General features: G+C 44.3%; 2 protein-coding genes and 1 non-coding gene across 3 annotated transcripts; 2 read left to right on the forward strand and 1 right to left on the reverse strand.

Annotated features, from left to right (window-relative positions):
• The first annotated feature begins 20,408 nt into the window (after positions 1–20,408).
• On the forward strand, positions 20,409–43,112 carry LOC114701348 (glutamate--cysteine ligase regulatory subunit-like). The gene is made up of 7 exons (XM_037201960.1): positions 20,409–20,568; positions 29,943–30,008; positions 33,571–33,655; positions 38,638–38,734; positions 39,267–39,468; positions 41,375–41,489; positions 42,916–43,112. The coding sequence occupies exons 1-7, from the start codon at positions 20,443–20,445 to the stop codon at positions 43,110–43,112; spliced, it is 888 nt and encodes a 295-aa protein (XP_037057855.1). The 5' UTR covers positions 20,409–20,442.
• Positions 43,113–50,889: 7,777 nt separating this feature from the next.
• On the forward strand, positions 50,890–54,037 carry LOC114701370 (deoxynucleotidyltransferase terminal-interacting protein 2-like). Its single transcript, XM_028881448.2, is given in 6 exon segments — positions 50,890–51,033; positions 51,785–52,955; positions 52,958–53,246; positions 53,248–53,285; positions 53,288–53,384; positions 53,786–54,037. Coding segments are annotated over 6 exon segments (1,692 nt in total). The 5' UTR covers positions 50,890–50,964; the 3' UTR covers positions 53,814–54,037.
• Positions 54,038–69,014: 14,977 nt separating this feature from the next.
• Positions 69,015–69,098, reverse strand: Trnar-ucu. The gene is given in 2 exon segments: positions 69,015–69,050; positions 69,063–69,098. It is a non-coding gene; the product is annotated as a tRNA-Arg (tRNA).
• Between the last annotated feature and the right edge of the window lie 2,581 nt (positions 69,099–71,679).

The following is a 71,679-nucleotide window of genomic DNA, read 5'->3' on the forward strand; positions in this document are numbered from 1 at the left end:
GCTACTGATAGTGAAAGCTTTGGATGGAATTCTTGGAAGGGATTTTGGATCCTGGGGATGGGCTGTACTGTAGCACAGAGCCTGGGGTAGATGGATCCCTGTTTGGTCTAGTCTGGGCTGTAGGAACTCCTGGCAAGACAGAACCTGTGCTTGTTAACACAGGTCCAGGGCAATTTGGGTACAGGCCATGGAGTTACTACCCTGAAATACCAATTATATCATGTTAGAGAGCCAAACCCACTTGGGTTAACACAGTCTATTTTCTTGCAGCCCTATAATGACTGAATACTCTGATAAATATTTTCGCATTGGCTACAACAATGGTTTTCCAACCAAAAGCCCGTACATCTACTTCTTGAAACTGCATACCAGGAGTTTTTGATCTTTTGCCACATGACTTACCTTCAAATTTTACACTAGAGCCATGTGATCAAGTTATAGCCATCTTACTAGATCTTCCAACTCCATTCACCTCAAGTTCCAGGTCTTATGGTGCTCAGCCGGCTTCATGTGACTCCTCCGAAGCTGGACACTTCTGAAAGTTACATTCTACAATCTCAAAGGGCAAGAGTCACATCGTGAGATCCTTTGTTTCTGGCTCCCTGTGTTAGATTTCTAGACAGTGTAAAGAGACAGAAGGTGAAAGAGTCAGGGCTCTGACCTTCAACAGACGGGACTGTGCTTCCTAGTACCCACCACGAGGGCCAGTCACTCTCCTTCAGAAACTGAGAGATCTGTCAATGGAAAAAGACGGTTGTGTCTCTATAGGGGTGGGGTGAGGGGGTTAGGAATGCAATTGTTGTGACACATTTCTCTTCTGAAGTCTCTAACCCACATTTCTCTCCTTCCAAAAGTTGTTTGCTGAAAGCGAGACACGCTGTCTCAACAGACAGTCCTTCCTAGGAACACAGAGCGAGGTCATCTATGATCATGTAGGAATCCTGTCTTACGATGATGAACCACTCTATCATCTTGTACTCAGGCGAGTCGGGCTGAAATAAGCAAGAGGATGTGCTGAGATCCTTTGTTTTCTAAATCTTCTTGATTTAGGATTTATTTATTCAAGCCTGGCTAGGTGACCTACGACTTTGACACCAGGACTCAGGAGGTAGAGGCAGGAGGATCTCTGTGAGTTTAAGGCCAACCTGGTCTCCATAGTGAGTTCCAGAACAGCCAGGGCTACACAGAGAGTGAGACCTTGTCTCAAAAAAATTTTTATTTATTTCTATGTGCAAGTGCAAAATGCCCAAGTACATGCCTCTATACCACTTGTATACAAAGTGTACGAAGGCATGAAAAGGACATTGGGTCTCCAGGGATTGGAGTTGCAGGCAGTGTGAGCTGCTTGATATGGGTGCTGGGAACCAAACCCAGGTCCTCTAAGAAAAGTGGCAAATGCTTTCATCCATGGAGCCATCTCCCCAGACTTACCCATTTGCTTTCTAAACACTTCTCAGAATTCTTTTTTATACTTATACTTAAAAGGATTACCTTCATCAGCTTGATCCTTATTGGTTGGAATGCCGTGATATTGTGTGGAGGTGGTAGTGTGGTGTATGCATGTATGTGCGCGTGTATTGTATGTTCAGGCTCATGCACTCATATACGCATGGAATTAAGGAGCTGAAGGAATAGAATGAAAAAGTAATCATATTCAGGTGATTTACATAGGGCCCTAATAAAATGGCCTCCCTCCTTTCCCTTCTGAGATATGTAGCCCTGACTGGCCTGGAACTCACAATCCCCTGCCTGACCTCCTGAATTCTGAGACTTAACCCCCAGACTAAATTGTGAGGTCACCAACATGGAGCATGGGGAAAAGAATGAGGTTGTTTAAGAGATGTCCTGAGACTCAGCATCAAAGTAGGGGACCCAGGGGGACCCAGATGACAAAATACTGATATACAATGAGCAAACAGCCCTCTGCCTACTAAAGACTGAGGAAGAAAGGGTAGGAGAGACACTTCCTACAGCATGGACACTTGAACTTTCCCAAGCCTCAGACACAAGAGTAGGATCAAACACAGGAGAAGAACAGAGAAGTTGCCATGCAGAGTTACAAGCAAGGAGTGGACACGTGGATACATGTAAGCCCTGTCTTAGTAAAGATAGCGGAATTTTCCCATGGCCAGCCCTGAGAAAATTCCTCCAGAGTCCTGGGCAAGACATTACATCCAGCATGGGGTATCTGAGGGAAAGGAAATCTACATATACCATGCTTCTTTGTCCATTTACTTTATTCCTTTATGACAAAATTCTATCTGTACAGCGTCAGCTCCATCCTCACATTCAGCTCCTGTACCCACTTTTCCTGGCCTCATAGTTTTAGTAAGCTCCTATGGCTTTGACCTCATCTTCGTCCTCTGTCCTCCATCTTGCCTTCCTGGCTCTCAGAAAACTCTACAAGAGACCTGCTTTTACCCTCTACAGAATCTCTGTCCTCCTCTCTTCTCTCTCTGGCTTGAGGTTCTGTGTCTGCCTCTGAATTCCACTCCAGTCCTTCTGCACCTCCTGGTTATGCAAAAAGCCTATTGTCCTCAGTCAGTCTTCTCTGCCATGCCCTAGGCCTGAAGGAAGGGGATGTCTGAGCTTCATTTGCATAAGAAACAAAGCTATGCATCTGCAGCCTGCTTGTCTCCTAGGCTCAGCGGGGAGTCAGTTACCTAGAGGTTCAGCAGGTCTGAGAAGCTGAACTGTTTGCCAAATGGTCTATAGTTATGGGCTCACAAGAAATTCATAGCAAGGTGCAGCTGCATATTAAGGCTGTATAACACCAAATATTCTGTGATAAATGGCTTCCCATTTACAGGACCCTTGGTGGGTCAAAGTATAGCTTTATACACAGCTGAATTTCTATAATATATTCTTGCGGCCACAAGAAGTTAGGGTTTCTATTGCTGTGAAGAGACACCATGACCATGGCAACTTTTATAAAGGAAAAACATTCAATTGGGGTGGTTTACATTTAGTTTAGTCCATTATCACCATGGTGCAACATGGTGGCATGCAGGCAGACATGGTGCTGGAGGAGTAGCTGAGAGTCTTTACAACTTGATTCATAGTCAACAGGAAGTGGTCTGAGACACTGGGGTGTGGCTTGAGCATACATGAGACCTCAAAGCCACCTCCACAGCGACACACTTCCTCCAACAAGACCACACCTACTCCAACAAGGTCATGCTCTCCTAACTGTGCCACTCTCTTTGGGGGCCATTTTCTTTCAAACCTCCACAGCCCCTCTTTGGGGGTTCTAGAAACAACTGGAGGACATTTTGAGGCCTGGGGGTCTGGTTTTACCTTGCCAGAGGGCAAGAATAATGCTAGAGGAAATGACTGGACATGCAATACAAGCACTTCTTTGAAGTCCTTTGAGTAATGTTTGGGGGAGGGAGGGGAAGAGGAAGTAGGGAGTTCTCCTTTCTGTTGTATACACTTCCGGGATGCTTAAGTTTTCATAAAGAATTTGTGTTATTTTCATATAACCGTAAGAAGGTAGTCTGCTTTAGAAAACCAAAGCTACGCAGGCTGCAGCTTCTGCTTCCAGGGTCTGAGTCTTTCTCTGCAGCAAGACTGGGGCAGGAGCCCACACCCGTGTCGTGTAGTGCATGGCGGAGCCCTGCAGAGGAGTGAGGCACAAAGGCGGCAGCAGGCCCACAAACTCCGGCTCCAGTGTCAGAGACATAATCACGCCTAAGGGCAAAAGCTGGTTTGGTGACCCTTGTGAGGTGCCACAGTGAGCTAGTCTCTAGGATGGACATCCTGCTCCGGAGCTCTGAGCGCACACCTTCACACAGAAGTCCCGGTGTGATTAGTTTCGCTCACATGTGCTCAGGTTACAAGAGATGGAAAGAAGCCTTCCACCCTGCTGCTGTGGTGAAGGCAGCCATTCCTGGCCAAGGTTCACGTGGTCTGCTCCCCTTTCCTCCCTGCACCCCTGTGCTCCTTTCCAGCTCTCGGGCCAACCACCAAACTAGGCGGAATCATTTTGCAATCTGGAGTTCCTTGATCCACACGGATCCTGCGACTCACTCTCTATCCACCTCTGTGTCATTGCCCTTTGCAGAGTCCGTCCATCCTCCCCACCCCACCCCCGCTCCCCGGGGCGCCCTCTGAGTTCAACACCCTCAGCGCTGCTCCCAGACACACTGGGGTCATCCTGGCTTGCTGTCGACAAGGGCTGTAGGGTTTACCACCGTTGCCTCTGGCGCTGGGCAAAAGGCTCAGAAAACACGTGCTGAGGAGTTCCGCGCTGGCTTGGCATCCTTGTCAAGTGCAGAGCAGCCATGGCTATGGTCCCCTCCTCCCCGCCTCTTTACCCTCCAAGCGCACACTTACTCAAATGTCTCTTCCTGAAAACATGCACATGGAGAGAATAGCATGCTGGAGACTGGAGTCGCCCCCAGCCCCCAGCACAGAGTTCTCAGAGTCAGTCTACCGGAGCTGAATAAGGGTTGCGAGTCCCAGCTAAATGGGTTCGAGGACCGAGGGTTCTGTCTGTGACTGCTAAAGGTCCTGATGCCGTGCAAGGCTGAATGTTCCAGAGTAAGACACAGGGTTGGGTTACTCGTTGGCTAAGACTCTGGAAGACGGCAGGTGGAAAAAACTGATTAATCTGAAGAGTCCACGGGGGCTTGCAGTGAACCCTCAGCTCGGTCCTGGATACAGCCTCATCCAAGCTCTCCTGCCTGAAACAAGCTCTCTGTGCATCCTACAGTCACATTCTGGGTGTTTAGGAGTCCGGTGGAAGATCCACTCAACTCCTCTCCCCATCTCTTTCCCTAAACCCACGCCTTCAAAGCCTGCCAAACACAGCTCCTCCCCAGAGAGGCTCAAGACCACGCCCACAGGGTATATAAACTGCATCCCGGAAGACAGACACATGGTTCTTCCGGTCTCACTTCCCGTCTTCTCTCCGCGGGCTGGGGAATCGCCGGGGAGCGCTTTATCCATTAAACCTGGGCTTTTCCTGATTCGGTCTGATTCGGTTTGTTGCGATGGCGGAGAGGCCCTCGGGAGGCCTAAAACTTACCACCGGGTTTCAGGGCAAAAATCTCACAAAGGTCCTTGCCGTTGGTGCTTTTTATAAACAAGCAATTCTAGACTGGGTAGGAACCACTCCTCTAACATGAAGGAACCATGCTGACCCCAATGGCCAAAGTTTAGACCTTACTTGGGCCTTGTTTCTTCCAAGACAAACAATAGCCGGCACCACAGCACTGGGCTGGAGGTGGATTTCTACTGTCCCTGAATTTCTACTCTGGAGGAAACCACACTCCGCCGCAAAGACACTAGAGTTAGGAGGCTTTTGACTGTGGTAAGGGGAAGCAAACACGTTAGCTCTGACTTCTCTCAGCAAGGGAAGGAGAAGATGTGCACTGGTGTTTTCTTTTCTGTATGTATTTTACCTTTCCTGCTCATTTTCTTTACTGAATACTATGCCGCCCCATTCTGCCTGAGAATACTAGAATATTTATTCCTCTTTTTCTTTCTTTCTTTCTTTCTTTCTTTCTTTCTTTCTTCTTTCTTCCTCCTTCCTTCCTTCTTCCTTCCTTCCTTTCTTTCCTTCTTCCTTCCTTCTTTCTTTCTTTCTTTCTCTCTGTCTCTCTCTCTTTCTTTTTTGCCTTTTAATGAGTTGGTTTAATAAATTCAAAGTGATACAGAATTCAGAGTACAACAGAGATGAAACAGCTCTGGTAGGATTTCAGTCTGGGTTTACTCTAAATTCACAGCTGAGGTAGGAATTGCTGAACACTAGAGACAATGAGCCATTGTATTATTTATTTTATTTACTTTACAAAAGTTTACTACATGTACAACAGGCTCCAGGGCAACACTTGATTCTGACTGTAGGTGGCAAAGGTGTTATGGCAGGGAATCCAGATGTTGAAATAGGAATTGGAAAAGGGTCACCATCATCTCAGATATGAAGAACAGCTTACTTTGTGCCAGATTTCTTAATTCCACCTGTGGCCAGGGGTCCCTTGCCCGCGGCCTTGGTTTCAGCTCCCGAGTTCCTTCTGCTCCTCTTTCCGTTTCTGCTTGAAAGCCTCGTCTCCCTTCTCGGCCTGACATGGGGCCTGCGGACAGCCCCTCACCCGAGCATCTCTTTTCAAAAGACTTTCCTCGTGTGCCTTTGTCCTCAGTTTTTGATGGAGACCAGATCCTGGTCACACAGTGCAGGATTCGGGTCTTTTCATGTCATCTACCACCTCACAGTTCTAGCTGTCATTCGCTAACAAAAACTCGGTTATAAAAAGGTGATACAGAGCCCTCTGCAAAGACTGGCCAGTCCCTGACCCAGTGGCAGACACAAAGTCAGGATCCCGACAGCCCCGCTGTCTCTTTCCACCCTAGGAGCACAAGCTTAACCATCAGGCAGCCCCGCTGAAGGCCCTGGCTTTAAGTCTGCAGGAACTCTCTGCCTTGGCAAGCTTTTGCTTACTCATAGCAGAACCTTCGCAATCGTTACATTTTAATCTCATTAAGAAAAAAAAAAAATCCCTGTAGCCTGGGGGTTGAGGCATGAATATCAGGAAGCTGGGAGCAGCATCAGGGCATGTGACAATGGGTGGCATCTGGAATGAAGAGGCGAGTCCTCAGTTGTCCATGCCAGCTCTGGGGCCAATCATATTGTTTTGTTTGGATTGGCTTCGTCTTTTGGCATTTAGAAAAAGCTAAAGGATCCACACCGAGCTGGCAAAGGGCAAGAGAAGATTAATGTCCCAAACGTTAAGTTAGGGTCCTCAGCTAACGTTCCCTGACTTGGTTAATACATAAGCCAGTGATTAAGCTGCTCTGGCACATTCTGTCCTGTAGCCCAGAAAGAATCTTCCTTATTGCCAGCAGACACAAAGACTAGATTAGTAACTCCAGGCTCTGTCCAAACTCGCTGTGGCTGTGGCTCTTGTGTCGGGTGGGCGGCAAGGCCACTCTAAACTCCATCCAGTGTCACCATGGGAATTCCATGGGGGCTCAGAGGCAAAGGCAGGCAGGTTCCTGGAGGCCTGCTGTGTGCAGCCGGCTCAGGAGGCTTGGCGTGTGTCTGCCACTGCTCTGTCATGGTGCCCACCACCGTGACACACATCTCTTTAGTTACCCTCGTGACAAACAAAACCCCATGCCACAGAATTGCTGGTTGTGATCTCTGTAACGTACAGGGAACTTACGGCTCAGGAAGGTTAGTTAATAAAAGCCAATTTGCAGAAGCAGAGGCCCCAAGTCCATGACCTATGTCAGAGCATGTTGTATAATACTACCTTGATGGAGCTGGTACAGACCATAGGGGCTATGGCAGTTTCCCCAAATGGGGAGATTAGTGAGGGGTGGAGTTTTTGTGAAGTGCAGTAAGTCAAGGAGAAGGATGTGGAGGGGCCACAGGAGGGGAAGAAGGCAGGAACCTATGGGCAGGAAAGGAGACTGCAAAGTTTCTCTGACATCTCAGCTGGGAGGCGTCTAATCTGTAAATTAAGACCTATCGGAGCGTGTGTGAATGCACGCTGTCAACTGCAGGCTGGCCCGGTGCTCAGGGAGAGAGCTGAGAGCAGGCTCGTGGTCTCCACACACAGGGCTTGGCCAACCTCTAGACATTCTTTCTGTTATCTGGGGCATAGAAAACTGGGCCAGTTCATACTTCCTCTATAAAAGTTCTTTAGACTCAAAATCCTTTCAAAAAGATATTGATCTTTTCTTACACTCTGAACATTTTGTTGGGATAATGCTGCAAGTTTCATTTTGTCACTCGTGAAGAGAAACTGTTTTGGATTTTTGAAACATGGTTTCTTTGTGTATTCCTGGCCGTCATGGAACTTGCTTGGTAGACCAGGCTGGTCTTAAACTCAGAGCTCCTCCTGCCTCTGCCTCCAGGGTCCTGGGATTAAAGGCATGTAACCCACCACCTGGCAAATTTTTTGTTTTTAAATAAACTTCTACAAATCAAGTATGCATTCTCTTAAAAGTACAGTCTTTTGAGTGACTTGTCCCCTAAAATCTCTGCCTGATTTCATATCTTGGGTCTCTGTGACAGGGCCGTGATGCTGAAGTCTCCTGAGGTGCCCTGGGCGCCCTCCACTCTTCTAGTGAACATGCATTAATGTCTGTTAAGTGCCAAGCAAATCACCCCACTGGGATTGTAAGCTCTAGGAAAGCTCTTTGCATTGGAAAGGCATCTGGTTTGTCACTGCAGACTCTGGGTAGGCCACCTGGATCAGAGTCCCAGCTTGCTAGATGTACAGCCCAAGGCATAGCACTCTGTATCTCAGCATAGAGGTGACGGCAGTCCCTTTCTCACAGTGATGAGAACCACGTAAGTTTACACATGCAAAGTACATCAGTGGTTATGGTCAGCGCCAAGTAAGTTACTTGTAGGGTCACCACAACACAGCACAAGTTAACAGTAGTGAGCAGAATAACACAATAAGGAATACACGCTTTGGGCAAAGTAAATATAAGATGTTTTAGGAAAACACAAAGAGCCTGTGTAACCTAGACTTACGAAGGTTTAAGAAAGAGCCACATCCTAAACAAGGTTTTTAAAAATCAGCTAATAACAGGAAGGGACTGTGATGACAGGGAGGAGAATGTTTGCAAGATTGCTTGCAAAGACAGGGAAGAAAGAATGCTAGCTTTCTATGGTGTGTCTACACAAACCGCAAAACACCAGAACCATGACTACAAAATCTGTAATGTGCCTTCTGTTTTTGTTTGTCAATGTGACCAAAAACACCTTGGAAAACAACTGAAAAGAAGGAAAGACTTCCTTTATGTTATGATTTCTGAAGGTTCAGTCCAAGGGGAAAAGATGCCCATGAAGCCCTGCCCTTGATGACCTACTTCCTCCAGCTAGGCCTCAGCTCTGCAAATGACCACAACCTTCTAAAAACAGCACCCAGACAGCACCCCCAACTGGGGACCAAGCATTCCGAACATGAGCCAGTGGAACACACTTCATATTCAAATCGTGACACTATATTCACTGAACCATTAATGTATAACCCAGAGAATTCAGATTAACGGGTCAAAGAACAAGTCTAAACTACATTCATCTCCAGCCAGGTCAAAATGGCTCACATTCTCTTTGTCTTCAGTGGCATGCAAGCACATATGCTTCTCCAAATAGCAGGTTAATTTACCAATTCCTTGGAAGAGTTTCTACTCCAGGCTTCCTGAGGCACAGTATGATGGATGCTTTTCACCCACTACACTGCATTGCACACAAAAAACCTGCCCAGTAGTTTTTCCCCATTTATACCTAAATGTACTAAGTTTTAGTTTGCATCCCAGTTTTTTAAAGAACAACTGCTTTGATGGCAAATGTTCGGATGGGTCCTGCCAACACTCCCTTGCTTCTCTCACTCCACTGAACTCACAAAAGGCAAGTTTGGGCCTGGCTCCAGCCTGCAACAGTCTGCTGATCTTCAAGATGAAATCACCACAGAGCTGGATGGTAGGATCAGTCAGTGATCTCAGCATGAAAAGAGCAAACGTTAGGAGGACAAGAAGCAAAGTGGACTGGGAGCATCAAGAGCCCATGTCAAGAGACCTCAGGGGACCAGCTGGACCTATGATTAAATGTCAATTTCGAAAGACACTAAAGGGGAAGACAATTTCCCAGCACGGAATAATTCTTCTTAGAAGGCCAATAAAACTACTTCCTTAATAATAATAATAGTAATAGTAATAGTAATAATAAACCCAAGGAGATTATTACCCTGGGGTAATAGGAGGAGAGGGATTTTGTAATTCATGTGAGTCAATGATTTTCAAATAAGTTTTGGCTGAGGAACATTTGTTTAAATCATTACCAAGATGTATAAACAAGCAAAAATAGCAAGTGCTCTGGTTGAAAGCAGGGTCAGGGTTGCCCCTCCACCCCCTAAGTACATCTCCACTTGATCCTAGCCACATGGCCGAGAAGCGACTCCCCTAAGTACATCCAAACCCCTCATTTTCATCTACTAAGAATTCAAGGAGGGGCAAGGGAGAGTTTTGGCTCAGCAGAGGGCTTGTGGCCCTAGTGAGAAGTGAGTTCGATCCTGGACAGCATGTAAAAAGCCAGGTATGGTGGCATGCCCCTGTCATCTCAGTGCAGGGGAGGCAGGGACAGGAGGCTCTTTGGGGCCACTGGCCAATCAGCAAGCCCCAGGTCCCAGTGAGAGGCCTTCGCGGATGGTAGAATTTGGCTCTGCTTTCTTTTTCTTGCCTGCATTTCCATGTTTCCTACAGAGAATAGGCATTAATTTTATCATAAGTAAAGTGGATCCTTAAGAAATATCAGCAGGCCGGGCGGTGGTGGCTCACGCCTTTAACCCCAGCACTTGAGAGGCAGAGGCAGGCGGATCTCTGTGAGTTCGAGGCCAGCATGGTCTACAGAGCGAGATCCAGGAAAGGTGCAAAGCTACACAGAGAAACCCTGTCTCGAACCCCCCCCCAAAAAAAAAAAAAGAAAAGAAAGAGAGAGAGAGAGAGAAAGAAAGAAAAGGAAGGAAGGAAGGAAGGAAGGAAGGAAGGAAGGAAGGAAGGAAGGAAGGAAGGGAGAAGAAAAGAGTCAGCAAATAGTAGTCAAGGGATTACCCAGCCAACATCTCTTTGCAGTATACCCCAGAAACTATTCTTTAAAAGTTATTATTGCAAAGCCAGATGCTGCTCATCCCAGCTACTCTGTTCTTTTAAAACTGTCTTTCTTTGGCAGTTCCAGGAATCAAGCCGGGGCCTGAAGTATAGTAGGCAAACACATTACCATGAGGCATACCTTCAACACAGTCCCTCATGCTAGGGAAGCCAGGACAGGAGAATTGTGAGTTCAAAGTCAGCCTGGGTAACATGCACAGCAGAGTAAGACCTTGTCTCAAAGAAAAATGTTACTGAAGAATAATTTTAATAGTATGAGGAAGTATTTGTTAAGATGTTAAACTTAAAAAAGAAGAAACATAGTTGTTGAGACTATGAATAGTTGTCATAAAAATATGTGTTTTTTAAAATGTAGTCTGAATGGTTTGTCTTCTATTTTTCTGCACATTCCAGATATGTTACAATAACATTATATTATTTGTATAATGGAAATATGGGGCAGGCCAGACAGTTCAGGAAGTAAAGTGTTTACCACATAAGCCTGATGGCATGAGTTTGATTCCCAGAACCCACACGAAATGTGGAGAGAACTGGTTCATGAAAGCTGCCCGCTGACCTCCACATATGCACTGTCTGTGAATTCATGTCACACACACGCACGCACGCACGCACGCACGCACTCACTCACTCACTTACTCACTAAATTTTAAAAAGCTAAATTTTTTCAGTTAGTCATGTTGCCTAAGCTTGTCTGTAATTCAAGTGATCCTCTTGCCTCGGCTTTCTCAAATAGCTAGGATTATAGGGGTGTACCACCACACCTGACTCAGAAGATAGACATGTTTGTATTACGGAGAAATGCTGGGCAAGACAATTAGACTCCTTAACAAATCTGTGATCAGGTGTCAAAGAAAAATACATATGCAAGATCAATAGTTCTCAAATTACAGAGATTATAAGAGACACCTGTTGACTTGTTTTAAAAGTAGATTTCCAATCTCTGTTTCCCAAAAGCCAAGACAATCTACCTGGACATACAGCTGCCAATCTCTGGTTCTTAGTATTCAAATTATACTTGATAATCCACATCAGGACTAGTTCAATGTGCGAATATTAATATCTCAACTCAATACCTTCTAAGGGGAGCAATTTCCCATTGTACCTCTGAATATTAGGGTAGAGCTTATATCTTTTAATCCTCTTATGAAAATAGCCCCTTTATAACCCTTGATTTCTCAGTTGCCAGTTATTGAGAAGTCTTTGGGGAGAGTGAGCTAGCCATAGGAAACTATATCCAACTCCTTCGCTTCACAAAGGAGATTCTGGACATTCCTGGCCTGCCTGAGGTTCCTCTGCTATTTACCGTCTCTGCTTGCTAGGAGTCTGGATTCTGGTCCCTGCAACCTGGGGTTCTCTCTAATGAACGATGATGAGTCTTCATTTAATGGCAAATATATTTTTGGACTTTATGTTCATCTCGAGGTGAAGCACTATTTGGGGACAGTCAATACAGAATCCAGGTTTCCATATTCCTTGACCAATTTTGAACGATCAATGATAATAATCTCTCCCTCCCTCCTTCTGTCTCCCCACAACCCCTCACCCCTACTGAGTAGCTCTGGCTGGCCTAGAACTCACCATGTAGACCAGCATGGCCTTGAACTCACAGAGATCTGATTGCCTCTGTCTCCCTAGCGCTGGATTAAAGGGATACACTACCACAACCAAAAATCTTCCTCTTCTTTATCTTAGGTATTTTTTTTGGTATTTTGTTATAGCAATGAAAGACAAAAATATTCAATATTTGGTTATTAATCAATATTAATTATTCTGCATATATCTTTGCTTTAAGGGGTATTGCTTGTTTGTTCGTTGTTTGAGATAAGGTTTCTCTGTATAGCCCTTGCTGTCCTGGAACTCAATTTGTAGACCAGGCTAGTCTCAAATTCAGCCTCCTGGGTTCTGGGATTAAAGGCATGGGGCACCATGCCTGGGTTGTTTGTTTTGTAAGTGAATATCATTTATCGCAGGGTGGCTTCAAACTATCTGCAGAGCCAAAGATGGCCTTGAACTCTTCATCTTCCAGCCTCTATCTTCTAAATGCTAGAATTACAGGTATGTGCCACCACATCCAACCTCTACAAATATTTTTACAACGTATTTTTGATTGTTTGAGAATTTCACATAACGCACCCCAACACCCTCACTCCCCAGTCCTTCCATATCCACTCTTGCGATTTCCCCAAAAAAGAAGAAGAGGAAAAATATACCAAGTCCAATTTGTGTTTCCCATGTAGTTACTCACTGGCGTATGGTCAAACTCCCAGTGGCCAGCCTCTTAAAAAAAACGGAGTCCTTCCCGACCCCTGCCAGAAGCCATCAACTGTACAGAGCATCCCTATCACAAGTTTTAAGAGTTCTCTACTAATCTTTGTTTGCTTTTTTTGAGACAGGGTTTCTCTGTGTAACCACTCTGACTGTCCTGGAACTCCTTTTGTAGACCAGGCTGGCCTTGAACTCACAGAGTTCACCTGCCTCTGCCTCCCACCTGATGGGACTAAAGGTGTGTGACACCACTGCCCAGCAAGAGTTCTCTACAAATATTTTTAATCATGGCATTTATTGTCAAAAGACCTAATCCTATTCTATATTCTCTTTGAGGCAACACTAACTCCAATTTAATTATTATCGTCCACTGAGGAAGCCAAACTGAATGATTAAACAGAGCATTTTCATTTCCTGTTTGGTACCCTGATTGACTACTCATAGCTTTAATCTATACGGAGCACTCTTTAAATTGTTTGATAAGCTACTCCTGAGTTACCAAGCTCCTCATCTAATAGTCTCCTATGATCAGCAAGTACAATAGCAGTCACAGTTAAGAATACCCCGTATGGCCTCTGCCTACAGAAAGCACCAGACAAGCCCCAGGTTCTAGCTCTTCGGTCCTTTCAGCGGCATCGTTGATAAAACAGGCGGCTAGAGAATAATAAACATGACTCTAATTCCAAACACCAACAGAACATACAGCCTATTCGTTTCTTATATTATCCCAATGAAGGGTCATCAGGCTCTACAAATCAAGCTGTACTTGTTTATACCAAACAGACTTAAAAATCACGTCATGAGTCTGTCAAGTCATATAGAGGTAATTGCAGTCATTCCTAGCCAAACATTATGAAGTTTTTATGGCGCCTTAGTCCTGATTGCCCACAGTCACAAGCTCTCATTGCTTTGTCTCATAAACTCAGACTATGAACAAATCTGTAGTCAAACTATACTACCTTTGTCTATTACAGATTACATCCTTTAATAGCAATGTGATGATCTAGCTTCACTATTATCCTAGTAGAACTTAATATACTAGTAATAACCCTGTATTCCCACTATGTGTTAGTCACACCATAGAGAATAGTCACATACTACCTTATAACATCGAGGCATCCTTCACACTAGAAAATACTTTGATTGTTATGCATCTACTTCCTATCACTTGATGCCAAAATTACTTGAAGATTTATGTGCTCTAAATATAACAAACTATGCATTACGAGTCCAAAAATAGAAGCTTAAAATTCCTAATTAACCGGCTAAGAAAGTATATAAGGACTACTAAGACCATGCCTCCATTTATAACAACACGACCATCCAACTTTAAGAGGAAGTGTTGATCTTGGAGCCAAAATATCAGTGCAGCTCCAAACAAAAGTAATAAATTTAAATTTATTCTCTTCTTCTATCACCTACCATCTTATACTGGCAAATTTTACAACATAGCAGCTCTCTAGTCAATCCTACAATGACCATACTGGACAATGGATTCATTTATTAATGGTATGACTTTTATTACATGCAAACATATGGGATTATGAACAAAATTTCCTCTTCAATCCTGACCCTCACATTGTCCTGTTGGACCATTCTCCCTTTGAACCCCTGATCCCTGGAATAAATAGACCATCTTCTGTCTTGCTTGGTCTAAGTCATAGTCCTTTTTAGCACCATCACGGCAGTGTTATTTCCTCCTTTCTAATTAGGGCAAAATGAAGGCACACACACTGTTTTGGTGACTCCTCTTTAGCCTTTGTTCACCATGGTTCTTGTTAAGCCATGTTAGACAATGGCCAAAGTCTTCTTACAGGGCTCCAGATCGGCATTCCCTACTGTAATTTTACAAGCTACTGTGGGTTTAGTGTATTTGTACCTTTTCCTTTCACAACCACCACAGTGTAATTTGGCTTTGCCTCTGTTCTACGACTAGCATCAGCCTCCTCCACTGGATTGCAAGTCACCAAAGAATAGGGACCAGTGCACGCTCACGGGACTTTGCCTACTTAGCCTCATACGGACAAACCCTGGGTGCTTGAGACACAGCTACTGAGCAGTGTTTTTAAATAGAGATGCTTTGCCTGTTTATTGACTTCTGTCAACTCTGCCTCACTCAAGCGTGAGAGGCTCCTCAGGGCTTCAGACGCCAACCAAAGCCTCCTCTTGGTAAGCTCCTCTGTTAGACACACTCTAGTCACACTGATGAAGGGTACCCGGCCGCTGCCACCGTCCATCCAAACGACTCCTTGGCACTGGCCCAGCTCTGTCACAGGGCCACATCCTTAAGATGGTGTCACTGAGTGACTCCTGAGCACGGAAACAAAAACACGGTAACTGAGGGAGTTTAAAATAAAAATTGAGAATTTAAAATCTACTTTAGAAGAATAGATTCATCAGGTAGCCTTCTAATACTAAAAGTATGTTTGGAGTAAGAGAGAGAGAGAATGAGAGAGAGAGAGAAGAGAGAGAGGAGAAGAGAGAGAAGAGAACTACGTTTCAACTGAAGTGTCTGCGACAAACGTTACTCTTGATCAAGAGGGTGTGCTCGGGAGCGGGAACATACCTGGACAGGAAGTGCACCTGTTTTTTCTGTTCTTCCTCTAAGGAAGCTGTGCCTGTGTGTTTTCCCCACTGGCTGGGGCAGACCTCCCAATCTTACTTAATGGGCTAGCTTGAAAAGAACTGGCACACAGGAAATGGAGAAAGCCAAAGGTGTCCTGCTCCAAACAGAAAAGGACATCCAATTCCTAGACTGGAGCAGCGGGTCTCTGAGTTAACAAGGGTTTTAGTGACTAAGGATTAAAACGTTTGCAAGTGAGAAAAGACTCTTATTTGATACTTCTTACACCAATTCGACAAAAGGAATTTAATTCTTACATGTTGTTTAGTCTCATATATAGCAAAAAAACAACCAACCAACCAACCAAACAAACAAACAAAAACCCCACAGAAACAAACAAAAAGCTGGAGATGAAATGGTATCTCTTTCTACAGCAACGAATTCACCATGAACTTTTTTTTCCTTGTCTGCTTTGATCTAAATACTTGTTGGGCTTCCCAAAGAGTTCCGGTAGTTACACGCTCTGGGATGTGGTATTGACTGTTTACAGGCCAAGCAAAAGGAACGGGTTTGAAAAGGCAAGCAGCAAAGCTATCAGATCCTACCAACACCAGGAAATGAAAAGCACGAGCTGCAAAGCACTGGGTGTTCGTGACTTCTCGTGTGCGCGCGGCTCTTGCAGGGGAGTGTTCACACTCCTGGAAACAAAGCTTGCGGTGTACTGTACCTACAGAAGAAGTATGCAAGCGTGCCTCCTGGAGACAAAGACTCACAAGTCCTTCTGCTTTGTACTCCTCCCTTTTGCACCCTGAATACATTTAAAAGATTACATTTCTCTTCCCCCACCCCACCCCAAACTGTGGTGTTACAGCAACAGTATCATTAAGTAAAATATGTAAGGCACGAGAAGCATATAATCATGCACAGACACATTGAAGAATTTAAATTACCTTTACTATGATGGGAGAGTAAAGAGTTTAGATGACAGCATCTAGGTTCTCCCCACAACCCTGTTGTTTGTTTTGAAATAGGTATCTCATTAAGTAGCTCAGACTACCACTGGATTCCTGATCCTCCTTGCTTCATTCAGCCTGCAGAGTGTGGGACTGTAGGTCTGTGCTACCACATCTGGTCGAGGGGTCTAGGTTGGATCAGGGCTCACTGGGATCTTCAACAAGTCACTCAACTGAGTGCCAAGAGCATATGAGTTTACATACGTAAATCTCAGGAACATAATGTGTTTCGAGATAATTGTACACTGTGTGAAGATGTATCTTTGTGATTGATTTAATAAAGAGTGAATGGTCAACAGCTAGGCAGGAGAGAATAGGCAGGACTTCCAGAGAGAGAGAGAGAGAGAGAGAGAGAGAGAGAGAGAGAGAGAGAGAGAGAGAGAAAGAAAAGAAAGAAAGAAATAGGTGGTTAGAATTTGGGACAGTAAGAGAAGCCAGCAAGATACTGAAGGAGTTGGCATTCAGAATGGAGAAGTAAAAGTCACGAGACAGAACATAGATTAACAGAAGCAGGTTCATTTAAGAGCTAGTTGGGATAAAGCCTAAGCTAAAGGCCAAGCTTTCAACATTAATGAGTCTCCACGTCATTATTTCGGGCTGGCGGTCCAAAGAAAGTCCGACAAGAAAGACCCGTTACAATAACTCGATGCCTGCTGATCATGTTATGAATCTGTCAACCTGTGGTAGCTAGGCTGTAACAGGAGAGAGTAGACCAGGATAACAGAAGTTCTTGTGTGCCAGGCTTTTTCTTTTGGGCCACCAACCAGTTCCCAAATCATGACACAGAGACTTCTTATTAGTTATGAATGCTTGGCCTAGCTTAGGCTTGTTTCTGGCTAGCATTTTATCTTAAATTAGCCTGTTTTCTCCTTATCTCCCTTTTGCCTCGGGGCTTTTTGCTGCCTTCCTTGGGTATATCTTACTTTCACTGCTTCTCGGGTCTGGCTGGCCTGGGTGTGCCCCTCTCCTCTCCATTCTCTTCTTCTTCTCTTCAAGAGTTCTCCTATTTATTCTCTCTGCCTGCCAGCCCTGCCCACCCTTTCTCTGCCTAACTACTGGCCTTTCAGCTCTTTATTAGACCAACTGAGTGCTTTGGGCAGGCCAGATGAAACAAACGCAACACATCTTCACCTAATTAAGCAAATACAGTCTGAACAAATGTGACACCCCTTTACACAGTTAAAGTAACAGTGTACTGCAATAAACAACTGTATCACGTCTTTGCCCAGTTAAACAGATATCCACAACATTCTTGGCTAGAGGTGTAGCTCAGTGTCAGAACACATGCGCAAGGCCCTGGTGGTCATCCCCAGCCCCACAAAGAATCATTCTCACTTTCTGAGCATTTATTATACGTCAAGTACTGGACGAAGAAATCCCCATACCGTCTCTTATTAACTCATCACACCTACCCAATTCAGTAAATATTAATTTGCAAAATGGTAGCTGTATAGATCTACACATTAAAAATGGTCAGCTACTGGTAGTCTTGTGATAGTTCAAGTTAGCTTCCTGGTTTTGAGAAAGTGAAACGGAAATTGGGTAAAATAACATTGAGAGTACTTGCTGATGAGAGATTTTACAAGCCGACATTTCTGAACAACATGCTGTATTAGTAAGCACTGTAGAGGAGAGTGGCTGGAGAGATGGCTGCATGGTTAAGAGACCCCACTCCTCTTGCAGAAGACCTAGGGTTCAGTTCCCATCACCCACATGGAGGAGCTGACACCCTCCTCTGGCTCCCAGGGGCCCTGGACACATACAGTGTACACAAACTCATGGAGGCAAGCATACATTACATACACATAAATAAACATTCTGTTTGTTTGTTTTGAGACAGAGTCTCTCTACACAGCTCTGGCTGCCCTTGAATGTAGATGAATCGCTAAACGGTCTTATTAAATAAAAAACTTGAGCCAGAAATTGGGGTTAATGCCTTGAGAGAGATCAGAGGAATAGGAAAAGCCACAGCTAACCTCACCTCACCAACTCTGCAGTTTTCAAGGGACCAACTTCCTGTCTTCCCACACCTATATGCCTTTCTGTCTGTTCTCTCATTGGCTTTCTCAGCCCTGCTACATCACTTCCTCTTCCTGCCCAGCTCTGTCACTTCCTGTCTGTCTGTTCAGACCTCCAGACCTCTATGGTTAGTGCTGGGATTAAAGGCATGTTTTACCATGCTTGGCTCTGTTCCCCAGTGTGGCATTGAACTCACAGAGATCCAGAGAGATCCCTGCCTCCCAGGTGATAGGACTAAAGGTATGTGCTTACCATTGCCTGACTTCTATGTTGATATAGTGGCTGGCTTTTTCCTCTGTTCCTCAGGTAAATTTTATTGGAGACACAGTATATTGGGGGACACGATACATCACCACACTGGAACTTACTATGTAGACCAGGCTGGCCTTAAATTCACAGAGATCCACCTGCCTCTGGCTCCCGAGTGCTGGGATCAGAGGCATGGGGCTAAATCAGACCTTTTTAAAAGATCTAGAAAAGAGAGAGAACAGTTTAGGAAATATGGCCACTAAGTTTTAACCAAATATTATTTACAACAGACTTAAGAGGATATATAAAAAGTCAAGTAATGATATCATAGCAAGTTCATCAGAAGAATCAGTTATTTATGAAGTAGGCCATGTTAGGGCTTGCCTCTGAGATAACCCTCTTCATCCACGGACTCTTGTTCATTGGGCCCACAAATATTTACTCCACACCAGCCTCACTTTCTCTGGATCTTCTTAACTTGCCTTGGCTATTCCTTACAAGTTTACTAACTCAGATTCATTTTTCTTCTTAAAAGATTTTGCCCCCTTACAATGAAAATCCCATTTGGTTCTGACGTAGCTGACTCATTTCAACAAAAGTGTAAGTTTCTTGAGTAAAGCTTAATAAATGGTCCGTCTGATGCTCTACCACTGGTGAAGAATTACAGTTCATAAGAGCGTGGGTGATAAAGCTTTCTCTTATCATCTGCTCTTTACGCTTAGCTTACCTGGAAACTAACTGCCCTGTGATATTCTTATGATTTAATGTTTCGTGGGCTTAGGCCTTGTCTCTCGAAGTCGAGGCTTCTGAAAGGGCAAGATAAAGTGATTTAAAGATGATTTCATACGGTACCAGCAAATAGGGTAAATCAGCACGCGGGGAGAAAAACCTGATCATCAGTTTGGGAGGAGGGTCCTGGAGCGAAGCCAAGCAAAGCCAAAGCACTGGGCAGGGCAAGGGGCGCGGGCACGGGACGCTCGCGGCGCCCACGCCCACTTCAGAGACTTAGGAGCAGACAAGACGTCAAAGACGACGGATCTCCGGCTGTCCTTTGAAAAAGGCTGTGCGGAGACCCGCAAGCGCGACGGCCTCGGCTGGGAGCGCGCCCGAGGGTGGGGCCGTGAACTCTCAACGAGGCGCCGCTGGCGGCGGCCGGCCGGCAGGGGGCGCTCCTCCGCGCGCCGCGCTGCCCCCCCCCCCGCCCCGCCCCGCCCCGCCCCGCCCCCCGCGGCGGCGCCGCCCGCGCCCGCCGCCGGCGCCACGCCCGCCGCAGGCCGAGGGCCAGTCACCGCGGGCCTGCGCCCCGGCCGGCCCTTCCGCGCCCCGCCCCTGGCCCGCCGCGGGACGAGTAACGGTTACGAAGCACTTTTCTCCGGGTCGGTTTCTGCTTAGTCATTGTCTTCCAGGAAACAGCTCCCTCCACCCCGGCGGCCGCTCGAGAGTGGTGCCGCAGAAACCCGCAGCGGCCGCCCGCCCGCCGGTCCGTCCGTCCGCGCCGGCGCCGCCCCTCCGGGACCGCCTCCCCGTCGCCGCTCCGGCCTCCTCGGGCCCGAGCGCACACCGGGCTGTGGCCGCGCGGAGCCCCGCAGCCTCGCGCTCGCCTCTCGGGCCTGGGGGGACACCGCGCCCCTGCGGAGGCAGCCGTCTTCCCGCCCGCCCTTCCGCGGCCCGTCGCTCGCCGGTCCCCCAGTCAGGGCGGCAGCTGCCATGGGCACCGACAGCCGCGCGGCCGGGGCGCTCCTGGCGCGGGCCAGCACCCTGCACCTGCAGACCGGGAACCTGCTCAACTGGGGCCGCCTGCGGAAAAAGTGTCCGTCCACGCACAGCGAGGAGGTGAGCGCCGTGGGGCCGGGCCCCCGGGAAGGTGGGTGGGCTGGGGGGCTGCGGACATCCCGCGGGCCTCGGGGCAGGTGGTGGTGGAGGGGGGACAGGCAGGACGCGCCAGGGCTCCGCCCGCCCGGAGGCTAGCCCCGGGGGTATCTCGGGGAGCCTGGTTGCCATCCCGCCTGAGCAGGTGCCGCTGCACGGCGGGCGGCGAGGGGCTCCTCCGCCGGGCTCTCGGCTGATCTCTGCACTCTCCAGCTCACTGGGTCCCCTGCCTGGCTGGGCAAGTTGGACAGAGCCACTGCAGCCCTGCATCCTCTGCTCCTCGCCTCTCCCCTAGCCGGTTCGAGGAGTCTTAGGTTAGTGCTTGGTAGATGAACTGATAAATGCGCTCGACTTTGACGTCACTGACATTAGTTTCGCTAATGTGTTGAATTTGGATTTGGGGGTACGTAACTGCAAGTTAACATTGTAGTTGCTTCAAAACTAACAGCACGGTGGCACATGCCGTTAATGCCAGCCCTGGGGAAGCAGAGGCAGGAGGATTTCTTAGTTTGAGGCCAGCCCTGGTCATAAGGGAATTCCAGAGCTACACAGAAAAACCCTGTCTTAACACCGCTCCCTCCCCCCCCCCAAAAAAACCCTAATTACTAGTTGGAAGTGACAGAGTTAAATGTTGAATTTAAAACGCGTTGCATTTGTGTTGATAGCCCATTCCTGGGCCAGTAGTTCTCCGCAGACCATGCTACTAGTTGCAGAGGTATATTGGAGCACGTTTGCCACTTAAAACAAAAGAGGATATGCAGTTATTATGTGTTTGGAAATAAAAAGCTGGGCATGGTGGTGCACTCCAGTACCCAGACTCAATGGGATGTGGAATTTGAGGCCAGCCTGGGCTACAATGTGAGACCTTTGTCTCAAAATAAATAAATAAATAGATAGATAGATAGATAGATAGATAGAAACTCTTTAAATATATAAAACATTGACATTCAGGAGCTGTATGTTTGAGAGCATTTTCCTGTCTGTAACTTCAACCCTGAGTAATATCCTTCCATCAAGTTGTTGTGGAAAGTAAAAGATGGTGTATGAAAATACTCAGCATACAGGCTTTTTATCAACTGTATCACAGAGGGTGAACACTTCCTGATCAAAGAATACATTTCCTAATTGTATTTGTACAATATTGTAGCATTAGTATCTGTCGTCAGAGACAAGCCTCAGATCTTTTAATGAGACCAACATTATACACAGCACCTGGCAATCCTCACTGTACACTGAAAGCCTGGGCCAGTCAGATTTAGGAACCTGAGTCCCTAGCCTAGCCCAGCCCATGTGTGTTCAGGCTCCAGCTACATGTGCATGTTTTTGTTTAAGCTGCCCACTTTGCTTATTTTCTCCCAAGGCTATTGCTGTATTTTGGTACAGAGAGCCCTAATTTCTCCCTGCACTGAGTTCAATCGAGCATTTTGCCACGAGTATGAATGTACTGGTGAAACATTCTTATCTAACCACAACACGCTCTGGTGGCTTTCAAAGTTGTTTTTTTTCTGTAATGTTTGATTAATCCTGTGAGAATTTCAGTGCATCTCTCAACCATCATCAGAGAGGCTTTCAAAAGTTTTTGACTGAAATTAATAAATACATTTTTATCCATTTAGTTCATAGGTTTCTGTTTCTGTGTGTGTGGAGGCCCAAATTACTCAGGGTCTGAGAATCTGAGCTTGCTTTACCCAGTAGGGGCTTGCATAAGGGGATGATTTGACCATGGCGTGGTTACCAGGTGTTTGGAAGGTCTACACTTGGCTGTGTGATGGGCTTTGATTTTTGTAAGAAGGAGGCCTTTTGCCCCGCCCCTTGGCATTGTTATGAAAAGCCCTCTGGGAAGAGACAGAAGGGGCCATTGGGTATTGATCCAGGTCCTCCCGAAGCTGTCCTGTGTTTCTGTCTTTCTCCTCTTCGCTATCTTTCTGTCAAAAAGTTTCTTATCCCTCTCTCCTCGTAGGAACTCTGGGAAAAGTGGGAGCTGGCCTCCTACATGTGTGTCTGTCAACATATTAGAAAGAGGTTGCACAGAAGATATCATTAACCCTTTCATACTGTGTGGTAGATATCATTAACCCTTTTCATATTGTGTGGTAGATATCATTAACCCTTTCATACTGTGTGGTAGATATCATTAACCCTTTCATACTGTGTGGTAGATATTTTTTTCAATCCTGTTGCACTTTGTAAAAATTGATTTTTTTTAAGCTGGGCGTAGTGGCACATGCCTTTAATCCCAGAACTTGGAGGGAGGATCTCTGAGTTTGAGGCCAGCCTGGTCTATAGATTGAGTTCCAGGACAGTCAGGGCTACCCAGAGAAACCCTGTCTCGAAAACAAAAATAAATAAATAAATAACCTGAGCTAAAAGTGACCCACTAATTCAATGACTGTTATTCCTTAACATTCTTTGTCGTTTATAAAAATATAATTTTTTAAATTATGTATGTGTTTGTGCACGTGAGTGTGCCAGATCCCTTGGCGCTGGAATTACAGTGTCTGGGAGCTGCCTTGTGGGTGCTGGGAGTCAAATTTGAGCCACCTGCAAGAGCAATAGGTTCTCTTAACCACTGAGCCATCTCTCCAGCTCTTTAAAAATTGATTCTTAAATGCACTAATGTATGAACTTTGAAAAAATTATTGAAAGGATTAATAATGGTCTATAGTGTTTGCTCGTTTCCTAATAGAACAAAAGCTAGAAATGTTTTCAAACTAGAAACATTGAGGAAAGCCCCAAGATACGCCAGCGTGGTGTAAGGAAGCCATAACAGATTAGTTAGAATGCAGTGGGTGTGTTCTGTTTCTACATGGAGAATTCTCTTCTGTGTGTGTGCTCAGAGGCCAGAGATTGATGGCTGATACTTTCCTCTATTACTCTCAATCTAGATTTTTAGACAGGGTATCTCACAAAGCTCATGGATTGGCTAAACTAGCCTGTCTCCACTCCCTCGTGCCCCCCAGCCCTCACAGGTTCGGGCACCCACCACCATGCCTGGCTTTTACCTAGGTCCTGAGATCTGAGTTCAGATCCTCCTGCTTTGTGTGGTATACCTACAGAACATCTCTGCATAAAGAATTTCCTAACAGCTAGAGATCAAAGTAGGATGTGCTGTTTGAAACAGTTCAACTTCACTGAAGAGATTAAGGAAATTGGAAAACAAAAAACAACCACTATTTTTTTCAAGGCCTGATCATCTTTTTTACTCTTAAAGAGTCTTTTTTAAAAAAATTATTTTATTTTATTTTTTCAAACAATGTATTTTGATTGTATTTACCCTCCTGTGATTGCTCCTAGGTCCTCCCCACTGCCCCCCCCCCATTCAACTTTATGTTCTTTCTTTTCAAAAAACAAAAACCCACAAAACCTCAGAATGAACAAACAAAAGACCAGTAAGACAAAACATAACAAGACAAAGCCAAACAAAGTCCACAGGAAAAAGCCATGGAGTTGTTTTGTTGCCCAACCACTCCTAGGCATGGGCCTGACATTGATATGGTAGACAGACCCACTGACACTCCACTGGAGAAAACCGATTTGTTCTCTCTTGCCAGTTAGTATCAATTGCACATAGCTTCAGGGGTAGGGCTGGAACCCTGTGTCCACATCCCTCTCCCAGTGCTGGGACCCATCTGGCTTGAACCTGTGCAGGTCCTGTGCATGCTGCCACAGTCTGAGTTCATTTGTGCATCAGTGCTGTTGTGTCTGGAAGACCCTGCTTCCTTGGAGTCGGGACCCATCACCTCCGGCTCCTACAATCTTTCCACCTTCTGCATAGATGCCTGGGCTTTGAGGAGGGGTTGGTGAAGACATCCCACTTAGGGCTGTGTGTGCCAAAGTCTTTAAACATTGTCCTGTTTAGTCTCTGTGTTAATTCCCATCTACTGTCAGAAGCAGCTACTCTGACCTAAGTTGAACTCTGAGGTTTTTGTTTGATAGCCTGTTTTTCATTGTGAGTTTTATTTTAGTTTGGGTTTTCATTAGTGATCTATTTCTTTCCTAAATTTTACTTTAAATATCCTATACTGTTTTCACTATTGCATTCAAGTGTATTTTGACGATCTTCATTAAGACATTTCTTCGTGCCCTCTTTAAGGTCCTGGAACAATTGCTATTTTGAAGTCCTTGTCTTGTGCTTTGAATAAATTACTTTCCTCGGGCCTACTGCAGTAGAGTTGGGCACAAAGAGATGGGCTAGAAAGGAAGGAAGGCTCGGAGATCCTTATTTTGTCGGCACTCAAAAGTAGAAGCTCTCGGTGAGGCCAGCCCACGGCATGTGTCTTGGCAGGCTGTTCCTGACGTTCTTCTTGGCTTCCTTCATTTTCTCGTCCGAAAGCTTAGTGTATTCTGCAGCCTCATTTTTTCTTAGTGTGTTGTTTCTTCAGAGCAGTTGGTGATTGAGTTGCAGGACAGGTGGAGTAACGAGATGCTGAATTTTGGGTGCTTCTCGCCTTCTGTGTTTATGACAACATATTGGTGGACATTATCTTCTTTAGGGATTGCAAAGTTGGAGGATTCTGCTTGCTCTTTTGGGTCCCAACTGCCGAGGCACAGAACTGTCTGGCAGTCCAGGAATAAATCCTCCCCCCTTTTCAGTAACCAAGTTGAGAACACTCAGATTGGTATCCAGCATGTCTCCAAGTAGACTTGCACTTCTTTGGTCCAGTTCTCCTTGGTCTATAGTAAGAATGTTCTTTGCTCAACAGCAGGTACACACTGCTGTAGGTCAGGACAACCTGCCTCATGAAAAGATCTCATCTGTCATTCCCACCACGGATTCAGACCATATTACCCTTCCACTCTGTACTCAAGGTATTGGCAGTAACTTCTGTGGCTGTGTATTCCTCATAGAAAATTGGAAGTTTGCATTCATTGTTCATGGCTAGCCATCTTGATGGAGCTGATCACTAGGAGGATCCATAAAAAGGAGGGGGAAAAAATCACTGTAATTAAAATGAATTTACATATTGGTAGAGTTCATTTGTATGTTTTCATTGTATGTGTGTGGGTGTTTAGCCTGTATGGATGTCTGTGCACCACATGTGTGCCTGATGCCAATGGAAGCCAGAAGAGGGTGTTGGATTCCCTGAAACTGGAGTTAAAGATGGTTGCGAGCTGCCATGTGGGCACTGGGAATCGAACCCGGGTCTTCTGGAGAGCAACCAACGCTCTCAACTGATGAAGCCATTCCTCCAGCTCCTGAAAATACACTAAAAAAAGTCTATGACCTTTGCCAAGACTTTTGTCTAGAATTTAATGAGATCAAATATTAGGTTTAAAAATATTTACTCTTATTTGGCAGGGCTGAGATTCCAAAACCAGCATCAAATACTGTTTGATTTTTAATGAGCCTCTGAGACTTTTGCCCATTCAGTCCTGTCAAACCTACAGCCCATGGGCCACATACAGCCAACACATGTGGCCCCAGACAAGATTGTAAACACACTTAAAACATCTATCTGTAACTCTGTTGTGTGACTCTGGAGCCTGACTGGTGGAGATGACAGCATTGTGGTGGTGCAATGTCAAAAGCTGGACAGGAAACTGCGCTTGGTGGTACTCACCCAGAACCTCTGCACTTGATGGTACTCACCCAGAACCTCTGCACTTGGTGGTACTCACCCAGAATCTCTGCACTTGGTGGTACTCACCCAGAACCTCTGCACTTGATGGTACTCACCCAGAACCACTCTCACTCTGCACTTGATGGTACTCACCAGAACCTGCACTTGGTGGTACTCACCCAGAACCTCTGCACTTGGTGGTACTCACCCAGAACCTCTGCACTTGGTGGTACTCACTCTGCACTTCTGCACTTGGTTACTCTCTTGCACTTGGTGGTACTCACCCGGAACCTCTGCACTTGGTGGTACTCACCCGGAATCTCTGCACTTGGTGGTACTCACCCAGAATCTCTGCACTTGGTGGTACTCACCCAGAATCTCTGCACTTGGGAAGTAGAAGCAGGAGGGTTATTTGGGAGCTATATCAGAGTCAGTTCCACCACCCACAAAGGGACATGCATGGTGGGTGTTTGACCAGTTGAGTTGTGTGGTAGTGTTTTAAGTTGTTACATAATTCCAGATCTGATGACTGGCTAAATTGTGATAATTGATCTTTAGTGATATGTGAGTATCCTAAGACTAAAGAGACTAGGAAACAGAAAAATACAAGGTGAATATCCAGGCAATATAGATAATATGTAATTTATAAGATTAAAAATTGTATGTTTTATGATACAGCTAATGAATTTCTCAAGTAATTAACTATGGAACTTTTCTATAATTTGTCCAGAATCCAAGATTGATTAAAAAAAAAAAAAGATTTCAGAAAAAGAGGACACTACTTTGAGGAGAAGCTTATCTTCTTGGATTGAGGGATGCATCACTACATAAACCAGAGGGAAGCATCTTAGCCTGTTTGCAAATGCGAGCTAAAGCACTGCCCATAGGATCGTTAGCCTCTCCCCGTAGGTCGGTTCCTCTGCTTCAGCGCTGTCTGGTTTATAAGACGACGCTGATATCCCCATACGGACGGACGCTGTGTAAAGGAGGAGTTGTGAGGATACAGACTAGGACTAGAGGCCATGAGGAGGAACGGGAGGTGTTGAAAAGAAGGACAAAGGGTCATGTGTATCAAGAAATGGGAGAGGAATTGAGGATGGAGGGGATGAGGAATGGGATAAGGAGGAAAGAAACCACAGAACCAAATTCTGTTTTGAAAAACACAATAATAAAACTTAATTCTTTGTAAGCTGAAAAGCAAAAAACTCCAAAACTTAAAAAAAGAAACAAATGTTTACTTGCTTCTTTATATATAAAGATATGTAATTGTGTGGAAAGGATTATCAGATAATTTTTCATCTGACTTCAGTGTAGTTGAATTATGCTTTGCATAACAATACAGATCTTATAACTTGAATCCAGGTGAGTTATTGTGGGTGGCACATAAAACTATTCTAGATTGCAAATATTAACGTTAAGTGGCTCTGTTACTTTGAATAGGTACCTTCTTGTCCCTTGTAATTATCTGTACTAAGAAATGGTAAATGCTTGTTGTATCAGTCTTTATCATAAGCAATCATAGTTGAGATAGTGAGTTCAAAAATTTAGTCCCTATTGCTATTAAGAAAATACTTTTGCAACTCAGGGGCTTGTAGTTACTCATTTCCTTTTTCATTGATTGCCACAGAATGTGAACCACTGTGCCCTTGATTATCTTTAAAGCAGTGATTTATAGCTGCCAGAGTTGGTTAATTAGTGATCAAAAATAGGTTTAGGGCCAAGCTACAAGGTGGCTCCAGCAGGCACTTGTCCAGGCAGGACACCCCGAGCTTGATTCCTGAGACACAGTGTAGGAGAGAATTGCTTCTTGAGGCTACCCCTACACGATAAACAGTGTAATACGTCTTTTTAAACGCGTTAAGTGAGGGCTTGGAGAGATGGCTCAGCAGGCGAGAGCACTTGTGGCTCTTGCCGAGGACCGGGGTTTGATTTCCAGCACCCACTTGGTGGTTCACAACCTGTAACTCCAGTTCCAGGGGATCCAGTGCATTCTTCTGGTCTCCATGGGCACCAAGCACGTACATGGTGTATATACATACATGTAGGCAAAACACACATAAAATAAAATGAATAGATCTAATAAAAACTTAAAAATAAGTTTAGTGAATAATGAAATGGCGTAGAAGACACACCACTAGCATGCTTAGTATATAGTAATAAATAACATTTTCTAACTATTTTTCTGTTATGTATATCTAGGTCTTTTACTCATTAAGTAAATATACATCTTATATGAGACCACATTCACTGACATTGATGTGTATGTGTGTGTGTGTGTGTGTGTGTGTATCTGCATATTTGAACTTACAACATACAATGATGCTAGTATAAAAATCTGTTAGAAAGACATTGGAGATAAGGTAAGAAGTGTCCCCTGTGTGTTAGGAGATGACTTACAGATTGTCATGATGCAGGTGATCCATGCTGGTAGCTTTCAGGCTGTAGAATTGTGTAGCGATTGGAATGAATTTGTTAAATGAAAGTTTGTTAAAGTTCTGGTGGTTCTAAGAAGGTCTTTGGCAGGTCTGTGTTTGTGCTTGGAGTCTGAATGTTTAGATGTTTTGGTGCTGGCGACTGAACCACAGGCTGGTCTCAGGGAGGCTGGGCAGCTGCTCTGTTACTACGCTGTATCCCTGAACCAAGACCGATTTGTTAAAGAGTGTACATATGTGTTTGACCTGCATGCGTGTCAGTGTGCTACTTTTGTGTCCGACACCTGTGGAGGCCAGAAGGGGGTGCTGGTCATCTGCAACTGGAGGTAACAGATAGTTGTGCTGTATGGGTCCTAGGAATCGAGCCTGGGTCCTCTGAAGAAAAGCAGGGCTCTTAACCACTGATCCATTCCTCCAGCCCTGGTTTGAAGTTTTAATAGTATGACGCAGGTTAATCTAACATAGAAGTTTCTCTGGCCAAACTTATTCTCTGTTCCTTTTTAAAAACGTATTTCTATTTATGTGCACGTGTGTGTTGCTGCTTCTCTGTATTTGCGCTACATGCATGCAGTTGCCCGCAGACCCGAAGCAGGCATTGGATCCCTGGTCCTGAGGTGCTGGTAGTTGTGAGCTGCCTGATGTGTGCTGGGAGCTGACCCCAGGCCATTTGCAGGAGCAGCAGTGCTCTTGGCTGCTGAGCCTCCTCTGTAGCCCATTGTTTGTTTTTTGAGGAATGTAGCCCAGTGACAGTAGTTTATGTGAATTCCATTCAGACTCCATCTAGATCCTCAACCATTCAGTTCAGAACTTGCCCTGCTCCCCTCCTGGGTGTGGTTGGAATTAACAGCTTGTGCCACTACCACCTGGCCCAAGTCTTTGTAACCTGTTCTTGAAATACACTTTTTGTTTCTTCATGAAAACTTTAATGTCTTAAAGTTTCACTGGTACAAAATCACCTTCCGAATAATTTAGACTACCACTTCCAGCCAAGAGTGAATCAAGGTCCAGGTGTGGTGGCGCACGCCTTTAATACAGCATTCAGGAGGCAGAGGCAGGTGGATCTCTGTGAGTTTGAGGCCAGCCTGGTCTACACAGTGAGTTCCAGGACAGCCAGGGCTATGTGGAAGAGACTGTTTCAAAAAAATAAAAATAAAAATAAGAATAAAATAAAGCAAGGTTTTGAATGATAGTGTAGGAAACAAAAAATTTAAAGAATTAAACATGGGCTTGTATATTATTTTCTAATAACAACTCTTTTCTCCCTCCTTCACTTACTGATGCATCTTTACTGAAGTACTGAGTGTGAAGAGCTGTTGATTAACTTTGAAAATGCTTCTTTCTGCAGCTTCGAGACTGTATCCAAAAGACCTTGAATGAGTGGAGTTCCCAAATTAGCCCCGATTTGATCAGGGTAAGTGGAATGTGAATGCAGAAATCCTGCAGGCCTAAGCAGATGTGACGTAAGCAGGAAGCTGATTTTCTCAGTTTGGTGAGTGAAGTCCAGTAGGCAGGTGGCCATCAAGCCCTCTGGGGCTCTTTTGCTGAGATGGCAGTCTGGTCTCGTAGGGCTGAGCATACAGCAGAATGTCTGGTCTCCAGTCAGTTCTCCATTTAGTTTCCCCTGTTTAGTCCCACCAGTTTCCTTCCAGTTAACACTTGGTCTAGTATAAGAATGATTACTGACCTTGGCTAGCAGGTTGCTTCAGTAGAATGTCACCCCAATAATTTAGCTAGGAGCACCTTTTTTTTTTTTTTTTTTCCGTTTTTGAGACAGGGTTTCTCTGTGTAGCTTTGCACCTTTCCTGGAACTCACTCTGTAGTCCAGGCTGGCCTCGAACTCACAGAAATCTGCCTGTCTCTACCTCCCAAGTGCTTCGATTAAAGGTGTGTGCCACCACCGCCCAACTGGAACAACTTTTTAAATGTCAGTTTCTTGTGAAACATTAAGGAACTATACTTCATTAAATGTCAGTACCTGACTATTTTCAAAAAAGTTAACTAACCCAGTAAGTATCTGCAGCTGCTCTGAAATTCATCAGAGACAAAGGCTCGTGTTTAGTCGTACACTAATTAAAAGCATGGAAGAGCATCAGGGAACATGGTATAAGCCTGTAATCCCAGCCCTTGGAAGCTCAAAGCAAGAGGTTGAAGCCATCTTGGGCTATAGCAAAAGTTCCAGGATAGCCTTAGCTACACAGTGGGTCCCTGTTTCAAGCAAAGAATGTATGCTGGAAATACTGGTTCCTTTGGGCATACTATTTTTAACCATCCAGCTGCTGTACAGAAATTAGTTAATGTGTGTTTATCTGAAATAGCTGTTTCTTCTGTGTCTGAATTTGTCAGCGCTTGGTACTGATTTGTGCTGGGTATTATAATGTGTGCAGGAGCCACAAGAAAGACATTATTTGCTTTGTTAAATCTTAGGCAGTATTTTTCTGACTGATAGATGCTGTCTTTTTATCATTATCCTAATAGATTATTCATTGTAATGTATTGGAATGGTCCTTTTAAAAAAAATTATAAATTTAAATTTAAAAAATTTTAAAAATTATACTCAAGAAAAGAACTATTTTAACTTAAAATATTTACAATTACAAAACTGAATATACTATTGTCATACAGTCCAGCAGTTTTATGCATTGGTATCTGCCCAAAAGACTTGAGTATTTATACACACAAAATCCTATACATGGATGTTTGTGTCAGCTTTATTAGTAATTGACAACAGTTTGAAGTAACTTAGATGTTCTTCAGTAGACAAATGGAGAGAGATACAAACTGTGCTGCATCCAGGCAATGAGGTATTACTGAGTCCTGAAAAGCAGTGAGGTATCAAGCCAGAAAAGACATGAAGGAACCTGAAATGCATATCGCTAAGTGAAAGAAGTCAATCTGGAAAGAGTCCATACTAGATGATTACAGGTGAAGCACTCTGATGGGGATGTTGATAATGGCGGAGGCAAAGTCTGTGTAGAAGTAGGAGGAGATGAGAACTCTGTTCTTCCTGTTCAGTATTGCTATGAACCTATAATTGCTCTGTAAAAAAGTCTATTGAAGCAAAGCAGTTATGTTACCTTAACAGATTAAAGCTTGTTGACCTTGAAATCCAAAAGAATGATAAGATGGTTTGTTTGTTGGTTTTAGTTGGTGTGGTGGTTTGAATGAGAATGGCCACCATAGGCTCCTATGTTTTGTTGGGAAGGATTAGGAGGTGTGGCCTTGTTGGATAACGTGTGTCACTGGGGAGTGGGCTTTGACCCTTCAAAAGCCCATACCAGGCCTAGTCACTCAGTCCGTGTCTCTGTCTCTCTATCTCTCAACTAATTATAGGGCTTACCACATGAGCCTTTAGGTCCATGCCTGGGACCAGAAGGCATTGTAACAGGAGTAGAAACCATAGGCATTTGGACAACTTCTTCATGTAACTTGCTTGTGCCGTCAGGACCTGCTCAGGCCTCGTCATGTATCTACCACTTCCATTTGATTGCTGCTGTACACGTCCTACTTTTGCTTGATGGTTCAGATAATCCCAAAGGTCTCTTCTGTGATTCACCTGTTCACCTGCCAAAGGCTCCCAACAGCCTCCCTCTCTGCCTCTGACACCTCCAGTACCACTGGGTCTGCTGGGTCCTGTGGTCCATGCGGTAGAGCAGCCTGCACAGCAGCCTGGACCTGGTGCAGAGCCTCCTCCTTTCCGGGCCCCTCACAAAGCCAGCAGCTTTCCTTGTCACTCAGTATGTGGGCCGAAGTCGCACACCCAAGTGAGGGACCTGCTGTCCCCACAATCCCAGAGGGGCCACTGACTGCTGGGCTTCTCTCTTGTGGTGAGAAGGGCCCGGGGGCAGTAGCTTGTCCTTCACCACTGTCCTCAGAAGGAGTGTCTGCATGGTCCACACCACTGGACTCCTAAGCATCTCACTGAGGTAGAAGGCCCTTGGATTTTGGTTGGATTTATTCCCCATCCTCCGATGTACATATGGGCTACCAACAAGTCCAGAGTGGTTGCTGCCTCCCGCTCACTTGGTCCAATCAGCACAATGTCATCAGTATTGTGGACCAGTGTGATATTTTGTGTAAGAGACAAAAGATCAAGATCCCCTCTAAGTTATGACAGAGAGCTGGAGAGTTAATACATCCTGTAAATCTGTAAAGGTATACTGCTGACTTGTCAACTGAAAGCAGATTGTTTCTTGTGGTCTTTGTTGACATGTACTGAGAAAAAGGCCTTGCTGGATCCATAGCCACACACCACTAGGAGCTGTGTCAGTCTGCTCAAGTAAGGACACCAACCTTTGGTACAGCATAAGCTCATGTGTTTGTTGGGAAGGGTTAGGGGGTGTGGTCTTGTTGAAGGAGGTGTGTCAGTGGGCATGGAGGTCTCACAAGCCCATGCCAAGCACAGTCTCTCTATCTGCTGCCTGTGGATCAGGATGTAAAGCTCTCAGCCACTGCTCCAGTGCCATGCTTGTCTGTTTCCTGCCGCGATGATCATGGACTACCTCTCTAAACTCTAAGCCCCCAGATAAATGCTTTTCCTTGGTCATGGTGTCTCTTCACAGCATAGAACAGCAACTAAGACACTTGGTGATATAGAAGATTTAAAAAAGATTTTAACATGTCATTATTCAAAATAGGTGATTTTCATTTGATTAATTTTAAAGTAAAATTATCTTCTGTGCCAGTGATTTCTAACACCTCACACAACTCTATACTCTTCTGCTTGTTTTTTTTTTTTTGGTTATAAATATTTCTGAATACCTGCTCAAAATGAGACTTTTTTTCTCCAGAAAATAGAAACGCACACAAACACATACACACTTAACCTTTTACATCTGTACTTTATCTTGTAAAGTCCATTAGTCCTAAAAAACAGTCTTTGCTTCTGAAGTGCTTAGGACAGTAAGAAACTTTATAATCAGCAGGACTAACTTTATGTTTGTATGTACTTTATGTATGTACTCTGTTTCCTACAGGAATTTCCAGATGTCTTGGAATGCACTGTGTCCCACGCACTTGAGAAGATAAACCCCGATGAAAGAGAAGAAATGAAAGTGTCTGGTAAGCTCCGCCCTTTCCAGTCACTCTCCTGTGCTGTGGACAAAGGGACTTGAGAGTAAATCCTTCCTTCTGACAGCGAGTGAGTCAGTCATTAGTGAGGAAAACAGATAACGTAGTTCTAATGTCAGCTCTGCAGAGTGAGTTATAGGAAGTCAGAGCTGAGGACCATGGAGTCAGAATGAAACTTTGACTTATTGTTCCTCCTGATGTTTCTGTGTCTTGTGTGATTTATATGTAGTTAGCAATAGGAAGAGTGAAGTGGAAGAAGGGCGGGGAGGGGGCAGTTGGGGCAGTGTCTGCGCAGAGCACCACATCTCCCTCCCCTGGGGTGCTGGGCACAGTGCAGAAGGAAGTCTGGGCAGCAGTTACCCAGAAGGATATTCTGTACGTTCAGCATAGGTCAGTGACCGCTGCGCTTCAGAAGCAGCGCTGAAAAGTTAAGTTTCTGCCCTAGCTTACAGACAGCACAGAGTCTATTCAAGTTCCTGGATGTGTAGATTACTGCCTAGAGTAATCCAGGCTTAGCAAGGGTTGGACCTCTCCGAGCATCAGTTGTTTATCTCCACAGTGGGATACAATTGGTTCACAGCTTCTTTATACTGTGGATGACATAACAAAAGAGGCACGTAAGCTAGGGCAGTGCTTGCCACAAAGCAGTAATAGACAACTGATATTTACTAACATATTGACAGAGACATATATGATGGATAATGAGATAGAACGGCCTTTCATTCCAATCATAACACCATCTGTTGAGCCTTGCTTTCTTTATGCTAAGCACCAAACTGTCCTTTATGATTATATTTCCTCATATAGTTATCCCCATCACACCAGTGACATTAATTAACTTGAAGTTAGCAGAGACCTGGGTGTAGTGGCATACAACAGTAGTTCTAGCTACTTGGAGGCTGAGACGGGGGATTAGAAATTTCAGCCTGCCTAGCAACAAGAGACCCCACCAGCTAAAAAAAGAAGAAAAAAGAAACCTGTCTTTCAGGCAGTGAACTGATGAACCAGCAGGCTGTGAAGGTATGCCTGACTCCAAAACCTATTTCCTCTGTTAACTTCACATCACTGCTCATGTAGGAAATGGAGGAAAGCCAACATTCTTATCTAGCTGACTGTATGTAGTTCAGCACTGTCTTGGGCCTCCTCCTCCAAGTTGTCCTCCATTCCTGTAGGGTTTGAGAATTTTGATAGGTAATAAAATTCTTACCATAAGAGAAGCTTGCCTCTTTTGTGGGAAACCAGCCCCCACCTTTTACAGGGTTCCTATGAGGAGGAAAGAGGAATAAGGAACTTGTAGATAGAATAATAGGCCTAGCTGACAAGAGAAAGACAGGATAGCCTTGGGAGGACCTGGGTCAATACCTAACAGCCCAGAACTTTATTTCAAAAGGGCTTTTATAAACAATGCCAAGGGGCTGGCCAAAAGACCTCCCCCTGCTAGATACAGCCAAGTGCAGACCCTTCCAAACACCTGGTACTCAGGCCTGTGGTCCAGTCATCCTCTTATGCAGTCCTGATGGTAAAGCAAGCTCAGATCTCACTAGGAAACCTCTGTGGGATCCCACACTCTTTCTCTCTCAATGTGCCCTATCTTCCAGAGGGGGGTTGGGGGAGAAGGCCATTCCAGATTAGTAGTGGGAGATTTTCTTTGTTGCAAGGGGAAGAGTTTCAGACCTAGGGCTTCAAAACGTGAGACAAGACATGCTTTACCATCAAGCTGTACCCCAGCTGGGGAAGGTTTTTCAGCATGTTTTGTGTGCTCTTAAGCTAGGCTTAGCTGGTGAACACTGACCTATCTGCTAAGGGAGGTATAATGGCTGCTCATTAGGAGTAACACCAGGACCGAGTTGTTGTAGGAAGATCTAGTAGTAGAAAAGAGGGGCCAGATAAACAAGTACAAGGACATTTGTTGCCTATGTTGAACACTAGTCGCTGTGAGTGCTGTGGGAGTTTGAATGTAATTGGCCCCAGAAAGCTCACAAGGAGGGGCACTATTAGGAGATGTGGCTTTGTTGGGTAGGTGTGGCCTTGTTGGAGGAAGTGTGTCACTGTGAGGTGGGCTTTGAGGTCTCATATGGTCAAGCCATGCTCAGTGATACAGTTCATTTCCTGTTGCCTTTGGATCAAGATGTAGAATTTTCCAGCACCGTGTCTGCCTGCATGCTGCCATACTCCCAGCCTCCACACTCCCTGCCATGATGATAATGGACTGAGCCTCTGAAACTATAAGCCTCCACCTCAATGAAATGTTTCCTTTGTAAGTTGCCGTGGTCATGGTGTCTCTTCTCAGCAATAGAAAGCCCACGACAAGCATTTTGTTACCCCCATTTCCTTCCATTCTTCTCTCTCACCGTGTTCTTTCATTGTTTTCATACCACTCTCGCATTCATTCAGAAATGTAAACTCACTCTGTAGACAGTGGGTTTATACAAAACACGCACATACAAGTTGAGTTTAAAGTAAGCCAGAGCTCCAGTCTTACATGTGTAAGTTTCCTTTATTAATCAACTTCAGGACTAAAGAGTGCTTGCTGCTCTTCCAAAAGACCTGAGTTTGGTTCCCAATTCCCACATCAGGCACCTCATAACCACCTGTAACTCTAGTCTAGGAGATCCAACATCCACTTCTGACCTCCATAGCCACCTACCCCTACATATGTGTTTGTTCACACACAAACTAAAACAAAACAAAACTTCCCTAGTAACTGTACCAGGCTTTTTCTATCTCCCAAATCACAACACAGAGATATAATATTAGTTATGAATGCTCAGCCTTCATAACTAAAACAAGCTTAGCTCTTGTTTTAATCTGTTTCTCTTTATGTTTTGCCTTGGGTTTTTTTTTTTTAAACCTTTCTTTATATCTTACTTTCCTGCTGTCTCCATGTCTGCCTGGAAGCTACCTGGATTCTGGCCCTTTGTGTGTGTCTGTGTCTCTCTGTCTGTCTGTCTCTCTCTCTCCCTTAGTTCTCTTTGTTTCTCTCTCTCCTAAGCTTAGATTTCTCCTCCTGCTCGTTCTCTCTGCCTGCCAGCCCCGCCTATCCCTCTCCTGCCCAGCTATTGGCCGTTCAGCTTTTTATTAGACCAATCAAGTGCCTTAGGCAGGCAAGGTGAAACAAATGTAACACATCTTTACATAATTAAACACATCCTTACATCATTAAACAAATGCAGCATAAACAAATGTAACACCTTTACACAGTTAAAAAAGTAATATTCCACAGCATAAACAAATGTAATACATCTTTACATAGTTAAAATAGTCCATAACAAGTAACCAAAGAAATATCAAATTATAAAGCCTGGGAGGCTACATTTTATGCCTGCTGAATTTTAAGAAATTCCAACAAATTGACTGCTTGAAACTATAGATGTTTCAGGTCTCAGAGGTTCTCAGATGTGTGATGATGTTGATTTTGCTGGTTGTGTATCTTGCATTGTAAGGGATCAGTTGTTAACTGTTGGTGGTCTGGTAAGCTGGGACATGGCTGTCAATAGAAGGCAGACACATAGAGGAAGACACAAGGTACACCAGTCCTTTACTGGGAATCACATTTCTAACAGCTCTTCTTAGGGAAATGAGTCAGTATAAAGTTGAATAAAAAGTTACCAAGTTGTTTATGTAACAAAAATTGGAGCTGCCACTGGAACATTTACGAACATAAATACTGGGTGAGCTACCCCCCTGTCAGTTTGCAGACTAACTCTCAAGAATGAGAACTGGAAACTGGTGTGGTTGGTGCACCTGCAACCCTGGCACTCGGGGTGAAGGCAGGAGGACTGTGATCTTGAAGGCAGATGGGCTATAAAAAGAGACCTTGTCTCAAAAGAATTAGAGTATAAAATTGTGCATTAAAAACAGGCTGGGGACCAGCCTTGTATCCATACATATGCAGCACTCAAGGGAAACCAAGTGGCTACATTACAGCTTTGCCTACTGATAATGCTTGCTTCCTTTTCAGTCTTTTTTTTTTTTTTTTTAAGAATTATTTATTATGTATACAGTGTTCTGTCTGCATGTATGCCTGCATGCCAGAAGAGGGCACCAGATCTCATTATAGATGATTGTGAGCCACCATGTGGTTGCTAGGAATTGAACTCAGGACCTCTGGAAGAGCAGCCAGTGCTCTTAACCTCCAAGCCTTCTCTCCAGCCCACTTTTTTTGGTCTTTCTACTTTGATTGATCTTCCTCATTTGGGGAGTAAGCACATCATTACTAAGAAAACTTTAAGATAATTACTGCATAGAAACACATATAAAATACTTACCACACACAAAGATAAACCCAGTGGGGCTCAGAGATGGCTCAGCAGGAAAGGGCACATAGTCCTTATACAGGACCAGAGTTGGGTTCCCAGCACCATGTCAGGCAGCTCACATCCTCCTTAACTACAACTCCAGAGGGCCTGATGCCCGGAGAACACCTGCACTCATGTGCACTTACACATGCACATAATTAAAAATAATTTTTAAAAATTTAAAAGAGAAACCAGCTAGAGCTTTAAGAAAGGTATACCATGTTTTATAGTGTGTGTGTGTGTGTGTGTGTGTGTGTGTGTGTGTGTGTGTGTGTGTGTAAAATAAGATTTTTTTCCCCAATTTTCTTCTCATTATGAACTTAGAGGCTTGCTTAGATTTTTTTTATTGTAGAAGGCATGTAAACTGGTCCATAATGCTTAGCTTATAAAAAGACATTTGAAATAATTTCAGGTCCTATTTATCTACCCTGCCCTGTAATACATGAGAAATTATTTGTTTTATTCTTGAGAAACAAGCATGTTGACAACTAGCATGTAATTTAAAATTTACAGTAAAAGTGCATGTGTCTGTCTTAAAGTAGAGCTACACAATTACAGAAGTAGGGAAAGAAAACTAATTCCTGTCATGGTGATCCTGCATACTAGGATGTGGACACACGTGATCACAGTAAGGTGTGGATACACGTGGTAATCAGCTTCTTCTTTGTTATCCAGCAAAACTGTTCATTGTAGGATCGAATTCTTCGTCATCAACTAGAAGTGCAGTTGACATGGGTAAGCAAAAATTTATCTTTTTCATAATAACGGATTTTTAATTATCTTAAGTGAATTAGGTATAACTAATCTAGATAAAGAAAATAAGGTGATTTCAATTTTACCATTTGAACTTCTAGCCTAACTTTAAAGATTTGCATAGAACCAATCTTCATGTACATACAGTGATGTTTTGATAGAAATGTAAATGATGTATTAAATGTTATCTGCTTGAGGATAGAATTTCTCTGTAATCATTATTAGTCCTTTAAATATTACACTATAGATAAAATATTAAAATCAGAGACAACAAAATACAAATACTGTGGATTCACTTTCAGCACCTGATTAGGTAAAAAGAAAGGAAGGCAAACCCCAAGGAAGAGGGCAGACCAGAGACCCTCTTGTCTGCCGCACAGAGAAGTAGGTGAATGAGCACTTGCAGACATGTTCTAAGGGACAGGTAAATCATGCAGTCATGTGTGGTACAGAGAACTAGTTAATGACCAGACAGAAATCAGTGGGGTCTGGTGAAGACAGCCAGCTTGTTTGAGTATGTAGCACACATTCACCCTGTGTTCTTCCGCCAGCGTGCTCGTCCTTGGAGTTGCACAGCTGGACTCGGTGATCATCGCCTCACCTCCCATTGAAGACGGGGTCAACCTTTCCTTGGAGCATCTGCAGCCCTACTGGGAGGAACTAGAAAACTTAGTTCAGAGCAAGAAAATTGTTGCTATAGGCACCTCTGATCTAGACAAGACACAGCTGGAGCAGCTGTACCAGTGGGCACAGGTAAAGGGCGTCCACATCCTGACACTTGCCACACTGGAGCATCATCCATCTAGTGCGTGTTCACTGTGGGGGTGACTTCTAAATGTGAGAGCTTGGAGACAGGCTTTATCTAAAGCATTAGGAGCGTGGAGTTTTGAGTGTAATATGTCTAATTGAACTGAGTATTCATCCACTTAAAATAAATGCTAAGTTTTCAGAGTAAATGAATTAAAACCATTTGTTCAGTTTTACATGAGATGAAAATATTACACTTTGGGTATTATGGCTCTAATTTCTTAAGTAAGGAAATCTATGTAACAGTATTTTTCTGTTAAGTAAAGAGGTATTAAACTTAGTCTGTTGAACCTAATATGGATCAGGAATCATAAAGCCATCAACTCTTTACTCTAAGGACCTACAAAATTATGAGGGAGGTTACCAGCATGTTACCTTGACTTTCTATATCTTGTCTCTATTCCTTTTATTTCATTCTCAGCTACTTCCTCAGACTTCCAGAGTTGATGACAAGCAGGAAGACCACAGAGAGCATTGTTCCTTCTCTTGTTGACTTGGTAGCAGTATGTGGCCAAGACACAGCTGGAGACTTACTTATATAGGAAGTATATAACCATTAGCCAGTGCAGCTCCTGGGAGTTAGGAGTCTCCTTAAATGCCTGAATAGTAGCCACAATTTATACCTTGACATTCAGTGTCCACCTTGAAGATAATTCCCTGTTGCTGAAACCATTACCTTTAGAATCACTGCTTCAGAAGCAGATGTACTAGATTATTAATGATTCCAGTGGGCTTTAATTTGAATCTTAATGGTAAATGTAATTCTGTATTGCCTTTCCCCTCATTCTAGAACTGTTTTTTTGTTATCATTAACATGGATTAGGAAGGCATATATTAATACAGATAGTCATGCAAAAGTATTTTATAAATGAAGAATTATCAAGTATAGTTTTATGTTCTAAAATGTATTGCTGTCATTTTTTAAATGTGGGAGCTAGGGCAGTGACTTAGTTAGGTACTTGCTATATTAGAGTGAGGACCTGAGTTCAATTCCTAGCATTCAAAAAAGCACATGTGAAAATACCTAGCAAGGCAACACCTGCCTGTGGTAGCACATCTGGAGAAGGCGGAGACAGGAAGATTTCCGGGAGATGGATGGATGGCCAGCAGTCTAGCTGAATTAGTGAGCTCCAGGTTCAGTGAGAGACCCTATCTCAGACAATATTACTGAGGAATTACTCAGACAGTAACTGAGGAAGACACGTGATACCAACCTCTGGTTTTCCACCTGCACCGGTCTACACACATATGTGCAGACAAAGACACACAACTGTCTAACTAAACATACAGCAATGGGCTTCATTATAGCATTTCCACACAGATGTCATTGCTAAGTTGTGATTAATTCCCCTCTCTCCACTCTTCCTTGTGGGGCTCCTTCCTTTGTTCCTCATTGTGTTCCATTATTCTCTTCCAGCCCCTCAAGATCTCTTCCTCCCTTTCTAGCTACATGACCTAGACACATGCGCACACATACACAGAGCCAAGCATCAAAAGTCCCACATGTGAGAGAAACGTGCAGTATTGCCTTTCTGAGTCCGGCTTATTTCACCTCACATACTAGTTTCTAAGTCCATTCTTTTCCTGCCCGTATCATAGCTTCCTTTCTTTTATGGTGACTAGAACTCCATGGTGTCTTTGTAGCACATGGTAGGCTGGTTCTGTTTCTTAGCTACTATGAATAGTAGTTTTCTGCTTTTTTTTTTTTTTTCTGGAGCTGAGGACCAAACCCAGGGCCTTGCGCTTGCTAGGCAAGCACTCTACCACTGAGCTAAATCCCCAACCCCAGTTTTCTGCTTTCTAAGTTCTATATGACATAATTTAATACAGTTCATTTTATTTCCACTTTTAGGTAAAACCAAATAGTAATCAAGTTAATCTTGCCTCCTGCTGCGTGATGCCACCAGATTTGACTGCATTTGCTAAAAAATTTGACATACAGCTACTGACTCATAATGACCCAAAAGGTAATACTGATATTTTTCATCTATAGGTATTGAGCTTTTGGAAGGACAAAGCTATTTGTTTAGTGGGCTGGAGGTGCACGCCAATGATAGAATGCTTGTCTAGAATGTGCACGGCCTGGGTTTGATCCCCAACATAATGCACACAAATTTGAAAAAGAAAAGAAATGTTGAAATTTTAAGTGTGTGCTGTGATAAATGTGCAATGTTGTCAAATGGAAATATTATTGTTAATTTAAAATGCACACATCTTTATTCTTGTCTCTGCAGTGGTGGAGTTGTAAATCAGTTGGCAGGATCCTATGCAAGAGCACGAGAATGAATAAACCATTTCTCTAGACCCCACTTTTTTCTTTTTAAGAAAGCAATGGCAGTGCTGGAGAGATGGCTCAGAGGTTAGGAGCACTGGCTGCTCCTATAGAGGTTCTGAGGTTCTGAGTTCAATTCCCAGCAACCACATGATGACTCAAAACCATCTGTAATGAGATCTGGTGCCTTCTTCTGGCATGCAGGTGTACATGCAGACATAACACTGTATACATAAGAAAGAAAGCAGTGGGAGTAATGCTCTGATGAATATACTTAAATATCGTGCTGCGGCCAAAGCAAAAGTTCAAAGTATGGAAAACTAGATTTTTTTTGCCATGATGAGGAATTTGTTATGATATATACCAAAATATACTAATGGGGGAATTAAATTCTCCTGTAGTTACACCTTTTTGCACATATTGTTAATATTTTCCAATGTAATTAAATACAGTATTGTGTGAATCATTCTGTCTCCTCTGTCTCTCTGTCTCTGTGTGTGTGTGTATGTGTGTAGATAAATACATTCTAGAAAAAGTCCTGATAAAATATAGAAATGCTGTAAATAGGATTAGGAATGATTTATTTTCTTCTTACTCTCTTGTATTTCTCTGGTTGTACATTATAGTCCCCTGGAGATCTTCAAAGATTGCATACTCTAGGCTCCACTAACCAGAAGTTACGAATTCAAGAGGCTGGGTTACAGGGGTGCATTTTAAAAGAACTGGTCATGTTTAATATTGTAGTTCAGTTTAGATGATACATGTATTTTATATTCAGTTTTGTTTTTTGAGACAGGGTCTCTTGCAGCCATGCTGGCCTGGAGGCCACTATATCTATCTATCTATCTATCTGTCTGTCTGTCTGTCTCTCTATATATCTCTGTATCTATGACCTGAACTTCTGATCCTCCTGCCTCCACCCCCAAGTGCTGAGTTCCAGCTCTGTGCCATCAGAGCTGGTTTATGTGGATGGGCCAAACAATACAGGTACATTCTAGGCAAGCATTCACCAGCCAGCTCATTTCCTGACCCTGTATTCAGTGTTGTTGTGTTTAAATGCTTACTTCCATAGTAAAGAGCTTTTGTCTTCAGATCTAACTTGTTGGGGGTTGCTGTTTTAGAACTGCTTTCTGAGGCAAGTTTCCAAGAAGCTCTTTCAGGAAAGCATCCTGACATTGAAGCCCAGGAGTGGGTGCCGCTGTGGCTGCTGAGAGTACTCTGTCATCGTGAAAGCAGAGGAATCATCAAGTCAAAAGGCTACATCTTGCAAGCAAAAGAAGGGTTTCTTAACTACAACTCAAGCTCAATAACTTACTGACCTGTATTTCTATCTGATAAAAAATATAAGACAAAAACTAGCTATTACGTTGAGGCAAACAGTAAGATTGCAAATGAATGATGTCTATTGAACATACCACGAATACCATTGCCTCCTATTGTTTTCACTAACTATTTGTTTTAAATATTGTTTCTAACTGAAATTGTCTATAGAAAAAAAATACTTGCAATATATTTATATTTTTATGATCAGTAATATAAATCAAGAAATTTGTTTTTAGATATATTTGGCTTAGGCATCAGGGTGATAATATATATTTTATATTTTTTATTCCAAGTATTATTAATTGCTTTTACTCTAACTTCTATAACTAAGCAATTAAATTACAGTTGTTAAAATAGATACTGGAAGATATTTTTTCCTGTCATTGGCAAAATAATCTATCTCAGAGTAACTACAGCAGCTGGGCTCTACTAGTAATGTAAATAAAATTTCATTCTTTGATCCACAAATGGAAACTAATCTTGTGTCTTCTTACAGCTTAACTATGATCTGACCATGTGCTACTGTGTCATGTTTCTTCACCTGTTATTTACAAAGGCAAGCCCAAGTGAATCTGAAAAGGAGACTTGATGCTTACCATTATTGTGTGGGAGTTTTAGAAAAGCAACTACTGTCTTCAGTCCTTCTCAGTGTGTGTTACACTCACTCAGGAGTGTTCACTAGCTCGGTTGACTCATACCATGTACTTGGCACTGTGAGCTCTGGAGAGACAGCTTAAGAGTCAGCTAAGTAAGATGTGATATCTTGTACCTATTAATTACTAGACAAGGAGCGAGTAAAGCCAAGTCTGAGGGGAACCATTCCGTGTGATTTCATACTAGTTTAAAAAACTGAACGTTTGCAAAGAACGCGTGGTGCTCCCTGCAGCACCCGGAGAGTCTTAGGCTGTAACTTGGGCCTGTTGTTACCCACTCTGTCTCCCTTTAACGGAGATCTTGTATGTCAGTGTTCTTTCTTACACATAGGCTTGAAAACTAATTTGCTCAGAAATTTTCAACTTAGAACTTAGTCTATGTTATAAGTCAACACACAGTAGACCTTTTTTTCTAAGTATAGCTTAGTAGTTATGATTGATGGATGGTCTCATTTTAGAATTATGTGAAACCAACTGATTTGCCTGCTAAAACTTGTGTAGAAATTCGAACTGAAAGCTATAATTACATTGATTGTATATAATGCTAAATATATATAAGCTTTTAAATTGAAATGTTATTCATGCATTTCTTTAAATATATGGTTATTTTAAATCTGTAGCAATGAGCTGGCCATACTGAGGGAAACTTTCGTATCACCTTTATAGGTTTTTTTAAAACCTGGTTTTTAAAGGGTTCTTTGACAATGTGAGAAACAAAAACCAAACCCTTCTTTGCTTATGTATCCAGATCTTAGCTAGAGCTTGTGATCATCTTCCACTCTCACTGGGGAGGAAGGACAGTTATGGATTCAGTTTGTGAAGGGATCATGCACAGAAAAGAAAAATTCATGTATGGAATTTTTAAGTGATTCTGTTGTTTTTTGTACCAGGCTTTTCTTTGGACCACCTACCAGCTCCCAAATCATGACACAGAGACTTTCTTATTAGTTTTGAATGCTTGGCCCAGCTTAGGCACGTTCCTGGCTAGCTCTCTTAAATTAACCTGTCTCTTTTTTCCACTTCCGCTCGGGCTCATCACCTTTCTTCCTTCTGTTGTCTTACTTTCACTGTTTCTCCATGGCCGGCTGGTGGCTGCCTGGCTTCTGACCCTGCTGTGCCCCCCATTCTTCCTCTCAGGCCTAGATTCTATTTAGTCTCTCTCTTCTGCAGCTCCCAGCCTTTCCTTCCTGCCTAGCTATTGGCCGTTCAGTTCTTTATTAGACCATCAGGTGCCTTAGGCAAGCAAGGTGAAAGAGATGCAACACATCTTTACATCATTAAACAAATGGCAACATAAACAAAAGTAACATACCTCTACACAGTTAAAGTAATATTCCTCAGCATAATGTAACACATCTTTGTCCAGTTAAAATATTCTTTTACTCCAAATCCTTAAGTTATTGGGTACCCTTTTAAAATGAGTTTTTTGGGGCTGAAAAGATGGCTTGGTGGCTAAGAGCATTTGCTGCTCTTGAAGAGGATCCAGATTCAGGGCCTGGCACCAACATGGTGGTGCCCAAGCATCTGTAACTCAGTTCCAGGGGATCCAATGTCCTCTTCTGACTTGGAGGCACCAGTCATACACATGGTACATACACACAGATCTTTCAAAAATACTACCCAAGTAACTGTTTAAAATGAAAAGCTAAGTTATCAGTGTGTTGTGTGTGTGACAGATATATTTTAATTCAGTGACCCAAGGTAGGAATACTTTGTGTGTAATTTCTTTCCAAGTAAACATTTTAAAAAAGGTTTTTAGCTTTTTACGTTCCAAAATCAATAGGTGCCTTACTCAGCAGCATTCTGTTACTTGGGATTTATTCCATGAGTTTACCTTGAATTTCCATCCAAGAGACGATATACACCAGAAGGACCAAGGTCTCTAATAAGATAGATTCATATGCTGTATATTCTAAAGACTTTTTTGTTTTTTTGTTTTTTGTTTTTTTTTTTTTTTTTTTGAGACAGGGTCTCTGTAGTGCTGGAGCTTGCTATATAGGCCAGGTTGGCCTCAAACTCAGAGATTTGCCTGCCTCTGCCTCTCCGAGTGCTGGGACTAAAGGCGTGTGCCGCCATGCCTGCCCCTGAAAACCATATTGATGCCAGAACACTAATACAGTATCCATTTAAGGATGACTAGTGATAGAACATGAGTCATAAATATCTAATAGTGTTTCAGTTCTGAAAAATGGTCATCTGGACATGTATGTGAACCATATGCTCTCATTTGGTTGTGCCAGTGGTGGAAAATCTCGGACCTAAGGCATCACATTAATTTTAACTATCTGAATTTAAACAGTATGATTTGAAAATAAATTATTTAAGAATATATAAAGGTAAAACAAAACTGAAGTTATTCTGTATTGCACAGGCAGTTCAGGTTTTCTATGAAAATCATAAAGCTATTTTGTCTATTTTGCATGAATAGTTCAGATTTTCTATATTGTGGCTAAGCAGTAACCAAAATTAGGATCTTGTTTTTCAGGGACAAAAGGTGTAAGGCTCATCGTAATTATATGTCTTTATCTGAGTGTTTCTTCCTAGGCTGCCCACCAAGTACTTTGATCTTTGAAATGTAAGCAACCAGTTACTGGTGTACACTGGCTGGCAGTTCCTCCTCCTGCCAAATGTATGGATAGAGAACTGTGAAGTTTTTCGAAGAATTTAAATCACTTGTGCTATCTGTGTTCTTATACTCAAACACACCAGCTTTTGATTCTAAACTCATTTTTCCAACACTAATTTCCAATGTTCAGAGTTAATTACCTCTCTCTTCATCATAAAACTGATGAAGGAATATGTCAGAGTTTGATTTTTCAAAAATATGTTACAATATTTTATAGTTTTCAGATTGGGGGAAACAGAAAATGGAAATAATGAACTATTATGTGTCTGTAGTAGTGTACTTAAGCAAATATAAGGCATTGTTAAAGATATTTTTTATTTTGCTTATATTACTTAAAATGTGAGTTGTATGTTTGAGTTGTTTGAAAAATGGGAACATCTTACAGCATCACATTGATTTTGAATCATTTGAATTCAACAATATGATTGAAAATAAATTGTGAGTTACTTGAAAAATATCTAACCCATAAAGCTATTCATTCACTCAGCAGAGACGTGTGCTGTGTGTTATGCAAAATGCTACAAATGGACACAGATCAACATCCTTATCTTTAAAGAGCATACAGTATATTCAAAGGGAGGAGATGAGGTCATGAAGAGCAATAAAAGAGCTATCTTGGTTGGTGGCAGAAATGGGGAAAAGGTTGGAGGATGTGGAAGAAAGTGCCTATGCAATTAACTTTTATGGTCAGGTGGGAACAAAGTGTGCTGAGCATTGTGGGTAGAGATCCTTCTCTGCCTGATTTGTAAATATTTTATCAAATGAGCAATTTATATGTAAACATGTCAGTACAATGAAGGCATCTTCAAAGTCTTATTCTGGGGCTGGGGAGATGGCTGGCCCCAGGGATACCTCATAGACAAGCACGAGGGTGTGAGTTTGGATCCTCAGCATCCACATAAAGCCAGGCATGGCGGTGGAGTGGTATTCCAGCACTAGGAAGCAGACAGCTCCACCACTCAGCAAGCTCTGCTTCACTTAGATCTTAAAAATAAGATGGAATGTTCCAGAGGAAGATACCCAGTGAAGTAGACCTCTGGTCTGTGCATGCATCTGTATGGGCACACAAGCACATGAACACAGTCCCACAGAAGGCTTGTTGGGTTGAGGTATGGCTGGAAAAGTCACATTGTGTAAAAGAGACTAAAGCTTGTCAGTGACCTAACTTCCATAGGATATGATTGTATATCCATTGTCAGAAAATTAGAACCCGATGTGTTTCATTAGCATGTTTTTCATATATGGATTTGGTATGTCCACTTTCCATCATTTTAAGATGGTTCATATCTTAAAATAATTATTACTTTGAGTCAACTGTCTTCCCTTTCTTTACTCAGTCCTATGGTTGTACTGTGCTCATTAAATTCACTTGTTTTTCTTATATCCTTAGTAATTTTCACCAACATCTTTGGAGTAGTGTTATGGTTTGGATCTTCAATCCCCGCAAAGGTCGTGTATTAGAGGCCTGGTCTCTGGCTGATGGTACTGTAGGGATGTGGTAGAAACTTTAGGAAGTGGAGCCTCGTGGAAGTTCGGTCACTGGAATTCTTGAAGAGGGGTGAGGGCCCTGCCCCTCCTCCATGCATCTCAGCCACCCTGTGGTGAACAACTTTGCTGTCACATACTCTCCACCTATTTTGTCTTGCCATCAGCCCAAAGGGACAGAGTGAAGTGACGTGGGCTGCAGCCTCTGAACTGGGAGCCCAAATCTCTGAAGCTGTTTAACCAGAAATTTTCACAGCAACAGACAGCTGACTAGGACATGCAGTAAACCTGGTGGTTCTGTTTGTCTGAACATGTAGTTCACACTCGCTCTTTTATTTCTTAATCGTGCTGGAGATTGAACCCCAGGCCCTGCAGCTGTTTAAAGATGTTCACCATTACCATCAGGAAGTGCAGATTAAACTGTAGTGACATGTCCCTAATGACACAGAATGTAAAGACTGACTACAGCAAGTGCTGGTGAGAATGTGATGCAGATGTAACTCTCAGATGTTGGTGAGACTGAAACTGTCGCTATAGAAAATACCCAGGCATTTATTTTTTTTTTTTGTTCTTGAGACACAATCTTGTTAGGTCGTTCAGCCTGGCCAGGGTCCTCCTGCCTAGGCACTGCAAGTGCTGAGGTTGCAAGCCATGCACTACCATACCTGGCTTTGGCATTTCTTATAAAATCAAGTGTACACTTGGCATGACATTATTCCACTCTAAGGCAGTTGATCAGACTGAAGATCTCAATTTCTCACTGGCTATTTCAGCCAGAAACTTCCCCCCTAGTCTTCACCATAGAGCAGCTCACATCCAGCAGTGGGCTTTCACCAGATATCTGAGAGAACAAAATGGAACCTTTTGCACCTAAACTGAAAAGTAGCAGCCTTCACTATTGTTGTCAGTGTTTCCACAAAGCCTTGCCTGTCTTAAAGAATGTGAAGACAGGAGATGGACTCAAGTTCTACCATTAGCAGAAACACATGTTCTTGTCCTTCACTTTTACGAGACTCCTAAAAGCACAGGTTGCATCCTCAGGGCACACAATGGCTGCTTGAAAACCAGACACAATTCTCCAGGAGGAAACAAACCAACCACTTTACTAAGCATGAGTCATGTTTTTAAGACAACTTCTAACAATCAAAACTTGGTCATGGCTGGGCAGTGGTGGCACACGCCTTTAATCCTGGCACTGAGGAGACAGACAGGTGATCTCTGTGAGTTTGAAGCCAACCTGGTCTACAGAGTGAGTTCTGGGATAACCAGGGCTGTTACACAAAGAAGCCGTGTCTTGAAAAAACAAAAATACTTGGTCACTATGCATACCTGCCTCTAAGGCAAACGAAGAGGAGCTACTTAGAAGCAGTGTACCCACTGGAATACGTGTTACCAAAAGGTTTTTTTTTTGTTTTTTTGAGACAGGGTTTGGTGCTTGTCCTGGATCTCTGTAGACCAGGCTGGCCTCGAACTCACCAAGACCTGCCTGGCTCTGCCTCCCAAGTGCTGGGATTAAAGGCATGTACCAACGCCGCCTGGAATACGTGTTTTTAAGAAAAATTATTTTGTGTTTAAAAAGTGAAGGAAAATAGATTCGATGAGACACATCTTTTCTCACTCCCAACATTAATTCCTTTACCCCTTCCTCAGTCCCCTTTTTTTTTTTTAAAGATTTATTTATTATGTATACACAGCATATATGACTGCCAGCCAGAAGAGGGCGCCAGATCTCATTACAGATGGTTGTGAGCCACCATGTGGTTGCTGGGAATTGAACTCAGGACCTCTGGAAGAGTAGTCAGTGCTCTTAACCTCTGAGCCATCTCTCAAGCCCCTTCAGTCCCTTTTGTAGCCTCTCAACATAATCTAGTTCCATCTTTCATCTGGAAAACAAAACTGAACACCTCAACCAGGTGTGAAGGCGCACGCCTTTGATCCCAGCACTTGAGAGGCAGGGGCAGGTGGATCTTTGAGTTCGAGATGAGCCTGGTCTACATAGTGTGAGTTTCAGGACAGTCAGGGCTACATAGGCCTTAAAACAAAACAAAAGCCCCGAAACCCTTTTGATGTGGGCCAGTCTCTGCCTTCGTTGCAAAAAATAAAAAGTCTTATCACTCTTGTAATAGTTTAGGGGTCGGAGGGGCCCTTGGCGAGTTGGAGCCAAGGGACACCACAAAGTCACACCATGCAACAGAGCTCACCGCGGAGGTTTACTGGGGGGTGGTGCAGAGGAGACCTGGGGGGGGGGAGGCGGAAAGAGCTTGCCTTTTTTTTGTTTGTTTGTTTTTTGAGACAGGTTCTCTGTGTAGTTTTAGTACCTGTTCTGGATCCCTCTCTAGGCCAAGCTGGCCTAGAAGCTTGCCTTTCAGAAGAGGATACAGCGCATGCGCCTAGGGCGAGTGCTCTACTTAGTGGCGGCAGCGCCACAGGGTCACGTTTTGGCTGCTACTGATGACGCAGTCTGCTAGGTCCCCGAGAGCAGGCCGGTGTAAATGCCGGAATGCTAACACCTCTCCACAATTTTTTTTTCTTTCTTTCTTTTTTTTAATTTTAAAGCTTATTTTAAATCCGGAGACATCTTAGTTAAATCCCGAGCTTTCTAATTATTCTCCGAGGTCCCAGGCACTTAACGTACATCCTTGTGTCCAAACAAACCTCGAAATCTCATTTATCTTTAACTTAACAAATACTGGTGCTTTCTAAAAGAAGTCAAGTCCCCCTTTGGCTTCAGTCAAGATTCGGGTCAAAGATCTTACAATTACTGCAAAGAAGACGGACGGAAAGCAGGGTAAATAACGCAACTTCCCACTCTGTGTAAAATGGCGAGGAAGGCCTCTACGGCCGCGGGCAGCACCGCGGGCGACGCTCGGAACAAGAGGCGGGCGGGCCGTCTCCTTCCGGTTGACCGCTCTCCCCGCGGCGCGGCGGCGACCCCCGGCTAGAACTGCCCCGGAGCCGGGGAAGGAACGGTTCTTCCGAGCCTCGGTTTCCGCGGGGACTCATAAGCGAAGCCCTTGTCTGACGCACTTCCGGAGCGACGGGACAGAGGAAGCCGCGCTGGCTGCGAGGGCAGCGTCGGGGAAATGGTGGTCACCAGGTCCGGGCTGTCCCGGACCACACTCCGGGCCGCGTCGGAAAGCTCCCAGCAGAAGGTGAGCGATCCCAGGCTCCCCGAGTCTCCTCGCCGCTAGGCAGAGCCGCTCGGCCGGGTGGAGGGGAGTGAGGAGGCTCGGCGGGGCGGAGGAGGGCGAGGAGGAGCGGAGGAGGGCGAGGAGGACCCGAGCCTTGCGCGCGTAGTGCTGCCCAGTCGGCCCGAACCTGGTTGGCCCTGGCGTCTTTTAGGCACTTCCCGGAGTGTAGGTTGGTTGCCGTGTGCAGTCCTTTTAAGCTTTCTGTACCAGGGGAGATTGCAGCCACCACTCTCGAGCCTCGTTTCGGGGATGGGGGGGCACTTTTTCACGTGGGGAAGCCGGCGGTGGCCCAGCACCAACTCCTCTGGCGTATTAAGGGCGGCAGTGTGTCTCTCAGAGCTTCTGACTGTCTCCTGCTGCCATGCTCTTTAGCTTGTGTGGTAAAGGATGTTGAGCAGCCCTTTCCTGTATGTAAAAACCAGGCAAGCAGCGGATTCCCTTATACACTCATAAATGTATATACGCCATATCTGTTCAGTTAGTACTTAACTCCCCCGCCACCCTGGGCTTCTATAAATGATTTGGATTTTTTTTTCCTTTTCTCTAAGTGGAGAAAATTCTCTTTTCAGTTCTGCCTTCTGAAAAAAATTACTTCATCATGAGTTCGGCTTTGTTTGGTACCTTATTCAGTTTTGCTGTTTGAGATCTTACCGCATTTGCTTTCTCTTGTCCCGGCCCTATCTAAATGATACTGTTTGTTTTTGGTTTGCAGAGTTCTGCCCCTCAAGGAATTGGGACACATCTAGAAAGCAAGAAAGAATCAGGATCGGATGACAGAAGTACTGCTGAGCCACAGACTGCTGAGAAACAAAGTTCAGCCCTCTCCAGAAAGAGGAAAAGTAGAAATGCAGGCCCTCCAGCAGAGATAGCTGAACCAGCCACCGATGCAGAGGCCTCTGAGGCAGAGTCCCATGCTTCAGGGGTTTCTTCTGTGTTGGAGGTCCAGGAGCCCATTGTAAGAGTAACTAGGAAGAGGAAGGTTGTAATTGCACCCACCCCAAAGTCCAGTGTTAGGAAAAGGCAGAAAATCACCCCTCAACACGAATCTCTCGATGAAGGAGTTGTTTCTGACGCAGAGTCTCATGCTTCGGGGGTTTCCATGATTGTACCTTCCACAGAAAGAAGCAGCAGAAGAAAGAAGGGTAAATCTGAAAGAGAGTCAAGCCAAGAATCACAGGCAGAAGCCATATCTGATGCTGAATCCTCATGCTCAGGCATTTCCTCCCTTGGGGCTACAGCCAGGAGACTAGCCAGGGGTATGCAGAAGAAATTACAGGCCCAGGCTGAGAAGGAAGATACTAAGGTTATACCAGGAAATAAAAAGCAAATCATGGATACATCTGTGAATTCGGAAGACTCGGATGTTAGACAGACCTCTCAGTTACCAGCAAGACCACTTTCTCAGGTAAATAGGCCGGATTTCTCTAATAATGACCTCGATGATTCCATCCACAGAAATTCAGAAAAAAAACTAACAACACAGAACCACCAACATTTGCATAGACAAGAAGGAAACCAAGCCAGTGTTGCATCTCTTACAGAAATCAGGAAGGAGAATTGTCAGAGCCTAGATGAAGAGGACACCAAAATAATAGACGAAAAAAAAATTGATGGGAGAGATTCCCAGTTGAATCTTTCTGAAGTTCAAGACCCTCACCTTCAGCAGTCAGCTTCTCAGAATCATTCAAGCACCCCGAATAGTAAAGCCATATCACAGCCTTCAAGTCCACACAGTGAGGCCATAATGAAGTCATTAGAGAACAAGTTTGCAGTTGTGAAAATAGAAAGACTGAATGAAGAGGGAGCAGACAGCCTAAAGACGGGCGACTTGACACAATTCAGTGATCACGGTGATAGTAATGAAGAGCCCACAAGTGTGGTGTCGGGGAAAACAACAGCCTAAGTGATGTGGGTCCTGAATGTGATACTAGACTATCCAAGTCTGAACTCGGCGTGTCTCAGGATATGGATAGTTCTGTTTTACTGTTTCTTAGCAGTGATGAAAGCCAACAGTCTGAAAACAGCGAGATTGAAAAGGACACTGTGTGTCCTGTTGAAAACGGTGGCCAGAAGGAGTCGTCAAGTGGAGACTCGGAAGAGCCGGCCTGTGGTAGCGCACTGTTTGTAATTGATAGAACTCCTGGATTGAGTGCTGATAAAAATTTTACCTGGAAGACAAGGCCCGAGCGAAGTTGCTGTTGAGGAAGAGGAGGAGAAGAAGAGGAAGACAGTGAAGAATCATCAGACAGTGATGAAAAGAAAGGCGAGTCTAGTGACGAGGAAGACTTACTGAACAACACAAAGTCTAAGCTGTGAGTACTGCCTTTAAATAGGAGAGGGCGTGCTAAGGGCTCAGCCTGTGGCCTCAGCCTGAGAAGCCTATCCTTTGCCACTGAGCTGTACCTCAGCCCCCAAACTAATTTTTATTAGTATATGGTATAGATGCTTCATTATGATGCTTCCTCCGTGTGTGTATAGTGGATTCTGAGGTGCAGTTACCCCTCCTCCTCCTCTCATCCACCTTTCATTCCACTGATGGCCCTTTTCCCAGCTAGTTCTCTTTCTGCTTTCATGTCTTTGGGGGACATAGGTGACCCAGTGAGTTTAATTGCTTATGGGTGAGGGGTTATTTAGAGGCTCATGGGAAGCTTACTAGTGCTACACCATTGAAGACAATGTCTCTTCCCCCCCAGTAATCATTAACTGCCTGTAGGTCCTCAGGGCGAGGTGGGGCCTCATGAGCTCCTGGACCCTCCATTACAAAGTGCCGACTGGTCCAGTCATGTGCAGTCGATCAACAGCTTCTGTGAGTTCCCAGGTGCGACTCCCATGTCCTACCCAGAACAGCATTCCACACTGCTGCTCTCTGCCCCTTCCTCCCACTTGTACATGTTCTCTGCCCCTCTCCTGCAGTGTTCCCTGAGCTTTGGAAGAGGTGATACAGATGTCCCACTTAGAACCGAGCATCTTGAGACACTTACTCTCAGCACTTTTGACAGCTCTGAGTCTTGGTAGTAACTGCTACCCACTGCAAAAAAAAAAAAAAAGGCGTCTTACCATACCTGGGCATGGACCTAAATATTTAGAAGGTATTTTTAATGAATTCATCGTGTCTAGCAAAAGAAAGTAGCTTCTCTACTAGGGCCTGTGACCAACCACAGACTTCTGATGAGGTTTACTGTGCCAGGTATGTATTCCTGTAAGTGGGCCTCAGATCCACTTGGAAGTGGTTGGTTACCTCTCACAGGGCACCAGAAAGGCAGACATAGCTCCTCTGGCGAGTCAGGATACATGTAGGTCCACACTGAGCAAGTGTGGGAGGCCGGCTCCTACCTTTTCAAAGGAGTTCTGTGAGGAGGAGAGAGGGATAGGAAACTTCTAGATAGAAAGATAGCGAAGAGGAGAAAAGCAACACAGGATAACTTCGGGAGGACCTGGATCAAAATCCAATGACTGTTCTGCTTCTGAAGGAGGGCTTTTTATAACAATGCCAAGGGGCAGGGCAAAAGACCTCCCCCTTGCTAGATCAAAGCACACCACACAGCCAAGTGTAGACCCTTCCGAAACACCTGGCAACCACGCCCATGGTCAAAGCATCCCCTTATGCAGCCCTGCTGGGTAAAGCAAGCTCAGATTCTTGGACCCTGAGTAAGTTCTCACTAGGAAGCCTCTGGGCCTCTACAGGTGAGACCATTGATAACTTTTCTCCCCAGCCTGTTTAGTTACTTTCCAGCACTATAAAGGTTAGCCAACAGGAAAGATGCTTCCAGCTCAATTTCGGGTTGCTTTCTATGTCCTGTAACCGAAGCCTGTGATATCTTCAGCAGTAGGGTCTTTGGGATTTTCAAGACAGGGTTTTTCTGTGTAGTCCTGGCTGTCCTGGAACTCACTCTATAGACCAGGCTGGCCTTGAACTCACAGAGATCCACCTGCCTCTGCCTTTGCCTCCCTGGTACTGGGATAAAAGGTATACACCACCACCATTCAGCCAGCAATAGGGTCTTAACATCTAGTCCTTGGTGGGCCACCAAGAGTCCTGGTGATAGCCTCTGAGGGGCCTGAAGGTGTGCATCACCATGACTGGCTAATGCTTTTATTGTTTGCTTGTTAATTGTTTTTTGTTTTGTTTAAAAAAAAAAACCCCACACTCCTTCCCACATTAATTCTAATGTACATTCAAAGATAAGAACCACTACCAAGGCACTGTAATAGACTCCACTTTCCAGTGGAGGCTCATTGTACTTTGAACTACACTACATGGTTTATGAGAATGATCAGAGAAGAAACTGACTTTCAGTCTGAGAGTATTTGCTTATAAAAAGGACTCTTGGTTTTGTAAAGTAAACATTCTCACTATAAAAATATGATAGGAGCCAGGGCCAGATGTGGAAGAGACAGTGTTGGTGGTCTAGAGTATGCTGTCTTTTCTGCTTCTGTAGGGTTGGTGCTCATTGCCCCCTGAGGTATATTTAGAAACACTGCCATTAATTCACCCAGCAACAACTCTTTTTTCTTTCACACAGATCTCTCTGTAGCCTGCATTAGACTGGAACACAAAATCCTGCTCAGCCCTGATGGCTGGGATTATAGTCCTGCACCATACCTGGTCTGCCTAGGAAAGAATTGTAGAGTTGGTAGCCTGTTAAGTTCAGAGCTGCTCTTTCTCCCTGGTGTAGAGATAACAGTGCGTCTTTCTGAACTGTGTCCTCCAGTGTGTGAAATTCAACTGAATGCCTTTTCTTCAAGTTCTTTATGAATATGTGGGCATGTTATTGCTTAGTCCTCCTAGAAAATCTTGGAAATCTTTTGGATGTCTTCACCAATAGTGTTGATTCATAATCATCCATAGACGACTTTTTCTAAGTGAATGTATGAGATCACCTTTATATCAGTGTTTTAGAGAACTGCACAGTACAGGTAAGAATGCTCTGTTTTCCATGATGATGAATTAAACATGTACACCTTGTTTCCATATTTTTTCTACTTGATCTTTAAGTGACCTTTTTCTTCCAGCGGTTGAAGTTGACAAGCAAGCAGCAGCATAGACCCTGGACTAAGTAATCAAGAAGTTGGCGTTTGTAATATTAATTTTCAATGTGTAGACAAAAGAAAACAGCCTTTCAGGGAGAAAAAGAACACAGATTCATAGCGAAAAGCCACGAGGTGTGCATAAATCTACCCATCCTCTTTCTTAGAAAATGACAACTACTTCCCTACTTTCCCTGCGGCAAACTGCTTTGGCGTCCTTGTGCTCTTTTGCCATCTGTGGGATTAGTTGTTTTGTTTTGTTTTTATGAATGGTAGTTTTATCTGTAAGAGATATACTTGAATATATTAACCAACATCAGACAACATTGTTGATTACTATCCTCATATATTAATTATTATAATTATTATATTATTATTGCATCCCACCACTTAAAGACCCAGGGGTCCTGTTTTCTTGCTATTTTGAAGCATTTTAGTGCATTGTTTTGTGTGTTGTAATGTGTGGGTGTTTGTGCTGTGTGTATTCTGGAACATTAGAGACAACCTACGCAGTAGCTGCATGTCACCACTGTGGGTTCCAGGGATAAAAACAAGCGCCAGAGGTTTGCGCAGTACGTACTTTAATAAGTGCAAAAAACATTCAGGACATAGATTAATGGATTTGCTAAACAAACAAAGGCTTAAAAGCCTAAAGTTTAAATGAGGAAGAAAGTTTTAAAATGATAATAAAATTTTTGTATTGCTAGTCTTCAGCTGAAGGACTGCATGTCAAAGTGCACACTTGATTTGAAAAAATTATTCTGTCCCCATATAGTGAATGAAGCATCAAGTCAAGAACACAGCGCAGGTAAGTAGGAAGTTACTGCTTTGGACTTCAGGGATGTGATAATGAGATGTGATCAGTCAGCTTGGTAACATCTTTGTCCACTGTCACCACGGACAGGAGTTTATTCTGAGACACTTAAGGGCCATAATATGTTCATTCTTAGCAGGTCTCTAGTGTGACTTTTCACACATCTTTGCACACAAATACAGTTTCTGTTTTAGGTTTGTTTTGGTGCTTGGAGTAAACCCTGGGTTCTTGTGCATGTTTAAAGTGTACCTTTGTACTGAGTTATTGGCTTCTGCCATCCATACACAGCTTTTGAAAACAGCTTTACCTAATTAAGCAGTGACACAGCCTAGCATAAGAAGCTTCAGCAACAGCGCGTTCGCGTATCATTTGGATTTAATAACTTCTGAAAAAGCCTAGCACTCTATTGCATTAGAGTTATATAACAAACTTTAAACTCTGATCTACTAGTCTGGCAGTCTGAGAAGGGAGCAGAAACAGTGCAGTAAACAAACTGATTTATTACTACTTTCTTTGAACTTACAAGGCAGTTATAAAAGTGCTAATTAATCCAGCACACTGCACGTGCAGGCACAAAACCATTGGATGAATGAAAATGCTGGTTGAGAGGATTTCAAAAGAATTTAGTAATTTTGTTTATTTTGTAGAAGTTAGTTCTCAACCCTTAAAATAATGCTGTTATATACCAGCTCCTAAAATAAAATGCTCTTATACATTATCTCCTGGATGGGGCTTTTAAGCACCAAAAATGAAGCTGTGTATTGAGTGTTCTTTCCCTGAAATTATCACAGGAAGCCATCATTTATGAAACTGATGATGCTGTGCCAAAGAAATGTTTTGGGTGTTTTTTGTTTTGGACTTAATTTTATTAATAAGATCTCTGGAAATAAATGCTTTCTGTAAAGCTGGGGTTTTTTTTGAGACAGTGTCTCATATCCTGGGTTGCTAAGCAGAGGATGAACTTGGACTTCTTATTCTCTGGCCACCAGTTCCCAAATTCTGGGGTTACAGGTGTGCATGCCATACTCAGTTTATGCAGTGTTGAAGAGTGAACCCCAGGGCTTCACGTATGCTGGGTGAGACCTCTTATCAACTGAGTTACATCCCCAGCCCTTGTAAATGCTCCCTTTCCCAAGTCTGAATGGGTAGCCCAGGTTGGCGTCTTGAATTCGCAGTCATCAGCCTTAATCTCTTGTAAAAGTAGTTGAGGTCACAGCTACGTACTACCATAAACAAGTAATTCACCACAGTTTTCTCTTTTATAAATTACAGGAGACCTTTATAGCACAGTGGGCAGCGTGTCTAACTTTGGGGAAAATTAGTCTCCATGTTCTCATAATGCTTGAGAATGTCTTATTGGGGGCTTGAGAGAGGGCTTGGTCAAGAACGCTTGCTACTCTTACAGAGGACAAGTTTGGTCCCAGCTTCCACATGAGGGAGGCATCTCCTAACTTCCTGAGACTCCAGCTCAGGAACTCCTACTCTCCTCACCTCCACGGGCACCGCATACCATGGACGTGCTCTTATAGTGCGTACGTAGAACGTTTTTTTAAATGTATTTTTAACTTTACTTTCAGAAAGAGCGACTTTTTAAAAACGTTTATTCTTTAAAACTTGTAATTTCAGGTCGACAAAAAGAAAGCTGACCGAATAATGACAGATGAACTGAAAAATGAACCTCCAGAAACATTGCAGATAAAAAAATGAGCTCAGTAAGCATGGACAGCATAGAGAAGCAATGGACCAAAGATTTTACAAGAAAATGACAAGAGATGTGTTTCCCGAAGTACTACTCAAGGTAGTACAGATCAGATGCTGGTTAGTGTGAGTGTGAGACTAGCGTGGCAAATAATGAGAGAGTTTACATGTGTGTACCAGCCTGTGCAGTGGTCTGCTTAGGCTTTATATGACGATAGGCGCAACTAGCATCCATTGATATGATGTGTCTCAGTCAAAGGGCCGGGGTAGAAATGGTAGCTGGATCAAGGTAGTCTGTCAACTCCTGAAATCTTTGTTTTGAATGTGTGGCTGTCTAACCGAAGAGCAAAGTGAGGCAGTGTAGAAGAGAAGGAAATACTGTGCCGTCTCCTTTTCTCTTTTCAAGCTCCTGGCGCAGATGGTGAAGAACATACAAAAAAGGTTCTTTTCAGTGTCCAGTGACCCGAGTGAGCACGTGAGCACGTGATCGTGCTGTTCACCACTCTTCTCAACCCTTCAGCCTTTCGCTAGGCTGGTATCCAGATTGTCTCCTCCTCAGCCGCACTGATAGTGAGTAGTTGTATTCTGTATTATACTTACCATCTTGTTCATGTTATACTTCTGAGAAGCTGGAGTAATTCTGGTATGACCTGGATGCGGTTTGGTCTGTATCACGTACCTTTGACCTTCAATGATCTGCACCCCACTCCTTGCCACCCTCTTGTTATGATTGAGCCCTCTTTGAACGTCCCACACACTCAGCTACTCGGCTTCATCAGAGAGGTGCAGTCTTTACTGCTCGCGACTTCTATCTCTTCCTTGCTTTGGTGATGGTGTTACACTATCAGAAGGCAGAGCCAACTAAAATGCCGTCTTGCATGCTTACCTCTTTAATAAGCCTGGATACTAGGTCTCCAGAGCCGTGTATATATATAGTGTTCTCTTCGTGGCACCATCAGCACTGTAGTGTTCAGTGTCGGCACTGGCTCTTGCTGAAATGAAGGTTGTGTCGGCTTCCGGTGTGTGAACTGGACGTCATCTTGTTTCCCCCATCACCTAAGCACATAGTGCCTGGCACACATAAACGTAACCATTCTAAAAGTAACGCCAGCTGAATGAATCTCATGTAGAACCTTTACTGACAGCTTTTAGGCCGCAATCGTATTTATCGAATTAAAATCAATAGACATGTAGAATTTAAATGTGCGACATTGGATTAAGAAAGCACAGTTTATAGTGTTTTGTGCTATCATCATGAACCTTACTGTTTAGCCTTAAGATTTAAAGTTTGGACCCACTGTACACTCTCCAATGGGGAAATGTCGTCGTTAGCCCCAGTGAACTGGCTACTAGGTGTTTATGTTTTGCCTTTAAAATGGCATAAATCTTTATAATGTAATGTAAGTTTTTGTGCTTACTGTTTCTTTCGCAAAACTTTAGACCTATCTGAAATGTGGAGTAACAACATCCTTACGGTAACAGACCGGTTGTAGACTTTATTCAATCAATCTTTTTTTCTTATAGGTGGAACCATGTGTGAACCTGATAATCCAGCTGACTTCTGATAATTCACAGTTGACACAAGAATCTACAAAGGAAAAAAACTATTCGTGAAAGGCTGCTGGCTGAAATCTGATTCACTGGAGTTGTAGAGCGCAGACATTGTTTATTTTATTTATATTTATTTATTTATTTTTTGAATTTTTTTTAGACAAGGTGTGAAGCTTTGCGCCTTTCTCTGGACTCTCTGTAGCCAAGGCTGGCCTCGACGAACTCACAGAGATCCTGCTCTGCCTTTCAAGTACTGGATTAAAGGCATGCACCACTGTATAATGTGTATGCTTTTTTTTAAATACACAAAGTTTATAGGTTTTCAGATTACAATCTGGTTACTGTTTTTATGAGAATAAAACAAATAATATAGTATTTGGCATAAAGTTAGATCCTCATCTATTTCTGCCAAGCTCTATGTCATGTAGCCTTTAAACTGCTCACGAACCCTCAGAATGAGGGTGAGAAGGGATGATGCCTGTGTTCCTTTGGAAATACTTTTTACCTAACATCTCTTATCTGGAGAGCAGACCTGAAAATCATTGCTCTTTGTTTTCTAAGGGGTTGGTTTTTTAAGACAGGGTCTCTCACTATGTAGCTCTGTTGTGGATCAGAGATCACCTGCCTTTGCCTCCCAAGTGTGCCCGTACACCTGGCTCTGAGCTCTAAGAAATGTCAATAATACTGTTTTTATTAAGTAGAAACTGTTTTACTTTGTCCTTTCTGAATTTTTATCCCACATTACCCAGATCTAATGTCACCTGGTAATGGATACTGGTCTTTAAATACAAACTCTGGCTGAGGAATTCAGTGCACATATGTAAATCCGATGCATAGGAAGCTGAGAAAGGCAGGTTGTGAGTTCGAGGTCAGCCTGGGATACATAGGAAGTTCATGGCCAGCCACTGCAAGACACCATCTCAAAACCTAAATAAAATGAATTACAAACTCTGAGGACAGAGACTGTTGATTGCTGCCTTGTCCACTGCTGTCCTCAGCCTCCTGACATTTGGTAGCAATGTGATATACAAAACAGCTCAGCACAGAGCATTTGGAGATTTAGCTCCTCCCTAAAACTCTATTAACTGCCGATACCTCATATACCTGATACATCGTGCTTTAGATAGAACATAAAGGTTTGTTTTTCTCTTCAGGTTTAACCGAAGGAAGTATTCGGAAATCATGGCTGAGAAAGCAGCAAATGCAGCAGGAAAGAAGTTCCGGAAAAAGAAGAAATTTCGCAATTAAAATCCACAAAGCAAACCACAGCATTTTATAGATCTTCTTTATTTGCTGAAGTCATCACATAATTTATATAAATAATATATATTTAGTGATTTCTGTTTGCTAATAAAGCTGACAAAATCAATCGTGTCCCTTGTAATAAAAAAGGTTGTGTGTATAGATGATACGTCTGGTTTTAGACTGTTAAGGGAAAATGAATATCAACTATTTTAGTATGTTTGTCCGTTTTTGGTATTATTCGGTTATTTAAAGAAAATATAATTAGAACATAAATAGGTAGTATGTTCAAAGAACTTTTTGAAGTGATCAAAAATGTCTAAATATAAAAACTACTGTGGTGTGTGTGGAGGATGTAGACACAGCTTATGTTTGCCTGTGTTCTTCCAGCGTACACACTACAGTGTGTGGGGAGGTAAGGGAAGTGTTCACATGAACTACTTGTAGAAACAACTCAATGAGGCTCAAATATGCCTGGAACCATGCAGAAGTCTCTGGGAAATTTGGGATAAAAGTGCAAGATGCAAGTGGGCTGGAGTTTTTCTCTTAGCAACTGGAACTGGAGGAATGATTCCTTCTACTCAGGTTAGTTCTAAGCAAAACAGGATGAAACAGGATTTTCACTTGGCTTGTAGGTCAGATGACCCAGTTACCTCCTCCAGTGGCTCAGGCAGGCACCCAAGCTAAACTGCTTTCTGGTACCCAAGAAGTGTTGATCACTCCTATGAAGGCTTGTTGGATGTAGCTCCTTTATATTATTGGACCCCTATTTCAGTAACTATAAAGTCTTATATTTGACCTTGGGGTCACAAGCAAACTATCATCTATGATTCCTTTTATTAAAAACAAAACAAAAACATTTCAGTAATAACTGTTACCTCTGTGTGACAGAAGGATTCCATGTGGGAGAAGTAAGAAGGGTTAGAGTTTCTTTACACATCTTCCAGGAGACTCTTCGTAAATGCTTCTTGACCAAGGCTCCAGGGGCAGCCTACTGCTGTATTTTCTGTCCCGTGAATGCTAGAATGGGCTGAATTATTCTTTGCTTCAAAACAGACAAGTATTTTTTAGTATTTACTCAGTTACATTTCCATTGATAGGTGTTCTTTGCTTTGTCTCCATTGGCTTATTTAACTTTTTAAAAACATTTTTTATAGCAATTTGTAGTTTGTCTTAAATATACCTCAAAGGCCTATGGTACTTTGGGAAGTGGGGGGGAGCGCCTGTAGGAGGTGGGGCCTAGTGAAGTTACATGTGGGGACAAGTCCTTGTAAGGGGATGGGACCCCTGGTTGTTTACTTTCTATTTGCAGGTGTGAGATGTCCAGCTTTACTTCTACACATTTCCTTCCTGCTATGGACTGCCATGCCACAGGCCCAAAGTGACCACAGATGACAACCTATGAAACAAAGCCAAAATAATCCCTTCCTCCAAGTTGATTATCAGGAATCTTTGTTATGACAATGGAAAGTCCCTTTATTTCCACTTCATTTGTATAACGTAGGGCATGTTTAACAAAATAATTACTTCTATCAAGTAACTGAAATTACCTAAATAATCTGAAGTCACCTATTAACATTCATTCTTAATTGAGTATGAGCAAGTTTTATTTTAAATCTTTCAAAGCAGAGTAATGGTACAAGCCTGAAATCCCAGCACCTTGGAAGTGGAGGCAGGGGGGTCAGGCATTGAAAATCACTTCAACTACCTAATGAATTTGTTTTATATGCAATGCTGTCCCCCAAAAAAAACAATTATCTTCCAAAATATAAAGTATAAATAGTTAAAAAGTATTGTAATTATAAGAAGGTATTGTGGAGTGTCTACCAGAGAAGACCTATCAGACATGGGTTCAAGCCATAGAAAGTCTTATTACCAGGTTGGTAACTACACTGGATGTTTGGGACCCCAGTGCCATCCTGAGCCTTTCTCAGAGTGGGCTTTTAAGCATAAAAACCACATCCTGGTTGACACACCTCAGTTGATCAGATTCAGAACTTCAGAAGCCAAAAAGCAAGGTTTGTACATTAGAGACTTTCCCAGATCGATGGGCTTTGATAGATTGGGTCTTGGTTCTCGTTTTGGCAGGTGTTGCTGCCTACCTACAAGCTGGATTTTAAGGCCTGATAGTACTTCCATCATGGTGTCAGATGTGTTACGTCCGGGGCCCTTTACAAAGTTAGGAACTTCTGTTCATTTATATTTGTGGATGTGCATGGGCACATGCATGTACTTGTATGGTGGTCAGAGGAGAACTCTACGAGTCTCCTTTCACCATGTGAGTCCCGAGGATCAAATTCAGGCCTTCAGCCTTGGCTGCAGGCTTTACCTACTGACCCATCTCATCTGCCTTGAACTTCGGTCTCTGTCATCCTTACTACAAATACTTTTGTACTTCAACTTAAGATAGGGTTCACAGAGTTTCAGTTGAAAGAAGTGTAAACTGAAGATGCATTTCACCTAATGTACCAAATATAGCCTCACCTAGTTTCCCTGAAATGCTCAGACATGTATGTTAGGCTACAGTTGCACAATCTAACACCTTGATTATCTCCTCTGCCCAGCATGACAAGAATCATCACCAGCCCAGGAAAAGTAGTTTCTGCTCAATCCAAGTTGCTTTCTCTCCGTTGGAGTCAGTTCTGAGTCAGACTCGTCAGGGGCCATCGGCGTTTGAATAATGGATGAAACTGTCTTGGTTTAGTGAGCATGAAAAATTTAATTCACTCAACAATTATTAGGCTTAATGGCTAACAGCCAGACTACTACAACTGGCATGAAGAAGTAGATCAATTAAGGTCATCCAAAGCCTGCGTCTGTCTGCTTGGTGTTAGCTTTTCCTTCGCTTCACACCTTCGACTTCCCCTTGCCATGCTCTTCCATTCTGTAAACAGTCACAGGGAACCTGTTCTGTGCCTGGCGTAGCATGTCTAAGCACCAACAGTGCATCCGCAGGATGTCCCAGAGACCTCAAAGTCAACACGTGCATATCTGAACTCACTCTCCTGCACTCATTCCTGCATTTTATTTTCTGTCTTAATTATGTCAGCATTCATCCACTGGCCTAAGTGGAAACAGCAGATCTCTGGCACTCTAGCTGGCTGCTTCTGCTCCCTCCTGCATCCCTCAGTTCAAGGCCCAGCTGTTTGTCCTGGAAAACAGCTCTAGTTTATATCCTCAGCTTTCTCTTCAACCACTTCCCGCATTCCAGCTCTCAATATTTTCTTACTTTCATGTCTTCAACAGCCTCAGTCCATGGTCTACACTGCAGCAGAGGAATGATACACAACACATCATACTGCTTCCCAGCTAACAACTATTCAGCGTTTCTCCAGGGCTTTTTAGTCCACACTCAACAATGGGGTATGAAACAATTGGAATATGGTCCTGGGTGGACCCTCAAAGTTTGGGGCTTTGTTTATTTGTTTTGGATAGGGTCTCACCATTACTGTTCTGGAACTCACTAGAGAGATTAGGCTGGCCCCAAGCTCCGAGAACCATCATACTGTAGTGAGTCTTTTTCTGTTTCGCTAGCCAGCTTCCAAATCATGATATGGAGACTTATTAATTATGAAAGCTCGGCCAATAGCTTAGGCTTGTTTTTAGCTAGTCTTATAACTTAAATTAACCCATTTCTATTCATCTATGTGCTGCTCCAGACTTGTTTACCTCATCTACATACTTTTCCTACTTCCATGTCTCCTCCCGTCTTCCCAGCATCCTCTGTGCCTGGAAATCCTGCCTAGCTATTGGCCATTCAGCTTTTGTAATAAACCAATCCGAGTGGCACATCTTCACAGTGTACAAAAGGATTCCACACCACCAGACTGCCTTCCTAGAGCTGGGGTCAAAGTGCGCCACCACACCCAGCTGCTTCTCCAGTTCTTAGTAATAGGAGCTCCCACAGGTGCTCATCAGGTGGGCTCCTAGAGATTAGTAATTTAACAGGTGGGCTTCCGAAGGGCCCACTTAGCACTGAGGCCTGCATATAGAGGCCAAGTGCAGACTGGGAATGAAGCTCAGCTGGTACAGGGCTCGCTTAGCATGCACAGAGACCTGGATTTGAACCCTAACATCACATGAGCTAGTGGCTGTAATCCTAGCAATTAAGGTTGTCCTCGGCTCCATGAGATGTCTAAATAAATGTGGAGCTTTAGAAAAGAGATTAATCATGAGGGCTTTGATCCATCTATGAATTAATCCTTTGATGGGCTATTAGGAGAGGGTGGAAACTTAGGGCCATGTTGAGAGCAGGTCCTTGGGAACATGCTTTTAGGAAGTATATTATCTTGCTTCTGTTACCCACCCCGCCTTCCTTCTGCTGATGATACTGTCTTTGTTTCACACATGTTCCGGTCATGTTCTGTCTCAAACAGACACTGAAGCCTCCAAGCCAAGTAACCATGGACGAAAACTGAGATTAGATAGCAGGATTTATGGGAACAGCACAATGAGACAAGTCATAATATTTGCTTTTGCATGTCTGGGGAGTGTGCGTGCTCTGGGCTATATCCTCAGCCCTCTTTAGACTTTTTGAGACATCGTCTTTCTAAAGGCAGATCTTGATCCTTGTGATGCTCTTGCCTCGGCCTTCAGAGTAGTTCAGATTCTAAATGTGTACTTCCAAGCCAGGCTCCAACAAGCATGTGGTGTGAACATAGACAGGCAAGGCAAGGCTCCATTTATTGACTCTTCCAGGTAAGAATAAAGGGAGGCTAACACGGACTGAAGAGGTGACTGAGCTGCTCACTTAACAAGATGACACAGCGGGCTTCTGATTCTTCTGGATGGACTATGGTTCAGTCACTGCCCATTAGCTCCAACATGGTTTCCAAAGACATGCTTCTTGTACACACACACACACACACACACACACACACTCCTTTTATTTGGTGGGCTAATGAGCAGTCAGCTTTGCTCAGAAACTGCTGAGTTTCTCATAAAACATTCTGGTCTCATGGTTTATAGAGACTGTAGGTACATAAGCTGCCTAGAAAGCACAAGGGTGGGGTGAAGAAATACCAGCTCCGATAGGCAACAGGTCAAGTTATACTAGTCTTGGATAAAACATTTTCTTCAAATGATGAACATTTATCTATATAGAGAGCTGACCCAGGAATTAAGACAGCAAAATGGACACTGTAGGAAGACAGATGCCAAGCCTTTTACCGTGGTTATCCATCAGGTATTTACTGTGGTTATCCATCAGGTATGTGTAGCTCCAGTGAAGAACCTGTCTTAGCAAAAGTTCAAGTTTCTGCAAAGTAACCCAGGCAACTGTGACCATGTCAGAGTACCCACGTCAGAGGTGTTACTTCTCATAAGCTGGCAGGTGGTTAATATATACTGCTCAGCTGTGTGACTCCCAAAGTTAGTCAACCTGGAGTAAATGCAGTGACTGGCAGCCAGAGTGATCTGGAGGCTTACTGAAGAAGTCTTGGGATCAAGATTTTCCCTTAGTAACAGCTTTTCCTCAGGTGTAACCTCCTCGATCCCCCTAGTTCTCAACTGGTGAGGTCAGAAGGAACCCTGTAAACATTCTGGCCTTGTAGCTTAACCAGTGTTTTATGAAGAATCTGTTGGGAGCGTACCTGTAACGAAACACAAGTTAAGGGACCAGAATTTGCCTTTTTGTTTTCCTTGGACAAGTTGGTAGTTCCTTTTCAAAGTCCTTGACTCAAAATAAATGTATCTTATTTTGTCACAGAAACAAAAAGATTGCTAACGTCCCAACTGGAGACTACTCATTTTAGTCTCCCCAGCAATGTGAGTATGCCTGTTTCCCCACAGTTCACATGTTATCAAACACGTGGACACTGTTTATAATTCATAAATCACAGCATGTGCAGCCTTGGCCACGCTACTTTATTATTATATTAATGAATAATTCATGATTATGAAGCGGAAATCTTTTAAAAATAACAAACACCTCACCTTACTAGACTGTAAAATAGCACATAAAAATTTCAGACCAATGCAGCAAACCAGACAATCCAGAAACCAAAGTGTATACTTGTTGGTGGTGGTTTTTTTTTCTCTTTTGGGGGGGGTCGCCACCCAGCTCCCAAGTAAATCACACATGGAGGCTTATTATTACTTATGAATGCTCGGCCTTAGCTTGGCTTAGTTTCTAGCCAGCTTTCCTTAACTTAAAATTACCCCGACTTCCTTTTACCTCTGGGCTTTTCCTTTTCTCTAACTTCTGTAAACCTTGGCTTGCTGTGTAGCTGGGTGGCTGGCCCCTGGAGTCGTCGTCCTCCTCTGGCTGCTAGATCTTAGCTCTCCAACCCCTCTTCCCAGATTTCTCCTCCTGTACATCCTCTCTGCCTGCCAGCCCCGCCTATCCTTTCTCCTGCCTTGCAAGTTCTTTATTGGGCAGTTCTTTATTAGACCATTAGGTGTTTTGCACAGTAACACAGCTTCACAGAGTTCAACATAAAAGTAACACACCTTAAAATAATAGTTACCACATATACAGAATTTAGACCATCATGAAGGTGGGCATTTCAAGTTATTAGGAAGAGACAGTGGGCTCATCACCAGCAAGTCTGGGGCAGAACTTCCATTACAAAAGATATTCCAGATGGCGCAAAGGTACAGAAAGGGCTAACTCCTGCATTAAAAACAAAAGAACAAAAAAAACCCGGAAAACATTTTCAAGTAACCATTACTATTGCTATTATTACTATTATTTGGTTTTTTCGAGACAGGGTTTCTCTGTGTAGCTTTGGAGTCTATCCTGGAGGTAGCCCAGGCTGGCCTCGAACTCACAGAGATCCTCTTGCCTCGGCCTCCCGAGTGCTGGGACTAAAGGCGTGCGCCACCACCGCCCTGCCCAAGCAGCCGTTATTGTTACTACTGGCTCTGGAGAGGATTTCAAGTCTCGGATACAGGAATAACAAGGATGTGTACTCTTTCCCGGACCTTTGCTGACGATTTTGAATTGTTCCTGTTTTGCGTGAGTTAGGAGTTCTGTCGGTAATACATGTTTTTAAACTCCCTTCGCTCCGACGCTGATTTGTCTTGGGCGAAGTTAGACCTGTCGCAAGGGGACTAGACTAAGTAACCCCTGTTCCCAGCGGGCAGGCAGTGCGTGCCCACTCCAACTCTGCACTAAAACCGTGGCAGAAGAAAGCAGTCGGCCCCAGAAATGCAGGGTTCTGGGCCTCTTCCCAGATCCACCGAAATGGCATCCTGAGGTGACGACTCAGGTCTGTATTTTTTTTTTTTTTTTTTTTTACAAGATCCACTCGAGATCTGGGGGAGGGGCAGGGGTGTGTACTTACACCTTGGGCTAGCCTGAGCAGCGCGCTCCCTCCGCCCTGCTGGCGGCCACGGTCAGGCTCCAGACGTGGGACGTCACGCGAGACCCAGGCCCGCCCCACGCTCTCCCAGGCCCACACCGAGAGGCCCGCTTCCTTGCAGCCCGCTTTACCTAACTCTTCTCCGGGAGAAGCCGCGGAAGCTGCAGCTGAGCGTGGCGACCGCAGCAGGCAGCGGGGAGGGGTCCGGTGGCTGGGCCGGGCGCGGAAGCTGTTTCGACCACGGACCAAAGGAATAAAAAAGGGCAGAAGTCAAAAACCAGTCTCCGAAGGTTTTAAAAACACTCCGACTCCGCCGGGACTCGAACCCGGAACCTTTGAATGCCTTCAACCTCTAGAAGTCCAATGCGCTATCCATTGCGCACGGAGCCACCTGTTGGAGTTTCCGCGCATCTGCCGTATTAAGCCAGAGGCAACGGCCCCGCGCCCGGCCCACCGCAGTCTCGGTCGTCGCCGGAGCCCGGCCGCCGAGCCGGAGACCCCCCTCCAGCCGTACGGCGAGGCCGGCGGCGCCCACCCTCCCGGGAGCCCCCGCCGCCGCTGCCGAAGGGCGACTGCGGGCCGCGGGCCGGGAGAGCGCAGCGGGAGCTCGCCGCTGCACGCCGGTCGCGCCCGTCCCCTCCCGGTCCCTGCCGGCCCGCCGCCCCCGCCTACCAGCTGTGTCCGGCGGCCGCTCCGCCCCGCCCGGGCCGCGGAGGCTGCAGGCCCGGACCGGCCGTTGCGCCGTTGCTCCGGGCCGGTGGGTGACGCCGGACACTTCCGTCGCCGTGCGAGCGGCGAGGGCGAGCGGCCGCACCCGGGGCTGCCGGGCGAAGGCAGCGATCCCTCGGGACGGGGCGGGGCTCCCGGGCTCTTCCCCGACGCCGGGACCTGCGGCGGCGAGTGCGGGCCGCGGCGACGTCTGTGTGCGTGCTTGTGCGTGTTTATCTGCGCGGGGCCTCGGGGCCACGGGCTTTGGGTTGCATTTCGCTCCCACAGACCCAGAGCCGAATGTCTGAGGTATCCGGGCCTCTGGTGGCCTGAGGGGGGCGACGCGCCCCGCACCGAGACATCCTCCCGGGAGCTGGTCCGCTCGCTACGCCTCCGAGGAGGGGGGTGGTGGGGAGCCGCCGCCGCAGCCGCCGCCGCCGCGCGCCCCCACGCGGCGTCCGAGTGGGCGGCCTCCGGAGGCCGATGGCGCGCGCGTGGGGGAGCGCGCGGTGCGGGCGCCGCGGCTGCAGGGCGCGGCGGCTGCAGGGCGCGCGGTGGCGGAGTCTGTTCCCCACCCACCCCGGCACCTTGGCTCAGACGGACGGGGGTCACGGTCAATCCGAGCTGCGGCGTGGGGAGAGTGGGTCTTCTTCGGGGGTCCCTACCCCACCCACCCCCGATCTCCATCAGAGCGACCCCGAAGCCACGCGGGGAGATCTAAATGAACACCGGTTGCTATGCAACGGCCGCTGCCAGACAAAAGCCCCGGCTTGGGCTCCAATCAGCGCGGCTCTCCGGACCCCGCCTGCATAGGCATCGCGTGGCGCGTCCTGGCGCTGACACCTTTTGCACCAAAGCAGCGTCAGTCTGTGTCCACGGGGTCCCTGCCGGGCAGAACCGGCCATCCGAGGATAGGTGCCTGCCTGGCGCGGTGCACTGAAGGGAGAGAGGGAATTCTCCGCAAGAGTCCAGGGGAGGGGGCCTTTTTATGTTAAAGGACAAGGATCAGCATCCCCTTTGTAGAAAGGAAAATCGCCGCTGCGGTGAGTTAATCTCACACACACCGGGGCCCCATCTAGTGAGGCGAACTGCGAAGAGTCAGATTTTATTCTACTTTGCGGGCCAAATATATTATCCTTCACGGTTTTATCGATATTGACAGAACACCAGCGTACTATCGACAACGAAAGCAGTAGCCAGAGGGTCGGCATGTTTATGCTGGTTCTCTGAACTCGGATTCCCTCAGGAACAAAGCATATGGGCCCCAGATGCATGCTTGAACACAAAATGGTTTTCATTATAGGAGAGGAATGCTGAGCTCGGAAACTACTATGTTTTATAGTGAGCAGTAAGCAAAGCTAGTCTTTGTTCTACAGGGAGACATTACCTCATCTCTCAAAATTGCTCCTTGCAAACAACTCTGGGGGGGGGGGGGAAGGGCCCAAAGAAAGAATGATCAATCTTGCATTCTTGGCAACACCAACAAGAGCGTGCAATAACACTAATGGTGAATAGCCTCTACGAATTGTGACAGAGTCCTGTCCAATGCTAGGCCTATTTCATTCCATATAAACAATTTCTTTAACAACAAGGATTTTAAACGTTGTTTGCCTCTTAAAATGGGCAATACCCCTTAAAACAGAACGATAAAATAAAACCAGCATTTCTAAATAGTATCTTTATGAAGGCTGCAATGTGTCATGCATTGGTGACATTTTTAAGTCCTCCAGTGGTTCTTAAAAGTTGTTCACAATCAAGCAGAGAAAGAGACGCTCAATGCTCCGTGGGAAAACCATACAAAAATTTTGCCTGGGGGCATTGGCGCAAAATCTCAAATTTTGAGGAGTTATTGACATGATTAACAATATGACTCATTAGTCTTAAAGTTCCAAGAAAGGAACAGAGAAAACATATGCTAAGGAAAGATGTGCAAGTAATTGTTTCAACTTAACAAAGCAAAGAATTATAGATGTTTGATTCCTTCTGCTAGTTGAGACTTTAAAATTCTTATCTATGAAAAACAATAGCGAGACAACTTTAGCAGGAACTGTGGGAAACCAGGCTTGTGTGCAGCGCTGCAGACCTTTAAGGTTGTACATGTCACAGAAGAATGTGTGTCAGGCATGTGGGACTTCTCTCTAACAAGCAGTGTATAGAGTCTGGCTTCAGGGACAGGTGTGCTATCCTCAAACAAGAATGGGATGTGTAGTTGGTTGCTGCAAAAGGAGAAAGATCAATAGGGGTTTTGTTATAAACTAAGAG

Source organism: Peromyscus leucopus, unplaced genomic scaffold (assembly GCF_004664715.2).
Source record: "Peromyscus leucopus breed LL Stock unplaced genomic scaffold, UCI_PerLeu_2.1 scaffold_523, whole genome shotgun sequence".
Lineage (NCBI taxonomy): Eukaryota > Metazoa > Chordata > Mammalia > Rodentia > Cricetidae > Peromyscus > Peromyscus leucopus.

Bases quoted from the DNA above. Each gene is read 5' to 3' on its own strand.
- LOC114701348 (XM_037201960.1), top strand. From the start codon at position 20,443: ATGGGCACCGACAGCCGCGCGGCCGGGGCGCTCCTGGCGCGGGCCAGC. The intron at 39,469-41,374 runs GTAAAGGGCGTC...TTCCACTTTTAG, and splicing joins AGCTGTACCAGTGGGCACAG to GTAAAACCAAATAGTAATCA. The intron at 41,490-42,915 runs GTAATACTGATA...TTGCTGTTTTAG, and splicing joins GACTCATAATGACCCAAAAG to AACTGCTTTCTGAGGCAAGT.